Below are 71,249 nucleotides of genomic sequence, written 5' to 3' on the forward strand. Positions count from 1 at the left end.
CAATTAGCAATCCAGGGGTGGTTATGCCTGTGTTTTCTCATCTCCCTTATTTGAAGTCAGGCGTTTTGCTTGCCATTTCTAACCTATTATGGCAATTGTTTACTTAGTTTGATTCTGAATGCTGCTGGCTTCATGCTGCTTTTGGAATCTCCAAGCCTAGTCTTAAAATAATTTCACCCTTCCCAGTATTATTCTATGGATAAATGCCTTTGAAAATCTCCCTCTACCTTCTTTGCTAGCTTCAAGTAATGAAATTCAGGACCAATTTAAAAGTACTTTACACAATGGATAGTTAAACTGGGATTTGCTACCAATGAGGAACACCAATTTAGATGGTTTTGATGGGATTAATAATATGCATGCAGAGTTGGTTATCAGTGCCTATTAGGCTTTATGGCGATTTAATACCAGTTTACTACTTTAGTAGCGTATGTTAAGTACCACATGCTAGAAAACAAGAATTGGAGAGGGAAATCACTTCCTTTCTGCATTTGCAAACTTCCTGAATGCATCTGGTTGGCCACAATCTGATACTGAGTGTTGGACTAGACAGGCTGTTGGTCTGATCCAGTAAGACTTTTTTTATCTTATTTTGAAGACAGTGGGCATTCAGCCAATTGAAAAAGCCCAAGCGATCATTGTACGGCCAGGTGGAGAAGGGCAGTGCTATATACAGTATGTGAAAAGGCTGTTCTGTGTACAGAACTGTAGTTCACGGTGGAGATAAACATATTCTGAAGCCTGGCCAAGGCTTAGCTCACTTCAACAGGTTGGCACACCTCATCAGCCAACATGAAGGGTCAGGCTAGAAATTTGCTTTTAAAATGGAAAACTTTCTATCTGTCATAGTCTGGAGTCAGTCAGTTGTCTAAGATATTTTTCATAGAGGCAGGACTGGAATGTTTCAGCCTGGACACTGACAATGGATTGCCATCTAACTTTTGCTGACTTGTATACCAATTTTCCATCTCTGACTTCAGACTTGTCTGTGTTGGTGGCTGATAATTATGAAATACACAATACACTGATAATTCTGTCAATAAGTTACGGAGCACAGCTTACAGATTAGGTGAGTGTGTGGGGAGCGGAGGAATGCACAAGGCTTTGAAGCCTATTTTATAAATGTTTATCATCCACTTTCGTTCTTCCAAGATTAGTGCAAGCCACAAGGAATGGTGTGCTCTGCAGTACCATGCTCTTTCTGCATCTCATCTCAAAATTATGCAGCATATGTTGTGTGTCTGAATAATAACAAACCTTGAACTTATTACAAATAGATATAAAGAACTTTCACTTTGTGTGATTTCCAGCATCTTCAAATAGTTAGGTAAAAGGGCCATACAGTGCTGCTGCTTCTGATTGGCTGCCTTTTCTCCCTTGTTAATGCTTTGTTCTTAGGGTTTTGTTTTTTAAATACTTCAATAAAAAGGTACACTTTCATGATAACTGAAAATAGATGAACTTTTTCCCTCCTCCCAGCCATTTGTCATGTTCGCTTCCTGCCCAGCCCTGAAGTACAGCTGCAGCTGGAAACCATCTCAGCATTCAGTTTCTTTGTATGCCGTTTTCCCATGCTCAGCATCAGAAGAGTTCACATCCTACAGCAACATTTAAAAAGAGTTTCATGGCTGAACAAAACTGAAACTGGCACATAAATGTTAATAACCTAATCAAAAGTTATATGAATTAGCATTAGATTTAAAAATTGAGTAGTGATTCAGACAAAGGCCTAATGATCAAAGGATTTTATCCCAACTATAGCAGAGGAAAATAGTATTGCCAAAATGTACAGGCAGACCTGGGGAAGTGGGGGACCTGACCGCCCCTAATCCACTCCCAGGTGGCCTTTAGGCATCTTAAGCAGCAGGAGCAGCCATTATAGCTGGAGGAGCCCATGAATGGAAGTGAATCAGAAAACCTGGTTCTGCTGTCTCCCCTGGGGTGGGAGGGGCACCAGTTTTTCTTGGGGGTGGCTAGTACTATAGATCTCTCCCCAACGAATAAGATCTTCGCCTCTTGGATTTTATATCTATTTCCGCTTTATTTATTGGGTTGTGATATTGTAATTTATATGCTTTTAAAATTTTTGATTTTATTGTAAACAGTCCAGAGTCCCCCTTTTGGGAGAGATGGGCAGTAATAGAAATTTGAAAAATAAATAAATCAATCAAGGAAGGAAGCTGTTTCCTCACTAATGAATTAAAGCATCTTCTAGCACTGGCCAATTATTGCAGAGATAAAACAAAAGCTGTCCTAAGTCTTGTTATGTCGGTACAATGATGTTACAAGTGGGGATCCTGCCAAAGAACAGCTTCCTGCCCCTACAGAATTCATAGCCAGATGGTACGACAGGACTATGAGCTCAGGCAATGCAGCTCCATGCCCTCCTAGGTCCCTCTCAACACTCCCAGTTTTCAGGTAAGATTTACATCAGTGTTTCTCAACCTTGGCCACTTTAAGAAGTGTGGACTTCAACTCCCAGAATTCTCCAGCCAGCATGGAATAGATAGAACTCCCAGAATATTATTTCTATTGTTTGTACCTTAGATGCTACCTGAAGCCATTCTATCTGATGGCTTTACAAACTATTGCAGCATTTGTAGTGCTTACATAAAGGGCAGTTAACTGTAGCGTTGCAAGGCAACTGATAGTTCAGAGCCAAACAATTCTGTGTGCATATGTAAAGGTGAAGTTGATGCTTTGCTTTGGCCACAACAGCTCTAACAAAAATCACACCCATCCACACCTATCTTGTGCAACTCATCATTCCAGTCTTCCTTGTCTGACTGGTCTATGCAGTTTGATAAAGTTTCAGGTAAAGTGTTTGATGTTCCACACCACATAGAACTGCCACTACACTTTTATGGAAAATATGGTGTAATTCTGTACATCACAGTCATCATAAAGTATTATTTGCTAACTTTAAAAAAAAATCTTCACTTTTAATGGGTGTACAGTGACAAAGGACCTTATAATGAAGTCCCTGCTTTGAACAGCATCCCCCACCACTATCTTCTTTTCAGCTGGTCCTGAGATACTCACATCCTTGACATCCCAATACTGCACCACTTTAAAGTTTATACAGGAGGAAAAGCCTTCATAATACAGTAATTATTGGAGGAGATATGGGATTATTACAAGGCAATGCTCAATAAGAACCTTCCTTCCTGCCCCCACAATTCTCAAATGCAAGCTTATCCTTCCTCCTTCTCCCAGATCTATCTGTTATCTCTACAGGCTGGCTCTTTAACCCTTTGTTCTTTTCTTTCTTGTCCAGCCGCCCCCCACCACTCCTGTTACAGATAGGCTGCTTTTTAAAAAAAAATTTATACCGCCTTTATTATTTTTATAAATAACTCAAGGTGGGGAACTTACCTAATATTCCTTCCTCCTCCTATTTTCCACACAACAACAACCCTGTGCAGTGAACTGGGCTGAGAGAGAGTGACTGGCCCAAAGTCATCAAGCTGGCTTTTATGCCTAAGGTGGGACTAGAAGTCAATAGTCTCCAGGATTCTACCTGGCGCCTTAACCACTAGACCAGACTGGCTCATTTCAGCCTCTTTCTTCTTTCCTGCTGAACATAAAACTAAGGCAACCAGTAACACCTCCCAAACTGATTCAAAATTTTCTAAGGCAAAGAGGAGGACTTGCACAGAGCCTGTATTGGGCTCAATCTCTTCCACAAAAACTGCAGCTTGCCTGTTGTCCTGTTAGCCCCTCCTGATTGTTCATTGCTATTTTCCAATACTGTTTAAATGCTGTTTCCTCATGATTGTTAGATCCCCTTTAACTGCTGTTGCCCATGGACTGTTACTTCCTCTATTGAGTACTGTATGTGAGAAAACCAGGACAGACAGAGTCAAGAATGGATAGATACTAAATAAACGCAGACTGGATATAAACATGTATAAGCAATACAAAGGAAGCCTGTTGAGGAGGTTTGGTCAGATTGAGAGACTGAATAAGAATCAAATTCAGAAACTAGAAACCAGGAGACTGAATTCTAGGCCTCCCTTAGGCATGAAAGCTGGCTGAGTGACTTTGATCACTTTCTCTCAACCAACCCCCCCTCACAGGGTTGCTGTTGTGGGGGAAATAGGAGGTGGGAGAATTAGGTATGTTTGCCACCCTGAGTTGACATCATCGTCATCATCATCGTCATCATCATCATCACCATCATAAAATTGCACATAGGAAGGAAGGGGAAGAATGAGAAAATCATAGTTTGATGATATTGGAAAGATCCTGAAAAAATAGTGAGATATTTAAAGAGCAAAAGGTTTTGTACAAGTCTGAATGGATGTGATGAAGCAAAGATGGTTTGGAAGGACAAAAAGTAGGGGAAGTTATAGAGAATGGCATTGGTCTAAAGAAGATTTAGCTATGCTTTCTTTCCTTCTTATCTCATGGATTTGACTGGTGGTTTTTTTTTTTTTTTTGGCCTACTAGCTCTCTTCTGAGCTCTGCAGAATATTTTCTGTGCTTTGTATAAAGTAGCCCTGAAATAGGATAATTTGATGGGCCTGTCTGAATGAATACTACTTCTCCAGTGATTGCTACATTCTCCTTCATTGACATTTTCTTCAATGAAATCAAATTCCTTTCTCTCAGGTGTTCACCATTGTTGAAGTCCATATTTGCTCTGGTGTGTGTAATTATCAGATACTATTTGGTATGCCAGTTTCTCTTGGAGACTTCCGGCAGAACAGAACAATCTATAGAATTAATAATAGGGGCATCTGTTGCAAGGGGGAGGGGGGGAGGAGATGTTAAAAAAAAATCAAGACGGTGACTATATCCATGCAATCAAAGTTTCTGCTCTTTATGTGTGACACATGTGTGGGGCATGTGAAAAAGCCATGACCACAATCCTGATTATTTTGACACCCTTCCCTGCATTCAGCTGATTAATAAGATTCATACATTTTTGAATCCATGCCATACAGTAGTGCTTAAAATGTGGTAAAATGTTACTACATACATCAGGGAAGGGAACACCTGCAGGGGTATGTAACCTTTTGGGGCAGCTGAGTATCACTTGATATTAAAGGGGTTTACAAAGGTGTGCATTCCAAAAGGTGGGCAAGGGCAGGGAAAAGCTATATTTTAATTATAATTAAATGCCTTAGTAGGCACACGAGTAATCATATATTTGTATTATATGATAGGACTGCATCCAAAACGTTAGGGGATACATGTATTATGTACCTCAGATCTAGGGTGAAAAAAGCTTTGGAACCAATTCTGCAATTTGAATGTATAAATATCAGTAGTTTCCTTACTGCCGTTTTCATTCCCAAATCCTCAAAAGCTGGGCATTTCTACTTGAGGATTCTGTAACAGTTTGAAATATGGTTTAAAAGAATGAAAATGGTGAAAGTATTGAAGTGTCTGCAGTTTGAGGGCTATTTATACTTGCCTTGACTTCTTCTGACTTGAAATGCTAAGAACTAGCAGTGAAAATTCCCAAGCTTTCCTGACTGGTTTCTCCTGCAGCAATAAACTTCCTTCAGTTTCACTCCACATAAGTGGTTTGGTGCAAGCAATAAAATCCCCCCAAACCTGGTGTTTTGCATGCACCCTCAGCTGGTTCTGAAGAGAAAGGCAGAACAGGAAAAACAATGTCAATTTAATCCTAGCTCTTTTTGCTTGTGCTACCGAGGGGAGCAGCACGGAAGTAAATATTCCTTTCAGTGGGAAAGAAGCATTAAGTCTTAAAAGAAGCCAGTAAAAATGTGTGTATTTTAATTACGTTACAGATGAGCCAGAAAGAAATCACCACAGCTCTTTGGTGACACTGCTGATGTGGAAACACAATTGGCTGCATTATGAATAGGATTTAGGGCACATTCCTTCACGGTTCCCTATAGAGCCATTTCATTTCTTTCTAATTTCACTGCACATGATTCAACCTCTCTTTGTTAAAACTGTATGAAAAATGCTTATATAAGCACACACCCATCCACACTGTCTACCGATTTGGGAAAACATTTCCTACTTTTCCTACATTTCCCCTATGGCTAGCATAGCATTTAGGAGTAACTGACAGTAAGTAGTCAACAGATTGCCATCAATCAATGTGAAAACAGCAAAACCTCAAATTCAAGTGAACAATATTTCAAATTATTGGATTATTTAATAGAATAATTTAAATAACACGAAAGCATCAGAAGTGTTTGTCTACCCTTTGCACTCTTTACCCAAAACCTCTGCATAGTTTCCCCTTGTATCTGCAAGGAAAAAAAAAGATTTAGGATTTATATTTATCTCAAATTAATCTAACAGTGTACATGTACATTTGATAGTGTGCACATTTTGTTCATGAAAGGGCATCTTAGTGAGTGGTGGGAGCCAATGTATAGATTAGGAATTTCAAAATTTTATGCACATGGAGATAAAACCTGGCCTGAGTTTGGTCTGATGTTTCCTGCTCTAGTTGTGAATCTCTCTTACTTAGATATCTGCTCGGATCTCCACCCCGCGTCAAGCCCTGAAGGTAAGAACAACCCCGTGTGCTGGATCAGGCCAAATGCCCCCTTTGGCACAAATGCCCTGTTTCCACGAAGGCCAAGAGCAGGATATCAAGGTCGTCGAGGTTCCCCTACTGCTTCTGAATATGGAGGCTCTACTGAGCGACCGTAAAGGGCAGCCCCGAACCAGGGACCTCCCCAGATTCGCGAGGCGGCCGCAGGGTGACTCTTCCCGGGCCTCTGTTGCGCACAGCCGGCTTCGCCCATCCCGGGGCTGGTCGATGACTAACAGCAACGCGCTGCGCGGAGATCATCATGGGCGGAGAAGGGACAGGTCTGAGCAGAGTCCGACGGTGCTGCTGGGCGGGAGAGGAAGGAGGCGCCCCGCGGGGGTAGGAGGGGAGCGGGGAACCGCCAGAGAACCCGAGCGGGGAACGGCGGAGCTCAGCTTCCCCGCCCAGCCAGCGGGCCGGGAGCCGCACTAGCTCGGAGGCTCGGCCGAGCCGCCTTCCGTTGGCTCGCCCGGGAGGCGCGCCCACCCGGGCTGGTCTCCGCTCTGTCCATGCCGCTTTCCCGAGCAGAGGCTCCCTGAGCCGGGCTCCCTCTTCTCTTCCACCGCTCCGATGTCGGGCCCCCGCAGCGCCTTGCAGGCCTGGTGCCGCCGCCAATGCGAGGGCTACCCCGGCGTGGAGATCCGAGACCTCAGCAGCTCCTTCCGGGATGGCCTGGCCTTTTGCGCCATCCTCCATAGGAACCGGCCTGATTTGCTGTGAGTACCGGGCGACCGCCTCTCGTTCCCCACCCCTTATTCTCCGCTTACGTGCGGGACTAGGCCCAGCAGCCCCGAGCTCGGATGGACCACCAGGCGCTCGAGGACGAACTTCTCCCCGGCTCCTGAGTGGGGAAACCAGCGCTTTCCTCCTGGGGATTTTGAAGAGGGAGAAGGTGGGCTACTCGCTAGAAACCTCCGCTGGAGAGAGACGCCTTCTCCAGGAGACAGACCTGAAGTCGCCCTACGGTAGTACTTAGAGGCTCAGAGAGACCCCCACCCCGAGTAGAATAAAGGGCGACCCAGCTGTTCATACCCCTCATAGCAAGGGCACCAACTGGCACCCTTCTACCCCGTAGCCACTGATCCTGAACAATGACTGTTTCCAGCTCTGTGCAGTCAGTAGTGCAATGCAATTGGGAATTCAGTGTGCAAAAAGAGCTGGGGCCATTCAGATGTCTCTGGGCTGGGATCCACTCTCTCTAATTCTGAAATTTCCTGAAGTAGTGTGAATATTCAGTTGTGAATAGAGCTAAAAGTGTATAAAACTGGTTTCTGGTTTTTTGGCTGAAAAAATTTGATGGACCCCTTAATGAACGTTTTCTTTCTGCTGCAAATCAAAGGATAACCAAAGCTCATATTCTAATAACTGTAATCTTACTTGTCTACAGTAATGAAATGGATGTGCCTGCTTTCATGACAAAAGTTCTGTGAAGCAGAGTTTTACACTTCTCAGATTCTGCCTCAAGTCAATTTCAGTGTTCCTCTTGGTTCTGTATTTGAGATGGCTGGTGTCAAGAAATGGAAATATCCTACAGTAGAATGGTATTTTTCACATCACAGACTCTTGTGGCTGAGGCCATTTGATAACCGGGCCTGTGTCAAAATAGTCCAGTTTTTATCACCAGAAAAATCAAGTGTAGAGTCAACTACAGCTATTCTCAGCCAGACCACAGATAGAGTACTGTATGAAGCTCTGTGAAATACAATTTTGGAGTGTCTGCTGTAAGACTGTAGCACATATGGCCAAATAATATATAAGAAAGAGTAGGGGAACCCCCTTCTTTTTGATCGTATGGAAAAGAATTTATGAGATTTTACTTTGTGGTTGTGCTTTCCTTTTCAGAACCTTTCTCAAATGAAAATTTCCACCCTGCTTTGCTTGATGCTTTGGTATTTTTTGATGTCACATGGGTATATGGATGGGCTCTGTGTCTGTCATCAGTTTAACCACCTTGTTATCCTAAAGGAGCTTTCCAGTTTGGAGATAGGTGGTGGAGTTCTGGTATTAATCATGAATTAGAAAGTTCTAGGATTCAAGATCAGTTAAACTACCTCACCTAAGGCAAAACAACCAAAGGTTTGACAATATCTTAATTTTTTCATTTATTACAGCATACATTTTTGTAGATAATTTCACAATTGTAAATACATGCATATACATTATGTTTTTAACAGTGGCCATTCACAAAATAGTTGGCAGTACATGATTGGATTTTTTACAGCATTTCTGGTTAGTGTTTCTCAGGATGTTTGCTACCTTAAAAACAGTATAAAATTAGCATTTCCTAATCCTAATACCTAATCCTAATCCCTTTTGTGATGTTATCTTGCAAGCTTGTATTGCCATAGTCAAACTACCTTGTCTTCCCATATTGTTATTGACATGTTTGAACAAAACACTGATGTGGACAATACCCACTGAAAGGGAAGAAAAATATAAACCACTTTGTGTCCTGTATTGATTTCTGTGTTGTATATAATGGAGGTGGAGTTAAATTTGTTTATTTACTAGATTTTTAAACCACTGCAATCATATGATTTGGTTGATAGAGAATAAAACTTCCACAATACAATAGTATAATTATTATTATAAATATAACCATAAAACAATAGCTAACATTTATTCAAAACTGGAATAATATATAAACAATTCCTATGGTGCTATTCTAACTAGTTAAAAAAGCCCTCCAGAAGAGCTCCATTTTAAATAGTTGCTTTTTTCTGATCAGAATAAGTGCTTGGGAGGAAGAACTGGGGCAGTTTCTGTGGAAGACCTCCTCATCTTTAGTTCTGACAGCATTCCTGGCAAATCATAATTAAGCCTGGGCTGCTTTCAAACAATAGGGGTTAGTGAATTAACCTATTTTTTTTATTTGTACAAGGCATGGAACCATAAACTAACTGAATGGGGTGAATTTATTTAACAAACCAAGCTAAAGAAATGAACTAAGCTTAAAACTAACAAACTTTGTACAGGTCCATAGCTGATGGTTAAGTATATTGTGTAAATGCAGTTACTGAGTCCCTATCCAATTTATCTGTGGGGAAAAAAAATTGCAAATAGTTATTTAGGGGATATTCGTCTACCCTACATATCTCTTAATCCTTATTCTCCCATCTACCTACCCCAGTGTAGTGCTGTGATACAATTACAGGATTATAGGGTTAGAAAGCACAGTGGAAATCACCAAATGCAAGCTCTTGTTTAGTGCTGTTATCTTACAACCGGGCAATTTTTAAAAGTGTGACAAATTAGTAGTGGAAAGACCAATCAATAACTGTCATTATCATCATCATCATCACCATCATCATCATCATCGCATTTCTATGCCACCAGTTATTATTTCTAGAAGGTTTATAATTATTGACTATGATAGCTAAGAATAGAACCTTATTTAGTAAATTTATGCATCCATATGGAAGTATGGTGGTAGCAGCCTTTTTCAACTTGGTGCTCTCCAGTTACACTGTGACTGCAACTGCTGGAATTCTGGCAGGGAATTATTGAAGTCCGGCACCTGGAGAACACCAGATTGTGGAAAGCTAGACTAGATTAGGTATGAGATTGATGAATAACTGATAAAGGTACCTGGTGATAGTCATTCAACAGTTTCAAAATATATGTAACAAGTATTGAGGGCCCATGAAGCAGCTGTCCAATAAGCACAAGGCCTGATGTGACCTTGAAGCAAGTTGCTCCAAAGAGATGCATTCAGCAGAGAGCCCATTAAGCACAAGTTATTGCTCTGAAATATCCAAGCCATAAATCTCTGCTCTTGCAGATGGCCTAAGTAAGCATTTCTTAGTTAACAGGAGTGAACTGAGTTTCCAATTTGACACATAGGGCCTTACAAGGACATGGCATGTTAAGAAATGATTTTCCAAGGAACATCTGAGGGGAGAGTTGAATCATTTTAATTACTTCAGCATGCCTTGATTTGGAAACTAGAGGATCAAAAGATGGAAAGAAATGGTCAAAAAATTACTCCATTGGTAGATCAGAAGAAACCCTGTATTCACCTAAGCTTTATTTTATCAGTCTTCAGTCAGCTGCTATGGGTAATAAAATCCTGCCTGATGCTGGCCATGGGAAGTCTTAGTCATACAACCCTTCTCCCTTCTGAGATTTGTGATTTATATGTTCTCAACTTTGAATTAGAAACTTGGTTTTTTTTTTCAATGAAAAAAATAGGTTTTCAGGAGCTGAATTCTGCTTTCATGGCCATTTTACTTTTTTTTTTTAATATATATAAAAAAGTCTTATTTGTGGTACTGAAACTACCCTCTTTGTTATTTCAGTTTTGGTTAGGGAGAGTATGATGAATTCTCTTTGTTGCCAGAAGTGCTACCTCCTGTTTATATGTGTTATGACACTAAGTGATGGACAGAGGCCCACTCACTACAAGAAATTATCCTGGTCCTTTTTTGTTCAGAATAGCAAATGCTTCCCTTTACTTCCTTAAGGACCAGTTTTACTTGAGGACCAGTTTCTCAAACTTTAGGTCTGTGAGTCATATATTGGCTATATTTGCCTCTTAAACTGCCTATTGCTGTCTGCTATCAAATATCAGTACTGATTCCATTTTTGATTCACTTAAATTTTCTTTGGAGCTTTCACAGTGATGCATCTGGTCTGTTGTGTTTGGATATAGTTTTGCACTGAGTCACTGCTATATTTTATTTTGTGTACTTAAGTGGGGAATGAAGACGGAGATGGAAGTGCTTTTTGTAAATTTGTAATATAGTATATCTGAAGAATTATGTTTTAAAGCGCTGAGCTCAGCATAGTGGTTTCTAGTAAGAAGCCTGAATTCCTGTTGCCAATAAAAAGGCCAAAAATATTTTTAAAATGAACTATAACAGTTTAGGAGTGTGGCTTGATATGTTAGACTACTATCCCTCCTTCCCTCTTCAAAATGGCTCTGCAAGAAGACTTGTTGAGAATGGGTTGCTGTCAAATATAACCTACTTTTCCAATCTCTGAATGTACTGTATACAGCAATGTTTCTCAGCCTTGGCCGTGTTAAGATGTATGGACTTCAACTCCCAGAATTCCCAAGCCAGCATAGAATACTCAGAAATCAAATTGACTATATTATTGGTACAAGGAGATGGAAAAACTCATTTACAACAGCAAAGATGTGGTCGAGGGTTGACCATGGAACATGTCATGAACTACTCATGTGAAAGTTCCAAGTCAAGCTGATGTAGAAGAGCAGAGCCAAACAGTTTCCACAAAATGATATTGAATATATATATCCACCATTTTCAAGGAAAAGATCAGGAATCACTCTGAAGTCCTGAACCTTATTGATAGGGAACCAAAGGAACTTTGTAGTGAAATCAAAGTTGTTAAGGATGAATGAGAAAAGAGACTGCCAAAGATCAAGACACAGAAAGAAGCAAACTGGATGTCAGAACAGATGGTGGAAATTGCCAAGAGAAGAGAAGCCAAAGCCAAGAAATATAAAAGATCTCATAAAGAACTTAACAAAGAATGTCAGAAAGCTGTTAGGGGAGACAAAAGCAGTACTGCAAAGATATTGAAGATGAAAACAGACATGGGGAAGCAGGGAAGGTCTTCAAAGAGGTCTCTGAACACAGAAGGAAGTTCCAACATTAAATTAGTATGCCATTGGGTATATAGTACCTTATTCCAAGAAGATCAAATAAGGATGGAAGGAATATACTGAAATTATATACAGTAGAGATGTTAGCATCTAAGATATCTTAGAAGATATTCCATACTTTACAAGAACTTCCAGTACTAGAAGATGAAGTTGGATAAGGACTCCAGTAATTACCAAGTGGAGGAATTGATGGAATATCTACTGGAACATGGCATGCAACAGAAGAAAAATCAGTAAAGATTGTAATCAAACTATGCCAGAAATCTGAAGAATGACACAGTGGCCAAAACATTGGAAGAGGTGAGTCTATATAGCAATGCCAAAGAAAGGAGATTTAACAGATTATGCAAACTATCACATAATATGTTGGCAAAATAATGCTTGGGGTCATCCAACACGGATTAAAGCCCTCCATGGAAAGGGAGATGCCAGGCATTCAAACTGGTTTTAGAAAAGGTCAAGGAACATGAGACATTATTGCTGATGCATAATTGAGAAAGCCAAAGAATGCTGGTGATGCGTTCTTAATTTGGGGGTTGTTGTTTTAACCTTGGATACCATAGATTATATTTTCTTGTTTTAGTTTTAATCTTTGTATGCTGTCCAGTGTCACTGTTGTGGATGGGCAACTATATACATCATATAAATAAATAGGAATATTTTTAAAAAGTAAATAATGTGTTTCATTAATTATAGAAAAACCTTTGATTGTGTCATCCATGTCAAACTGTGGATTGTCCTTAAGAAAATGGGAATCCTAAAACATCTCATTGTCCTTATGCAAAACCTATACACAGGTCAGGAAGTTACAATCTGGATGGAACATGGTGAAACAGACTGGCCCCAGGTTGGCAAAGGAGTGAGACAAGACTTTCTCCTTATTTATTCAACCTCTGTGCTGAATATATAGTGAAGGAGGCTGGATTTGAAGAAGATGAGCATGGTTTTAAAATTGGAGGAAGAAACATCAATAACCTGCAATACAGTAATGGTGTTATTCTGAGAACTGTAAGTGCAGATGATTTGGAAGTCTAGTAAAGAAAGTCAAGGAGTACAAGGAAAAAACAGGAATAATATTAAATATAAAGAAGGCCAAATAATGACAACAGGTTTAGAACCAGCCTTAGAATTGACAATGAAGATATTGAAGTGGTAGATAGCTTCTGCCTTTTGGGATTGACTATCAACAGTAAAGGAAATAGCAGTCAAAAATATGCTGCAGACTACCACTTGGTAGAGTAGCAATGAAGGCCCTGGATATACAGATGCCTTGACCATCTGTACCTACAAAGATTAGAATCTGTAAAAGAATTCAGAGATGACCTTGGGGTAAGTATGAAAGAACCACTCTAGAGCTCTTACCTGAGGCACAAATGACAGGCTTAAATTATCATATTTTGAACACATTATGCAAACATCCAGCTTTCTTGAGAAGTCCATAATGCCGGGAAATGTAGAAGGAAAGAGAAGGACAACCAATAGAAGGTGGATGGACTCAATTACAGCAGCAATGGATACTTTGTTAGAAGCGCCGAAAGGCCAGATTGGGGACAGGTCATCCTAGGGAAAGTACATTGATGTGGTTATTAAGACACTAACTTGAAAATACATAATGAAAGTTAGAAAACAGTGCTCATTGTAATGGCAAAATGGTATGAAGTCGTACCAAAGTCCAATATTGAGGCTAATTCTGGGATCATAAAATAAGCCTTAAGAAGATACATATTTTTACCCCAAAAGTTGTTAAGCTCTGCAGTGTACCTGTAAGAATGGTACTTTAAATTACTTGTACTGTTTCCATAATAAGTAAATGCAATAAACAAATAAAAAGAAGATAAATGAAGAATCATCCAGCATATGTGTGGGTGGGAAATAACCAACAAAACTCACATCCAACTATATGTGCAGCTATTATTTGATTTTTCAGGCCCTGTTGCCTTCATTGTGTACATCCTAGGAAAATGGGATTTAATCAGCTTCCCCCTCTCCAAATATGTGGGCTATAGTTGTCACCCCTGACCAAAGTGACCATCTATTCCATTAGAGCGCTCATAAACCCTCACTTAACATGGCCTTGTTGATTCAGCGTTTAAGAGAAATTATACTCCAGCATTTCTGAAGAACATTTGATGAGGGAGACTGACTTAAACTTTGCAGACAAATACCATGGTAGCCAAGGAACAAAATCAGTTAAAAATAAAATGTAGGTACCCATGAATTAAATCAATTTGCCTGACCACACATGTTCATCCATACGGTACAAGGAAAAGTGACTTAGCTTTGTTCTTAACCAAACTCTGGTTTTCAACTTTACCTTGGTTTCAGATGTGCAGAGATGCTCAGTAAAAAAAAAAAATCTGCTGTGATCACGGAACAGATGATGCTATTGTAACCAGTGAGGTGTATGCATAGCAACTCATCTATTTGTAGACCATGTCCTAACTTGTGGATTTTCTTCCGTTGAATATAACAACTGACTATTCCTGAACCTGTTAGTAAGTTCATAGAAGAGAAGGCAAAACTTAAGAGAAGCAGGGCTGAGGAAAATTCACAGGATTTAGTCATAGTGTTGTCCCAAAGCAGATAGACAGGGCTAGAAAGTGTGTTTGTAAGACAAAAATAGATGGCATTGAAGATTTACACTTTTGAGTGAGATTGGGGCATTTGAAATGTAAATGTCACATGAATAGATACTGACATCATATGCCAATAATCTGCTTTTGTTTCCCCTCCCCCCTTTATTTTTCCAATTGTTTGTTGTTGAATGAGGAAGGAAATCTAGGCCACAAGTTTTTCAGTAGCAAAACGCTAAGGATCATAAAGGTTTCAAATATGTGTGGAATTAAGAAGTATTTCCTCTTGACAGCATGGAAAACATGCATGAGATTTAGGAATGATTAAAAAACCCACTTGCAAATGTATATGTGCTGAGATTTTCTGTGTATTGCAAAAGCATATTTCCCATCTGTAAAAAAACACAGGTCCCTGTCTTGCATTCCTTTTCTTGGGTTTAGTTGCACTATCAGCACAACGTAATAATAAGTATTCACACCTTCAGTGATTTTCTCACATGATGGGAACACATGCAAAGAAACTATGTGTAAAGGAATTGAGAAAATGGGGTATATCAATGTAACTTTGTTTTGAACCTCGATTTTGAGGTGAACCCATTGGAAACTTATTTTTGGCAAATTGCAAAGAAACAGCTATAAAACTATTCCTTTGCTAATCAGGATGCTTTTGTGCTGGATCTGTTTTTTAAAAAGGCACTTTTATTGTGGTTGTTTTAAAATTGGAGTTTCCTTCCTTCTGTGTTTTTGAAAAGTCCACAATTTGAAGCTTTCTTTTTCAACTGTAATATCAAGGAATGAACTACAAAGATTCTGTCCCCTGAAAATTTTACTTCACTGGTAGTGGTTGCTGAGAACTACTGCATCACTGATCTGTATAATCTGATGTGTTTGTTTTGTGACATCTTTTATTTTCAATTTGCAGGGACTTTAATTCCCTCTCCAAAGAAAATGTATATGAGAACAATCGTTTGGTAAGTCCTAGCCTCTGTCTTCATTCTTTCTTGCTTTACTAAAGTTCATTTCTTACTTGCTTTATAATCCCTTTTTCTAACTATAGTTGATATATCAGCTGTGAAACTCAGGTACACTTGTGTCAGTTACATTAGATCGGGGTTCCTCAACCTTGGCAATTCTGAGCTGTGTGGACTTCAACTCCCAGAATTCCCCAGCCAGCAAAGCAGAAAAACCCCACATTAGATGATGTCATGCATGTTATGTAATGACTCAGAAACCAGCTGGTGAAAAAAGCTATTTTTTGTTTGGATGAACTCAGCCTTGTCTGACAGGGTGTTATCCAGATGTTTTTGACTTATACCTCCCAGTATTTCTGGATAGCATGGCTATTAACCAATTCTGAAGTTGTAATTCCAACGCATCTGAAAATCATCAAGTTTGGGAAGGCTGCAGCAAAGACATTTGTTGAAGATAGAAGGATGACAGAGGAAAAAGTGCCTTTGTGTTTCTGAACCAAGGATAGAATTGGAGGCAATAAAGAGACTATATAAGAGAAACAATAGGAATAAAGTGTCAGTTCTGAAAAAAGAAGGGGAGGAGAAAGTTCAATGTTTAGTTTTATGTGTTATATATTTCCACACTTTTATTAAATATTCATTAAGAGCACCCTTTTTCAATATGGTGTCCCTGCCGGTGACAGTACTTGACTGACTTTGTGCAGGCTCAGAAGCTAAGCAGGTCGTGGCTGGTTAGTACCTGGATGGAATTTTCCAGGGAATACCATAGCTATGGACATGACTCAGAAGCTGAAAAAAGCTCTGGGAAAAAAAATGGCAACACAGTTCCATATTGCTGCCAAGAAAACTACATGGATATGCGCATGAAGTCCACTTGGAGTTGAGCTCAACTTGAGATGATTTTACCTTTTCCCAACCTGGTGCTCTCAGCTGGCTATGTTTGATGGAAGTTACAAACCAACACTTAAATTGGCTTATTCTTGTTGACTTCAATTTCTTTAATTTAAACCCTTTCGCTATTTTTATGTGAGTTTATTTCTAACTTTCACCACCACAGCCTTTCTAGAAGTTGGTATCAGGGAAGAGGGGTTAGGGTACTGATAGTTTTCTGGCAGGCCATTAATACATAGGTCAAGGTAAGTCTCACCAATTCATAGTCCAATTGTTCTGCTAGTGAGGATCTTCAATGGTTAATTTTTTTACCCTTAAAAAGAAACATCTTTGCATTCTAAAGGCGCTTATTCCTTTGTAGATTTCTTATTTGTACAGCAAACTTGGCAGATGCAAGTCTGCAACTCAGTATAATGGGCTTGTCATGGCAGGGAAAGAATGTGCTTAGATTTTGCCTATGTGGCCAGTGTAAATTATCCAATGACTGTAAATAATAATCTACGCTAGGAAAAACAGTGCTGATGTGATTGTAAAGTTCTGACTATAAATAGGCTAGTTGAGATGTAATCCTTGGTGATTCTGATCTAATGGAAAATGAGCAAGGAAAACATAGTACTACCACTTTTTTGAGTGTATAGATATTGATGCACAGTTTTTCAAGACTTCAGTTAAGATATTGCTTTGTTTTTGTATAGTACCAAGTTTATGGCTTCAGGTTTTCATGTCTTTTAACATTTTGTGTAAATGGTCATACTGAATATGGGCTCTTGATAGAAGCATCTCCTAGTTACCCTCTTCTGTATGACGGGCATTTTCATAGATGGATTACATGCATCTGTTTTTAGGTTCTCTTTTAAAAATAGTGCATTTCATACTAGTTTTTTTTTTTACAGTTTAGTGCTGTCATTTTTAATTCATTGTAAGCTGTTTTGTCTCAGAAAAAGTAGGATAAAAATAAGTAATTATAAAATAACCATAAATTATAAATAGATTCCATTGCGATTTTTGTGTAAAAGCAGTTAAGCTTTGGCATTTTTAGACTGAGGAGCACCAATTGATTCAAGGTCATCCAGTTAGACTGCGGTTCAGCTGAGAATTGGTCAACAGGTCCAACCTCTTTTCTAATGGATTAAATTAGAAGCGAATACTACATTATCATTATCTCTTTTATTTCTGCTTCATGCATTGTCCCTGACAATTGCTTATGACTGAAAATACTTACTTTTCCTTGGTAATTTCATTCGTCCATTAGGCTGGTATCACCATAACTTCTTTTTAATTAAAGCATGTTTATTTGTATAATATATTCTGAAAGCAATTTTTGTGTACTCAACATTTTGGAGGGGGATTGAACAGAAATTGTTCAGTAGTGCTGGAAGGGGAAGGGATATTATGGTATGTATAATAGCAGCTCAGAGGAGACACAAGAGCCTGCCACAAGATATACTATGGGAAAAGCAGAGCACACTGTCTTCCATCACTTTTTTGTTTGTTTATCTATATTAGCTTTTCATTCATTCATTCATTGCTTTTGTGTTCCATCAAGGCGGTGTTCGTGATTTTCTCTCTCTGTTTGATTCATGCTGAAATAAATCAGGCAGAAAGCTGATAACTTGCCCCAGGGCATGTGATTAGCTTTGTAGCTGAATGGGAATTTGAAGCTGAGTCTTCTTAATCCTAGCCTGATACACTAACTATTACATCATTACTGTCTTTTTAATTTTGGGTCAGTCTGTTTCATTCCAACTATAGCAAAACATATTTGGAAACAGATTTACTGTACATGTACAATTCTGTGATATCATAGGGACTCAAAAGGTGGTATAAGAATTAGGATTGTGCAGAACATTCCATTACAAAACATTCCACTCTCAAACACAGACCATTTTCAATATGCTGAGTGCACATTCCTGCTAGATAATTAGGGGTAAAAAAGTTATTTGAAAACAAAGGACCAAGAAAGTTTCTGAAGGAATGTGCACTACCCTGATATATTTGTCAAGAAAGGCCTCTTCTATAGTGTACAAACAATGGAAGAAAATAAGCATAGTTACTTCCCCTCCAGCCCCAGGTGCCATGTGTGTCATTCTTCTTACTGTAGTGGACATTTTTCTCTTCCTTTGTTCTCACCTCATGTTGATCCACTAGTGTACATCTGCCTCTGTGTCAGCTTCCATTGACTAACTGTTCTCCCTTGGTTACTTTGGCAGGCGTTTGAGGTGGCTGAACAGGAACTGGGGATCCCTGCCTTGCTGGATCCCACTGATATGGTCTCCATGAGAGTGCCTGACTGCCTCAGTATCATGACATATGTGTCCCAGTATTACAACCATTTTAACAACCCCAGCCAAGGTGAGAGCTTCATAACAACATTTATACCAGGGATAATTATACATCAAGGAGGAAGAGTTCCTTTATTTCCTTGGTGTGGCAGAACTAGTTTCCTGACCCTCTCTAGAAGCTGTGGACTCTCTAAGAGTCCATAAAGTTATTTGCCAATGGCAAGCATCCCTCAGTGAGCAGGATGAAACTTTGAAAAGCTCCAGAATTTGGAGTTTGGGTGTTTGTGTGGAGTGTGGGTCAGAAGACCATAACCAACTGAATCCCCACTCCAAAAAATTCTGTCAGTGATGCATAAGTAACATGTTCCAAAAACTTGGCTATCCTTTCATGACCTTGCCTAATGTTAGGGTTGGGTATGGACAGTTTCAGGGAGGTCTTCCTTCCAAGTATGTCTGAAATATAGCAGACTATAGAAAGTCTCTGTCACCCCTTTCCTTTAGACTTTGGCCCTAGGGTTGTGGGTGGAATATTGCTCTTGAACTTGTAATGCAACTCAGGTGAGCTCTGGCCATTTTCAGATTTCACCCTGATCAGGGATCTCCAAAAATTGCATGATTGCCACCAAGCTCTCTCCTTCACCCAATTTCCTTCACCAAGGCCTTTCAAAGGAGAGGCAGAGTATCTTCCTTTTTCTCAGTGTACAGAGAAAGTAAAGCATTGTAGGAGAGAACTAAGTGCAAATAAGAATTTAGAGAAAGGATGTGTGCTTCTGGATCATCAGAAGACATGTAATGCTTGCCTCTGGCAAAATAACTTGTAGCTATACCATATACTTTATACTGGAGGATGCTTAAGGCAACTTCCCCAATCTAACTTAAGGATACCAGGAATTAGCCCAAACGACTAGAGAAAAGTTGTTCCATACCTTATAGTTTCTGACTCATCTATTGCCTTCACAGATTAATTCCCCTTTTCTTTTATTTTTTGCAGCCAGAGTCTCCATGCCTATGAAGCACCCAGCTGTTGCCTCGTCACCTAATCTGCCAGGTCCCCCACCTTTGGCTGTACTTGAAACTACACCTACATCTCAGGTACTCAGTCTGATCAAACTGGAAACTCCTTTAATCTCTTCAGTCTCTCCAGTCTGCTTCAGGCCCTTGCTTCTGAATCAGTGTTCTTTAAGAAGGAGCAATTTGCAGTGCCTGATTTAACAACTCATCCTCTTCTGCCTTCTTTACTATTAAGGGTTTCTTGATCACCTGTAGTCTTTTTGTGGGTTTATGATTATACTTACATTCCTCCTTCATCGTGCCATGTATGACGCACCAGTAGGAGCTTGATAAATGCTTATGCTACCTGTCTGGGACTGTACAAATACAGGTTGCCAAGGGCACCATAGTGCTTGAGTTGCAATAATTGCCACTTAGCACACCTCAGTTATTAAAGTATTTACAAAATCTGTAACCCCATTTAATTTAATTTATCTTGAAATAACAATCAAAAACTGATAAATATTCCTCTCTCTCTCTCTCTCTCTCTCTCTTTTCTTCATTTTTTTTTTCAGTCCCAGGGGCTGGGGTAAAAATGTTTGCCAGAGACAAATGGTAGCTATGTTGAGCTTGGTCTGTATGTTTTATACATTTCAAACCAGAATTCAGTTACATGTAGAGGTCCTGTATCAAAGATTGTCTTAAACTGGGGCTGCAGAATGATAATGCTCTTCGTTGATTTGGCTGTCTCCAGGAAGCAGTGCCTACAGAACCTACTGTTCCTTTTTTCTTCAATAAATCCTTGGTCTGAGACTTTCACCACTAACAGTTCCATAGGACCAAGCCAGAGAGAAACACAAACAAGTCTGAGGCAGCCAGAAGAAGGAATGGATGCCTGTAAAGAAAAAGCCCTTTTAATAGTTTACATTATTAGTTTGGTTGCTTAGGCCCCATAGTTTGCTGCCCGGAGAAGCATGTTTTTTTTAAAGAAATGTACACTGAGTGAAATGTAGTGACACCTGGGATTTAGAAGTGTGCTTAAGGGCTTCATGGTTGTGAAGAACATTCCATGTAAAGAAGCAGATACTGCTGTTATGTTGCATGCAGGATCCAAAAGTGTGATATAACTAATTATTTTACTTTCTTTTAAAAATGTAAAGTCACCTTTTTAGGGCAAAATTTGTCCCAAGGTGACTGATACGCACACAAAGAAACAAAGCATAAATCAAACCAACATTATACTCACCAACACTCAACGTTAAAATGACAGAAATTAAAACATAAATTTTCCAAAATGCTAAAAGCCCAGTTATGGTTGGACCTCTGAACAAAATAGTCACTCTTGGCTGAATAAATAGGTTTTGAGAGTTTTCTTAAAAGCTGTCATGATTGCCAGATGGCATCAAGTCATTTTATAAGTATTTTGTAAGTGTCATTTTGAGGCACTGTAAAAAGGCCTTCTCCCGTGCCTTTACCAATCTAGCAGTTTTGAGAAAAGGTTAAAGAAAGATGATTCCAAACGTTTTTTGTGCCTTTCATGTCCTTAACCCAAAGGCCAGCTCTCAGTCTCAAATCTGCATAAATCATAGTTTGTGGAAACATTCTCATCCTAATTCTTGTTGTCTCAGGACAGTGTTACTGAAAGCTTGGCAGAGCATTCCTCGCACACTTCCCTTAGCAGCACTTGTGCAGCTTGCCAGCAACACGTTCACCTGGTTCAGCGCTATTTGGCTGAGGGCAAACTTTACCACCGTCAGTGCTTCAGGTGAGCTCTTCCTATCCCAGTCCACTGAAAATGAATACTGTCACTGTAGTACAATAGTGTAGTCCTACAGGCAAGTCTTTAGTTGCGCCAGGGCAGCTTAGTTTTTTAATCATGAGCCCATGTTATCTTCATAGTTATGTTACCATGTAATTTCCCTTTTAAAAGGAAAAAAACAAAAACAAAATCACCTCAGGCTTCTATGGATGAATGGATCCCATAATTTGTGTCTTTGAAAGAAACAAACACTATTTTGGTTTTTCTAGACTGGTAAAGGGCTAATTTAGGAATATAAAGTGCAGTACTCTGAGATTCAATGGTGTCATTTCCAGGTCTATGAGACTGTCTTGTTGAGTTACAAACACAAGACCCATAATCCTCAGGCTTGACCTCTTTTAAGCCATTGTAGGGTAGCACAGTGGTTAAGGAGTTGAACTTAGACCAGAGAGTTTACTACTGACTGCGGACCAATCATTCTCTCTCAGCCCGGGTCACGTCACAGGATTGTTGTTGTGGGGATAAAATTAGGGGAAACACCCCACTATACCCTCTTAACATCATCTTGAGCTCTCAGAGAGAAGGCAAGACATAAATGCAATACAGTAAATAAAATTTTAAAAGCCAGCTTTCCATGTTACTCATGTTGGGGAATAATTGTAGATTTTAATTTCTACTAGCAGGATTCTACCTCTTCACTAAGGCCAGATACAGCAAGTTAGGGTGGGATGTGTCATTTCAATAGAGAAGCCCTCCAGGAAGGGTGAGATGGAGGCTTACAATATATCCATGTAAAGCATTATGGGTTTAAGAACAGAAATATTGTCACTGCTGTTAGTTGGTCTTAATGTGGGCATTGTTAGTGGTGGCAGTTTTGGATCTGCTGTATGCAAAGATTTTCAGTCCTTCAGGCTGGGACCTGAATTTATAGTAGCCTGGAGTTGGCATAGGTTTTTGTTTCTTTTACAGATTTCAGTGGGATGAAACAATAGACAAAAATGAAACTTAATTGGGAGGGGGAAACAATAAAATGCTAACTGTTCCTGTGCTCCCTATATTGGTGTGCATGGCAAAACTTTTACCACCCACCTGCTCTTATTGCTTAAAAGTGGGGAAGAAGGGAACTGATAAAAATGATGTGATTTTGCCCAGACTCTTAGAGTGAATCTGGGTTGAATTTTATTTTATTTTATAAATCATGGATTGAATTTTATTTTCCTTGGGTGCTCCTATGATCAAAATGCCATATCTCCTCTTTGCCTTCTCTTTTTGATCATGGACTCACATCTCTGGCAGATGCAAGGAATGCTCCAGCACGCTGATTCCCGGATCCTACAAACCTGGACCTGAATTGGGCACATTTGTGTGTACCCAGCATCGTGGTAAGCTGGGCAGACTGAGTGGGAGGACTGAGCACCAGCTAACTCCAGAACTTCTGCTTGGAAAGGAAAGTACAGAAGCTGGGACAGTGAGTAATGAGATGAAAGAAAAGAATGACATACCAGAGAGTCACTCATCAGCCATGGAAGAGATGGGCAAAATGGGGGAAAGAACTGTTGATGAAGTGGGAACAGAACTTGCAATACCTTACACCCAGCCAAAGAATGAAGTGCCCACTTCCACTTCTGGTTCTTGCTTGCAGATGCCTCCCAAGCCTCTGGTACCAATCAAGCCACCATCACTTATCCAAGAAAAAGTTAGCTTGCAACATGGGCAGCTCAAAGAGCCTCGACCCACCCCAGCCCCTCGGAGAAGCACAGACTCAGCAAGTCTGTCACCACCGAGCTCCCATCCAGTCCCAAGGCCCAGAGCCAATATGCAAAGTGAGAGTTCCAGTGAGCCACCATCTGGTTTGGTCAATGGTAAGGAAACACGAATGCAGGAAGTAATTAAAACCATCTAACTGGACTCCTTGTACATTAATCCTTTATGCTGTGGCTGTGTTAAAGTAAAAAAAAATGTGCATATTTTATAGAAACAAACAATGCTGTGTATGTACGGATTTGTTTAGCAGAGGGAATAATATCAATATCTTACTACTTTTTTCCCCCCTAAAAAGTCTTATGCTAGAATGGATCAGTGGTTCATTCAGTTTTGTATTGCTTGCTCCAGCAACACCGTCTGGTGCCTTCTACATGTTTTGGGTAACAGATCCCAGTATGATCGTACTGGTTTGGGATTATAGGAATTGTAACGCAACACATTTGGAAGAAACAGATTGGGCAAATCTGGCCTACTTTAATGCACATAATTTAATAATTATTTATTTAATAAATTTAATAATTTAATAATTCTTTGCAGTCTGAAGTCCTGATGGAAAACCTGATGATGACTAAGAAAGCTTGATGTATGAAATACATAGAAAGATCATGGAGAATGATAAATGGCTGTTCCTTGGGTATCCCTAATTTGGTGCCTTCCCATCATTTGACCAAGAATGTCCATCATTCCCTACTAGCAGTGGCCATGCTGGCTAGGAATGATGTGCATTTTAGTACTGTACATCTAAAGGGTCTTTGGCTAGGGCAGCATGTGCCAGAGAATTGTAGCAGAGTAGAGAAATAAGAGGATGTGCATCTTCCTCCTTAAAACCTTCCCCTTTAATATTTGTGTCACAAGATGCATTGCCAATTTTTTTATAGGCATAAAGGCAAGGGATAAACTTTTAAAAATAATCACAGTGTACTGATTTTGGAAGCTGCTTTTAGAGATAATGCATAACTATGTTTTCTTCATTTCTGGATTAGGTAGACTTCCTGAGCCCAGTCCTCCAGTTCCAAAGCCCAGAGGCAGACCTACTTCCTCAGACCGGTATGTTCTTTCCTTGCAAATCACACTGAGAGAGGGAAATCAACTTGCCTCCAATTTCCTTCTTTCTGTCTATACAAGCTGATGAGTATTTATAAACCACAGAAGGCTCATTCAAAACTCATTTTCTGAGGGAGTGATTGCTATCTGTTGAGGAAGGAATTCTGAGGTATCTCTGGTGGCTTCCCAATTGGGACAATTCAAAATACCAATTATAAAGGATAAATGACAGTATATGCATATTTTTTTACAATATACATGATCTTTTTTTACTCCTTCCACACATACACCTAGTGTACTAATTTTAGTGAGTAGTTGTGCAGGTCTCTTAAAAGCAATACAAGTTCATATAATAATTCACCTTGGAAATCCATAAGCCTCTTCTGTAATTTTTTAAAGCAGCAATTAATAAATTTCCTCAGAATGAAAGATGACAAGGCTGAGTTCTCTATTTTTAGTCTTTAGTCACTTGATTTGTTCCTTTCCATCAAAGATGGAAAGAGATTTCTCTGTCTTGATCTTTGCAAGAGAATGCAAAAGTGTGGCCCAGAAGACAGATGGTTGGTTGGTTGGTAGGTAGGTGAAATGCCAAAGTTGAACATATTAACAGTACTGCAAGGGGAAAAGTCACTTTTTCTAATCTGTATAAATTACACAATCTGAACATACGTATGTATGTATGTATGCATGCATGCATGCATGTATGTATGTATGTATGTCATTGTACCTTTGGTGGTAAAGCTTCACACCGTGATTGGCTGTGCTGCTGTAATGACAGGGAATATTTATGTTATGGGCCAGCCTGATGAGTTAGACTCTGAATTGGAGAACCAGAAATTGACAGGCTCTGCCCTTGCAGTCTGCAGTTGAGGCTCAGAAAGAGCACAACCTGTTGAAAGATGAGCCTGCCAGTTCTGAGCAGTCAGGTAATCAGCTACCTATTGCAGAAGGCCAAGTCATCTAATTCAGAGCATAAGCTGGCAAAAAGTCTCAGTCCTTGCACATGCAGAAAGCTCAAGTGAGTAGAACAGAGACATTCAGTGAGGCTCCTTGAAAAAAAAGCTTGATTTAAGAAACTAAGCACACCCAAGTAAGTGCTATAAAAGAAGGACTGTGGAGTCTTGCATTCCTACATTGTTGTGAGATTTATAGCTGCGATGAAGAATTCTGATCTAAGTCTAATCTCCTGCACCTGAAATTACTAGCACGGGACAATTTACTAGGGGCATATATAAAATGGAAAACACATTTTTTGCACTTGGAAGAAAACAGTCAGATTTGGAGCAGCTTGATTGTTTCAGGTTTCAGTGAAACAAAACTCAAAATGTTTTAGGTGTTTTGTCTGTAGGAAAGAATGGGAATCTAAAACAAATTCCTTCCTCCCTTGTTTTTCACCTGAGGGTCATAAGAATAGATAGAGTGACAATCCATGATGACTGCTACCAACCAGCCAGCTTGCAGAATAATTGGCCAATGAGATTGTTTTTAAACCATTTGTAAAAAAAACCCCTAAACTATATAGAAGCAATTTGTTTCCTATGCTGGTGTTCACAGAATCTATTCTTTGTAGTTGCTAACTAAAAGGATGTGAGGAGAGATTAGGTTCTGTGTTGTTGTTTTTATATATAATTTTTATTGAAGAAAAATTGTGTACAGAACTAAAAACTACAGAAACATAAAGACAAAATTAGAAAAGAGAAAAAGATATGAAAAGATAGAAGAAAAAGTGAAATACCATTTTGTCTCTCCCAAATTATATAACATGATTCCATTCTTCCCATAAACAACCCTTTTTAATCAGTAAATGCTGAAATCACAAATTCATTTTTGTCCATTGTCAGCAAAAACTCCATAAAGGATTTCCAGTCTTTTAGAAAAGTAGTTATTGTTCCTTCCCTAATCAAACAGGTCAATTTAGCCATTTCAGCAAGCGCTACCATCTTCACAGTCCACTCCTTCATTGTGGGTATTTCTGTATTTTTCCACCTTTGTGCATATAGTAGCCTCGCTGCAGTTACCATATATAAAACCAATCGTCCATGAGTCTTTTCCAGTTGGCTGTCCATAACTCCTATTAAAAAAAAAAAGCTCTGGTTTCAACTGAATATTAGGTTTTTAAAATTCTCTGCCTCATCGTATATATTTATATCCAGTATTTTTTTCTGTGTTGTTTTAAGAGAAGATGCTTAGCTGCCATATTCCTTCCAATTCCTCTTCCAGGGCAGGGCAGGGCAGAGCGCCTAACAATCAGACAGCAAGCAGATAATTTCAGACAGCCCAGTGACACAAATGGGGGTTCTTTGAAAAATGTTTAAAGGAAATCTATCAATGTAGATTGCTTAAGCCTTGCAGACAGTCATCAACATTAACAGTTTTAACTTATTTATTTGAGGGGCTGCCAAAGCCAAAAGAAGGCTGCTGTTTCTTGTTGGTGAATTGAGCTTCATAAACTGAATACTACTTCTGAGAAGAGAGGTCCCACCAGGAAGACACAAAGGCCTTCTCTGCCTGGCTACATCTTAAAACATTCAGCAGCAGAGAACAAAAAAACAATAACAAGCCCCAAACACACCCTTGCTCAGCAAACAACATTTTATTTTTACAATTGGTCAAATGGGTAGAGCTGAAGCAAATACAACAAACATCACATTCAAATGGTTTTGCTATAAAATGTTTTGTACAAGAACGTGAACAGAGTATATACACACCCATCAGCCAGCCCAGCTGAATCTGATAGTGCTTGACAGGTTGGCCATCATATGTTGGCCTAGTGTTACTGACCATGAAGCCATGGTTGAGGTTGAATACCCATACAGACAGCCCTCAGCTATGTCATTCATGGCTGCATTCACCTTTGACCTACATCCAGCAGCTCAGCATAAAGCAGCCCCTAAATACATCTGGATTCTGGGTTAGGGAATCTGCAGAAGCTTAGACTGGCAGTTGACACCTCGGTCTTGTTCCACTATTAGTGCATGTTGTAGGAGTCATAAGACACGTACACTCCACCTCCCATAATTCTCATCATGCCCTCACTGCACACTGATACAGGGACTGCCACCTGCCCACTGAAGTAGTGAATGAAATATTTAGGGGTAATTGGTGGAATAGGCCTTGGTGTATGGTATATTCTACCTACCTCAAAGGCTGCTTGCCTGAGAACCATGATCTGCAGGATAGCATATGTCAGATCTGATGCCTTTGGACCATCCTACTACTCATGCCTAATGGCTATCTCAGTCATTATAAAACTATCCAACTCTGCTTAGAAAAGATGCCAACAACATGGGTTCCCTACTGCTGCTAGAGATGAGGAGTGGATGATGCCTAAGTAGATGTCTGAGCATCCCCAAGGTCAAAAGATGTTCAGTAGACTTCACCTTGCTGATCCATGCCTTGAAGTGGTATGGATTGGATTCAAGAGAGACACAGTCCTGCTTCTCTTGAGCCTCACTGTTAGCTAAGCAGAAGCTAATAGGGAATTGGGCTTATTCAAAGACAAAATTCTGTTTAAAATGAAAATAAAGGAGTGTATGTGTATGTGCGTAGCAAACCTCAGTGCATTATCATTAGTAGTGTGCACGCAACATCTAATTAGAAGAATTAAATTCCCCCAAGTAAGCAAGCTAGCCTTATTTGGAGTGGGAAGAGGGGGAAGTTGGTGCTAGAAAATATGGGAAATATTTAAAAATCAAAAATAGGCTGAATTGAAAAGCAAGAAGAAGTGAGGTGAAGAAATCCTTGTGTCCTTCCCTTTAATATTCCCCCCTGCACTGCTATAAAACTAAAATTTTTAAAAAATGCATACTTAAACTAAAATGGGATGGAAGGAATAGGGAATACAGGCAGGCATAGATATACTCATCAAGAGTGAGAGCAATCCAGCTGCACGTGCCTTGCAGCAATTCCAATTTTTTTCTCTAGTCTCTTGCCAATAATGGTCAGTTCCAGAATGGTTCCATTAGTATACTCTGTGCTCCTTAAATGCTTGCAGTTTTGCTCAAAATTCCATCCACCAGATTTCTCTATCTACCTTGAACCAGTAGCAATAGATCTATGATACTGTACTTGCCCAGGCAGGAAAATTTTAAAGGTAGCACTCAGTTGCAAAACAACATTCCATTCATATTGCCTAGAACAGCATGCAACACTTGAAAAACTGCTGTTCAAAAAAGGGGCATTTTGTTTTTAATTGAGAGAAAAACAGCATGTTTTGATCCATACTTGAAACAAAACACTCAAAGTTTATGTTTTGTTCCAGTCTCAGAACACTCAGAACAGCTGTCTCTAGATCAGAACGATTTGTGCTGGAATATGCCGCTAAACTTCACTTGCTCACTGAACTAAACGATTTTCGGTTCAGGGAAAGAAAATTATTTAGCATTGGAATTAAAGCCTCACATTAGACAGGTTGTAGATTAAGAAAAGAGCCAGTTTGGTGCAGTGGTTAAAGCATCAGTCTAGAAACCGGGAGACAAAGAGTTCTAGTATGGTGTTAGGCACAAAGCCTGCTGGGTGACCTTGGGCCAATCACTTTCTCTCTGCCCTAGGGAGCAGGCAAACCACTTCTGAATAACCTTGTGTTGAGCTTTATATACACATTTGAATTAAGCAGGCAGTTATTTCGCAGCAGCCTTTTAGTCTGAGCTACTTTACTGTCAGGCTTTTTGGCAGCTGCCTGAAACCAAAATAATTATTTCCAAGCAAGCTTCTCACAGAGTCTTCTTTAGCATGATTTATTGAGATGAAAGGGATAGGGTTACAAGATTTCAGCAATTAAACTATTTCCCATTTAAAAAATAGTTTATCCAGTAATACCTGAAGGCATAGACTTTTTTTAGTTTCTTTCTAGCAGCCTTCCTGTTATTCTGTGGGAGCTGGGTTTTTTCGCTGATCATGGGAAAGCTTGCAGATGGCCATTTACATCTGTCTACTGAATCTTTATCAATGTGGGAACTAACCATAACATTTACTTAAATTCATTTTGCTTCTATTATCTCTGAAGAAGAGCTAAAAATGTGCATAGAGAAGAAATCCGTTTTGTTCCTCTGAAACAATTACTGTTGTTGTTATCCATTCTTTTTTAAAAATTGTACTTGCAGCCTGAACAATAAAATCTTATAAAATAAAAATGAAAGCAAAAAAGTGAAATTGCAGGAATAATTATTTGTGTTTAGCTATTTCTCCATAGCCTTTCTTTGGTACCTGTGTAGCACACTTGCAGAGTATATCATCTTGTGCATACCAGAAAGTGCATCTTGTTTTCTCCCAAGCGGACACAGGAACACATCTGCCCATCCTCCCCCCCTCAGGGAGAACTTTCTAGGTGCTGGGGTTCCAGTCTTCCCTTTCATCCTTCCTTATGCTCTACCTTTTTTTCCCCTCCAACCAGAGCCAGTGAACTGTTAAGGCCAAGAGACCCTCCATGGATTGCATTGGTCCAGGCAGAGCCCAAGAAGAAGCTGGCTCCTCTCCCACCAGGCAGTAGCAAGGAAAGCTCACCTGTGGCTTTGGATGAGGATGAAGGTAGAGAAGGAGGAGGAAAGGCACAAATCACAGAAGACAGGCCTATTCTGGAGGAGCCAAAGCCTTATAACCCCTTCGAAGATGAAGAAGAGGAAGAGGATGAGAAGGAAGTTGTCACACCACAGAGCACGCCAAAGCAAGAGCAAAGGGAGGGTGAAGGTGGTTCCAAGCCTGTGCATCCCTGGTATGGCATTACTCCCACAAGCAGCCCCAAGACAAAGAAGCGACCAGCTCCAAGAGCGCCCAGTGCCTCCCCACTTGGTGAGTTTCTTCAGCTTGCATTAGAACAGAAATAATGCTTCTAGACATATATCCTGACTTATCCAGCATGTGAATGCCGCTGCCTTCTTTTCACAGTAGGAGTCATGGATTATTTGACCTTTCAGTTGCTTCCAAAACAAATGCAGTTACCTAGTCCTTCTCCAGTTATTGTTGAAGGACTAAGGAAATGGCAGAGAGCAATTGTTGAAAATTTTCTCTCTTCCATTTCTCTTCTGATCCTTAGTGAACGACCTTTAAGATGAGAGCTTCCCCTCCATTGTTCACTCTTGAAAATTTGTTTCCATTCTTCACCTGAGGACAAGCTATTGGGTGCCATATTGTCTCTGCTACATACACTTTTTTCCTCCTGTTTTTTTTAAAGGTGCGTTATGCGTGATCTGCAGCTGGAAGACTGGGAAGGACTTGCCTAGATTTTTTTCTCTAGGCATTTTCCTTTCTTCCCTCTTCCCTCTGCTTTTACACACTGTAGTTTGGATGGCACACAGCAGTGGTGCTTGACCTGAGTCTCAGGGTCCTGTGCAGTCTTCAAAAAGTTGAGGGGAACCGTGCCAACATTGCTGCTGAAATGTAATGTTATACAGTAGAAGAGGGAAATTATTAAATATCTTAATAATAAAATTAACTGAATATAACTCATTTAATTTAAATTAAGAATTTGTCTTCTTTCCACCTACTTTTTTGTGCAGGCCCCATCTCCTTTTGGAATAAGGTCTGGAGCATGGCCTTTATTTTGGAAAAGGTTGCACATCCTTGACCTAAGACCAGTGGTACAAAAGGATGGGGGCTTGAGGCATGGTCCTCTTCTCTCCCTAGGGATTACACTACAGGACTTCCATCTTTAAATGGACCTGACTTGCCAAAAGATTCTTCATACTACCTCCAACCTGTGTCTTTCCTATTGCAGCTCACCATCCGATCTCCAGGCTTTCTCACTCAGAGCCATCTTCTTCCACGCCATCCCCAGCCCTCAGCTTGGAGAGTATCACATCTGAGTGTTTGGCCAAGGCTGCTGATAACCTGGATGATGTCCCTGTGCTGAAGAGCTCCTCTGAGCCTACAGTCCATGCTCCAGCTGCTTCCATCCTTTCCCACTCAGACTCCCCACTTATCAGTGCCCCTCCTGGCGAGGGCCCTGCAGTTCTGCCTGGCTGTTCCACTGATTCCTCCTTATCATCATCCAGTGATTTGACTGGCTATGGCGATGAGGCACAAGGTGGACATTTACAGACTGCCAGAAGTTGCTCAGCTGGCAACTTGAAAACCAGCCCTGTGCAAGTCTCTCCTAAGCCTCCAGCTGGAGCAGCTCCCACACCCATCCTCTTGGCGTCAGATTTGAGCAGTGGGTCTGCCAGGAACTCTCCTTCACCCAAAGCACAGCCAAAGGTAGGTTGGAGGAATAGGTGGGAGCTGTCTGTCCTTCCTTTCCCTTCCTCTCCCCTGTCCACCCCCACCACAGCTGTTCATCATCATACATATCTTTCCAGGAAACATATGGGATTTGTTGTTTATAAAGCATTCAGACAATTCCATCTTTGTCCATTAAAAGCTTCTTTGGTCTCTTGATATTGCTTAGAAACAGGGCCAATGGTATATGGTTAGGAAGTTCTGTTCAGAGTTCGTTGTGCAGGATGTAGGTTCTAAAATCTTTATTAATGATGGCATACATGACAGAGCTGGCCATTATTATTCTGTTTGTTTTTGATCACAAACTGGTTTCCTGCAGAGGATTAAGGAACTGGGCTGATTTGGAGAATAAAAATATCTCACTTTCATTGCTAAGGATACTCTTGACACTGCCCTCACCAAGAACTTCATTTTATTCGCTTCTGAATTATTTTCACGGAAATAATTACAAGACAAATTACGTAAACTAGAAGAGACAGGGTCTACCCTACAGAGAAGGACCATAGCTCGATAGTGGAGCACATGCTTTGCATACTAAGGATTGTATTTTCAGGAAGGGCGGGGAAAAAACCAGCATGAAACCTGGAAAAACCAGTCACTGATAATAAAACTGAACTAGATGGACCCAGGTTCCTATAAGATAGTTACCTAATGGTACTTTTAGGTCTTTGTGTGGTGATTCCATACCATCTAAAGAAAGAGCCTGTATCTCTTACCCAAAAGAAAGAAACAAACAAACAAAAGACATTGCTCAACCATTCAGTGATTGAACCATATTCTGCTGTCCAAATTCAATCTACCATTCAATTAAATGATAGGGCTGGAAGAGCTTTGGTTTGAGATGTTGCCAGTTAGATTCTAAAAGATGGATTAACAGTCTACTTCCTACAGTCTTAGGGTCCTGGTTCTTAATGGGGACAGAAAATGCTGTCTAATCCTTCACTGTCCACAGCATTTGTGACTTCTTACATAGCACCTAATTTTCCTTTCCTGGAAATCTCATACTGATCTTGATGTAAAAAAGACCTGGACAAGACACTCATTTGTTTCTACCTAGTTGACCTGGAGGGGAGAATTCCTCACTTTTTTGGAGGAGAGACACTCTTCAGCCATGCATTTGGAATGTTCTCATTAAAGAATGAGGGTGGAACCAAGAATCATCCCTGGCTCACGAGATGTATTTTATATACTGTTTTATGTGTTTGTACCTAGTCGTCCTGTAAAGAGAATCCTTTCAACCGGAAGCCATCACCAGCTGCTTCCCCCTCTATCAAGAAAGCTTCAAAGGGACCCAAACCAGCAAGGCCTCCTGCTCCAGGACATGGTTTCCCACTGATCAAACGGAAGGTAATTAGGATTGGGGGGAAAAGGGGAAATACTTCTGCACAGTGCTCCCTGAACTTCCATTTTTAACAGATGTTAGAGGAGGGTTACTAACCTCTAAGAGAGGGGTGGAATATTAAGGTAGCTTTCCCTGTCTTGGACATCCTCCAGATATCTTCATTTCCCAGAATTTTCATCAATGGACATTGTGGGTGGCAAATTTAGGGAGCTGAACTCCATACATCTGAAAGGGGCCCAGCATAAGAAGGCTGCTAAGAGAAGCTGTAAGGAAGTTCATTTCTATGTAATGGTAGTGGCTTCTTCTGAAAGCCACACTGTAGTGAAGGACACTGTCTTCGGTTCTAAAATTGTGGTCCTAGCACTTGACTTGAAACATTCCAACCTCCAATTCTCTTTTTGTAATGATTTCCACATATTGTTGTTGCTGTAGTCAAAGTTACAGTTGCATACATTAATTTAGGCACACTTGGTCAGATGACATATTTCAGCGAATCCCTAAATGAACAGAGGTTAAATAGAGAGTGAAGGAGATGACCTTGATGGAGAAGTACAGGGTCTGTTGCCTAGGGGTTGAAATATTTTTAAAGCCAAAAATAACATTCCTAAGTGACTCAGGCAGATGCCTCGATTCAGTGGAGTATAAGAAGCAGGAGGGAGAGAACAATCAGACTTGCAAAAGTCTGGTATTATAGCCAATCTCAGTAAGCTTTAACTTTCTTGTGGAATTGATTTCCTAGTCTGGTCTACCTAGTGGGTCTGACAGGTTACCACAATCTCTACATGGTTCATAGTTAAACATGATATCTTTCTGAAAATGTGAATGCTTACTTACTATTTATGTGCAGTTATTTACAGATGCAAAATAAAAAACAGTGAATATCACAGATGTAGAAGTTTGGACACTCTTTCAGTTGATTCAGCATTATTTTTTTAACTGTAAAGTTGTTAGTAAAACCCCAAAGTTGATTGACTTGTAGAACCTACTGTACAGGTAGCCAGATAAAGACAGGTGAACAAATACTTGAATCCTTCTAACCTCTCAGATTGTGAGTGCCTCTCTAAGCACCTGAATGTTTGAAAATAAAGATACGGTGGTTCACTCTGACAAAGCACGGAAAGACAGTTAAAAAACAAAAACAATCATATATGCTTTCCCTAAGCATTTTTGACAGTGAGATGGTCAGTAAGAAATGGGAGTTACATATGCTATCAAGTTAGTTAGATAGTTCAACAAGTGATTTCTCCCATGGTCAGGAATGTTTAAGCCAAGGTTATTAAAACTAGACATGAATAAAATAATATTTAGTGGTAGTGGATTTGATTGATCGGAACAAAGACAGAACAGACCAAGCTGTTACTTGATGCTGAAAAAGCTTTTGGTAAAATCCACCAGCAGTATAGATATGTCAGTTTAGCTAAATTTGGATTTTCCAAAGGACTTATAAAATGGACGTAGCCTCTAAAACTACAGTCGAGGTCAGGTTTTTTTTAATCTGTTTTTTTTACTCTGTAAAGGCATTAGAGGTGTCCACTTTTTCCTTTAATTTTTGACATATGCTTAGAACCCTTAGCCTGTCCTATTAATCAAGATCCTAATATTTGTGGCTTTTAAAATATTTCATTAGAACTTCATTTCATTTCATTACCTCATATTTCGATTCTAGCCTTGATGCACTTGATTAATGCATTTGGGCAAGTTGCAGGATACTTTTTAAATTGATATGAACAGAGTTGATGCCAAGCAAGGATTTGTTTATCAACATGTTAAGAAGTTATAATTTTTGTATATGAACTGAATTTCTTAATATTTTAGCTATTCTTATTACATGTGATAATGATGAGTTTCTATAATTTCCTTCTTAAAGGATAATTATCATTTACCTTTTGCCATATTTACCTTTTGCCATATTTTGGCAACCCTTTAAACTGGAACATTTGTTGATATCTTGATCAATAGTTTGAGCTTCAGAGACCTCTAAATAATTAGAATTGAGCACCAAATCTTATGAGACTAAAAAACCCACAATTAGACTTTATAGATACATATTGATAAACAGTTTGTTTTGCAGATAGTAAAGTCTGAATGAAATAAGGAATTGGAGATCCTCATTTTATCTAAAGAGTGGGAGACTGTCTTAATGTCTGTATCAAAAAATTCAATAGACTATAGCTTATTCAACAAGAAAACTTCAGAATTATTAGGACCCCATTATGTTTGTAAAGAAAAGAGATGAGAAAATCCTGCCATTGGAGATACAGTGAGAATAATGCTTTAAAACATGTGCTTTTGCAGTGTCCTAAAATTGTTTTATTCTAGGAACGAGTCATTGCATATATTAATCTGATTTTGAGACAGGTTTTAATATTTTTCAATGTCCAATATTTTTTTGAATATCCAGTATTTTTAATTACATACCTACTGCATGGAAATTGATGGCTGGACAACAGAAGTTGATTCTCCACACCCTTCTTATTGCTATAATCCTTCAATGTTAGAAAGATAAATTTGTGGCCCCAATTACCCAGAAGACTGAAGATTTGATATTATTTGCAACTTATGAATGAGTTGCTTACAGAGGTAGACTATAAATGGTGGTATTATGATTATTATTATGAAATATCCTTTATCAAAACATCTGCATTTTACACACACACACACACACACACACACAAAACACATACAGGTAGTCCTCACTTAATGGCTGCAATTGGTACCGGTAACTCTGTCATTAAGTGATGGCATTAAGTCAAATATCACATGACTGCACCCAACTTACAATGTCAGTTCCACTGTGGTTGTTAAGCAAATCACCATGAGTTGTTAAGCACAATGTCATGTGACTACAACTTGTGACTTACTGCCAACTTCCCAACTGACTGCTTGTCAGAATCTGGCTGTGAAGGTCACAAATGGTGGTCACGCGACTGCAGGACACTGCAACAGTCATAAACGTACACTGGTTGCCAAGTGCCTGACTTGTGATCATGTGACTGTGGGGACACTGTGACCGTCATACGTTTGAGGATGTCATAAACCTACTTTTTCAGTGCCATTGTAAGTTCAAATGGTTGCTAAACAGGGCAGTCGTTAACAGAGGACTACCTGTGTATGTGTGTTTGTGTGGGTGTAGTGTATGTGTGTCTGTCTATATGTCTGTCTATATGTCTGTCTGTCTTTCTCCATCCACATATACACACACACACAGAAAGGCACACGTATATAAATACATTTTAAAATTTTGTTTTGGTTTTTTCCTCTTTTTTCCTGTTTAAGTAGATAAAGGCAAGATCTGGAAAAACAAGAAAACCAAGAAAAATCTCTATTGTTTATGCAACAGTGATATTGGTATCGCAAAGATGTCAGAAGGAAATATTTTCTCCAACCTCATCACAAAAATAATAGTCCCAAAGTAAGCAAAAGAAAGCCTTGGTACAACTGAAATATTTGGAAGAAAGGGCTTTGAAGTGGTGAAATAAAAACTAAACTATTCAGTCACAATTATACAAAATTCATTTGAAGAAAAGATACCTTGACAACTGCTAAACATGGGGATTCCTCGACTGTTCTCCGGGTAGTGTGGCAGCCAGCAGGACAAGAAATATTGTGTGGGTAAATGGAAGAATGGATTCAGCTGAATATCAACAAGAAACAAATGTCCCACAGTCAGTGAAGAACTTGAAGCTCAGAAGAGGCTAGATATTTCAGCAAGACAATTATCTGAACTTTCCTTCCAATCACCCATGAAGTGCATACAGGAAAGAAAAATAATGCTTTTGGAATGGCCTTCACAATCCTCAGATGTGAATATTATTGAGAATCTGTGAGGAGATCTCAGACTTGTGCTTATAAGGAAACCTAAAAGAAGTGTTCCACAAGGAAGATGGGGAAAAATTCCAAGAATGAAAATAGAAAGATACTTATCTGACTACAGGAAATATTTGGAAGCTTTCATTTCTGCCAAAAGATGTGTTACAAAGTGGTGACTGTAAGGGTGTCCCAATCTCTGCACCTGCAGTATTCGTTCTTTTCCTATTTTAAATCTGTAAACAGCTGTACATAATAAACTATTCATTTAGATTTGCAGAAAGATATGTTTTAACTTTGTATCATGTGTGGATTATGTCAGCTTCTATTCATTGAAACATACAATTTGACTAGAGGTGCCTAAGCTTTTATATAGAACAACATCAATTGTTTACCTCTATGTTGTGTGATTCTTGATTGTTAACGTTGAATTTGCTTCCTTAAGAATATAAGCTTCCAGTTAAATAAAAGACAGTAAATGGCTTCCTGCCTGCCTTTCATGGTTGTGAAGGAACCCGGCAGGCAATGCCTGTTTTAGGCAAGAAATCAGAAGAAATTTGGTATGGGGCACCTTCTGCCGAGTTCTATCCTGCTCTTTGCCTCATTGTCAGTAACTGTATTTCTCTCTGCCTACTCTGGAACCAGCTGATACTTTTCATAAATCTTGTTTGGAATAACATATATGGTCCCTTACTCTCTCTTTTATAGGTTCAGTCAGATCAGTATGTCCCAGTGGAGGATATTTATGGTGAAATGGACAGCATTGAGCAGCAGCTGGATGAGTTAGAGCACCGAGGTGTTGAGCTGGAAAGAAAACTCCGTAGCATAGAGAATGGTAGGATAGCTGATGCTACCCGTGAGCCTGGACAAGGAAAGGAAATGTGTCTTTCTGACCTCAACCTGTCCCTGTCTCTAATTGGCAGATGCCCCTGAAGATGGTTTACTGGTGGATTGGTTTAAGCTGATTCATGAGAAGCATATGCTGGTGCGTCGGGAGTCTGAACTTATCTATATGTGAGTACAAATAATTGACTTAAGCTGCAATCCCAAACAAGTTTACTAACGAGCAAATCTACTGAGCTCAGTGAGATGTTTTTTTAAAAAAAAATCCATTCGTGTCCAATTCTCAGAGACTGCCGGGACAAGTTTTCAAGTTTTTCAGGAGTGGTTCACCATTGCCTCCTTCCTAGGGCTGAGAGCAAGTGACGGGCCCAACATCACCCAGCTGGCTTTGTGCCTAAGGCGGGACTAGAACTCCTGGTCTCCCAGTTTCTAGCCTGATGCCTTTAACCACTACACCAAACTGGCTCTCACAGCGAGACTTACCCTTGAATAAATATGCTATGAATTACATTTATTAGGTGGCAAGTTATCCGAAGGAGTCTGGTAGCACTTTTCCTGACTAATAAATTTTATTAAAAGTACTTAAGTTTCCATAAGCTGCAGCTCATTTATTTATGCACATGATGATGTGAGCTGCAGCTCATTAAAGTTTATGACTTAATAAAATTTATTAGTCGGAAAAAGTGTTACCAGACTCCTTTGGATTTTTTGCCCCTCTAGACTAACGTGGCTCTCCTCCTACAATGCCTATGGTGAGAAGCAATTTATTAGATGAGTAGTTTGCTGCATATGGGGCACAGAACAGAAGCAAAATGGGCCAGCATTTTTTTTTCATTTACTTATATTCCACTGATAGCCCTGGAAAATTCTGAAAGAACCTTTGAGAAATATAATCATGAATGAATGAATGAATGAATAACAGAATCAGGATGATTCAGGAAGCATTTCTTGTCTGTGCTCTTGCCAAGATTCTCTAAGCTGAAAAAGTGGAACTGAATAATTTGATGCTATTTAGCCCATCACACCTGGTAACTACCCATATCTGATACTTTCTCAGCTCATGATGGAAACACTCTTTCATTGTTAAGCAACTTCCCTGCCAAATGCTTTTGTGGCACCAGACATTGAATTGGCTTTCCATTCTGCACAGTCCATGCAAGTAAACGCTTGCCCACCTAATTCAATATTGTTTCAAAGTGGTCAGTTGATTATCTGTGGGAAGCCCAGAAGCCCAGAGATACGAGTGTAAAACATTCAAAGTAGTTCTTCTGACCCTTGGAAAAGTGATCTACCTGGATTTCATTAAGTTTGCAATAGCAACAAATTCTGTAATGACAACAGAAGTGCAAATATGGGAACAGTCATAGCAGTATCTTTCTTACATAGCAGAAATTGTGTAAAACTGCAGGTTTGAGAGTGCTATGTTGGTCCTTAAAGATGATAAATCAGTGTTTTTTTACAATAATTAAGAAAATAAAACATGCTCTGTTTCTTCTTTGAGTTTTAAGCAGCAGAACTTGGAGCAGCGTCAAGCTGATGTGGAATATGAACTGCGATGTCTTCTCAATAAACCTGGCAAGTCTTAAAGGGTGTTGGCCTGCTGGTTGTTTTTTTTAATGATCTAAACTGAAACATGTTGTAGCATTAGGAAATTATTTAAATCGTAAGCATCTGTTCTCTCACCGGGCTTGGCTCTTCCCTAATCCAGTATTGTCATGCATGGGCTCTGCTGGCTGGAGATGATGAGAGTTATAGTTCAACACATCTGGGGGGAATTACATGGAGGAAGACTGAGCTGCACTTATTGCTTTTTTGTTTTGTTTTTAATTTGTTTCAACATACCTTGGCTGCCAGAAGGGAGTACTGTTCTGTAAAAGGAGAGGCTCTGTTTCTACTAAGAGCTTTTCTCCATGCACTCTATTCCTGCCCTAATAGCAAGAATCCAACAAAAAAAAAAGCCTAAAGTAGGCTGAAAGCGTAATGACCTATTGACAGTTGTCAGAACTTGCTGATCCATGAATGGATTCAAATGTGTATTGAACCACAAATGATCCTTTAACAAGAACAAACAAACAGACAACAACAATAATAATAATGATGATGATGATTTTATTCTGCTTTTTTAATATATTTTTGGTCAACTCACTGTTCATTCTCAGGCAAGAAAGTCAATGGCACATGAATATATGGGCCTGCCTAGTATTAAGTGATTGGCCTAACCAATCTAGTATAATTTATTCTGATGAATCCTGGTGCCGTGTTACTGAAGAGGCTATTGCTTCTATATAGCAAGACAGAAAAAAACCCTCTGCCCAGCCGTTTATATATTCTCAACACTTTACAGTATGTAGTAAAGAAGATGCATATGAGGGATCAAAAGCATTTTTCTCATCTAACATTTCATAGAGCATAAGTTGTGTTTATTATAAATAATTTGTTTCCTCCCTTCTGCTGGGTGCTAGAGAAAGACTGGACAAATGACGACCGGGTCAGGGAGAAAGTATTGATGCAAGAGCTTGTGACCATTATTGAACAACGGAATGCCATTGTCAACAGTCTGGATGAGGATCGGCAAAGGTAGCAAAAGGAAAAGCAGATGGCTGTAGTTTGTGGTTAATTGTAAATAACTAGGAAATGTTGATTGTGGCACCGCAAAGCATAATTGCACAAGTTAGTCTTACCATTAATTCTTTGATAAGCAAAGCCAAGTGGTGCTGGTAACTTGGGCAAAAGGGTAGTGTGCTAGTATATAGGAGAGGGGTGGGCAATCTGCAGCTCCAGGAGTCCCCTGCCACCCTTGCCTACCATTTCAAGAAAGGATACATGCAAAGACTATAGTGAATGCCCTAAAATAGATTTAACACAATTAAAAACTCAAAAGAAAAAAAATCCAAACTCAGAAAAAAATAAAAAATCTAGGCTACATGCATGTGTGTGATCCATTCTCCCCACTGTGGGCTTTACTCTCTTGAAAAATGTTAAATGCAGACTTTGGTCACCAAATAGTAACTCATCTCTGGTTTAGGAGCATGATCGTTGTTCTAATCAGCCTCATTTTGGCTATGTTGACTAAAATAGAACCTTGTTCTTTTGCTTGTTTTGCCAGGGAGGAAGAAGAGGATAAAATGTTGGAAGCCATGATTAAAAGGAAAGGTAAGAGAGGAATGAGGTCCAGTAATTCAAACTTCCCCAGTCTCAAGTGCAATTGCTGTTGGCAGAATTATCCACTGACATTGCTGTTCAACTACTAGTTAAATCTGTTTGTCTTTTGTACAAAATATGTTGAATGTCTGTACCCATACCTACTTCAGTTCTATCCTGACAAAAGCTTAATTGTATAATTAGGTATAAAATACAAACCAAATGCATCTATGTAACCTATCCTATTTTCCACCAGTGTATCTTAAAAAGTGTACTTCTTGCTTCTTGCAGATAGGAGGAATATTAGGAGTGCGGAATACAAAGTGATGTGTCTCCATTCCAAATTGGCTTTGGAAATATGTGGTGTTGTCACACTTCTCTGTTGTTAGGGAACATCTTTGCCAGAAAGGGCAGCGCATTTGCTGCCATGAACCAAGGGACAGGGAAGTTGTGTTGGTTTAGCTTCCTTCCCTTTGCAAGTACAAGGAACAGCAAACCCCTTTCATCTTAGGGATGAAAGAAGGCTGTGCCCATTTCCCCCCAGAAGTGAAAGGAGGATGTAAACTGAGGCATTGTACCAATGAGTCCAAATCAGCCTTTCTCCCCCAGTGCCCTTTGAAGCAAATTTCTCAAGGAAAGAATGCAAGTCATGAAAAATTTTCAGGGACATACACTTAATTTTGCTGTTTTACACTGATTTTGCTAGCTTGAGCAGAAACAGTTACAAGGCATAGAAGCCCTGCCCCACAATATTGGAAATCCAGGCCCCTTTATAATTTGAGATTTTACTATATTTTCAAAACTTTTTCACAGTCATAAAAGCTAGAAACTTGCTCTGTAGCAAGAACAATTCCTCTCAGGCACTTGAATTCAGTGTCAAGAGAACATGATCTCTTCTCTGTCCTGTAGAATCACAGCATACTGTACATGCTGCCTGGGATTAATTTTGAGCAGACTGTCATAATTCCAAATCGAGATTCCATCTTCATTCCCAGAGTGGTGCAGGTTTACTTGGTATTCAGTAATGAATGAAACAAGTTCAGTGGCTGTTGCACACTTAATGTTTTCCACCTGAAAATCTTGCTTTCTTAATCCAGTACAAGAGGGAAAAAATCTGAACACAACTGCAAATTCTGTAAACTTTGCTAGCCCTGATAGCAAAATGATCTAAGTTTTAGAAATCTTGCAGATAAACAGGTTTATGTTCTTGGAAAATATTCATGTACAAGTTTTAAATGTTATAGTCACCAAATGTAGAGTTTACATTCTACAGAATTCTGATGTTGAGGCATTTTCTGGATGTATTGCTTAAGTATCTTATTCTAAGAAAGCCCTTCTGTATGTAGGAAGGGCCTTGGGTTACTTCAGTGCTTGGGAGGTTGGCCTAGGAAGGAATTGTTTCTGAAAACCAAGAGCGTCACAAGTTTGTTCAGTTTAGGCAAGGATGGATCAGTGGTCTGACTGGTTCTAAGGCAGCTTCGTATACTCCTACTCTCCTGTTCCCCTCTACATTGCATTCCACTAACCCTAACCCTTTCTCTCTCCAGAATTTCACAAGGAGACTGAGGCTGATAGCAAGAAGAAAGGGAAATTCAAACCAATGAAAGTGCTGAAATTACTTGGAAATAAACATGAGTCAAAGAGCAGATCCCCCAAGGAAAAAAGCTAAAGCAAGGGGCAGCTAGAAGAGTGAGGAGGGCTGCCAGCCTCTTGGACTGCTCAGTCCCATTTGGCCGGGCATCTGGCAAGTAGGATGGCTTCCTGCTTTTGCCCATTTTTTAAAAGGAAGTTGTGCCTTGCCATACACCAAAGCTGGATTCTTCCTGGAAAAACCCAACCAACTTCCAGCAACAGGTGCTCCTGTAAAGGGGGAAGTATGGCAAGTCTTGTGAGCACATTACAGAGGGACAGACTTGGAGGAAGAAGCTGTTCACCGTTTTCTGCTTCAAGGTGGGGATGGGAGTGGACAAATGAAATAGCTTTAGACTTCCTCAGTTGTGCACCTATTACGATTAAAAGTTCCAAACAGTCAAGGATATGGGTGTCTGTGGGGAAAGTTGCACTAATTGTCCTCCTCCTTTAACTGTGATAGTCACGTGTGCCTCATACTCTCTTGGTGGGGGAGGAAGAGAATCCTGACTGCAATTTGGGAGCCTCTGGTTATCTCTTCTGAATTCCTTTTCTTATTCTTCCCCCCATCTTTGATCATTCAAAAAAGTTTGGGCTTTCAGGGCAGATTTTTGTTGTTGGCTTTTTAAAACCAGAGAAAACTCTGTATCATAAAGGCCTGTAAAAACAGTCAAAAATCTAACCAGTGCTCTATTTCTAGAAGACTTCTCTACCACCAAAGGAGATACTATGCTTGAGTGCTGATTCTCTTGGCAACCATTTAACAAACCACAGAGGAAAGGCTAAGACAGCTTTGACCTCTGTAATATGTCAGACTACAATTCCCAGCATGATTAGCCATGCTGTCAGAGGGTGGCATTTGTGCAGGTGTGAATGGGAAACACACTGGACCTTTTTAACCCTCTTAGTTGCTGCTGCTGCTACTTATATCCATCCTACTCCTCAGGGGACACAGCAGGCTGGGGAAGGTAACTCATTCCCTGCCAAACATTAGGGGCAGAAGAGGATGTCAAGCTATATTCAACATCAGCAAGGTACCACTGTAGTTCATTTCTTAGCCCTTCCCCCCCAAGTTTTATGTGCATGTTTTCTTTCTGTAAGAGTGCAAAAGATCTTCATAGTTTTTGTAGCCAAACTCCCACTCCTCTGACTTTCAGATTTGTTTTAGTTTTGTGTACGTATGAGTTCAGAGGGGAGACGTCTTTTTTCTCTTCTGGCTTCTCTGACTTGAGGGACTATTTATTGAGATATTTGTTTGGTCTGAGTTAAATACTGATAGTATTGTAGGTGTTGGTTTGAGTTCTTATTAGCAAATTGCTGTGCTGCGTTATTCAAATGTGATGAATTGTTGAACAGTCCTTGGCTGTGATATTCAGCCTTGAGTGCCCTCCCTAGCTCAAAGCCCTCCAGATGTGTTATACTATCATTTCCATCTTGTCAGCCAATATGACACCTTAATGCTAGTTGGGGATGATGGATAATTCAACACATCTGGAAAGCAGCAGTTAGGGAAAACCTGGGATAGACCATTCCAAATGGAACTGAATTCATTGGTGGTGTCAGCTCTGACTGGGACCACCTTCTCAGCCTCTACAAGTGGACAGCAGCCACCATCTGAGTCCTGCTCTCAGCTACAAGATCGTCCAATGCACAACTCTCCCTTTTATAAAGCAAAACTAGTCAATCTTTTAAAATGTCATCAGATACATTCCCATCAGAAATCACCAGATTCTGGTGAACATAAGTACACTGTGTTAACTGAAATCCCCAGTGATGGGCACAGATGAAATCAGTAATAAAAACAATAAAACCATTGTATTTTGTATCTGTTTCTATATTTTGAGACATCTTGACAGAAAGGGAACACATTTCCCTATACATTACTGTATAAGGAATGAAAAATGAAGATCACAAAATTCTCAGGACTTTTATTTCTTTTCTCATGAGTAGAATAGTGTGCAGCTATCAAAAGTGAGCTGGGCCAGAGCAAAAAGGGGAAGCAGTGAGACATCAACTTCCCTTACCCATCTACTGTTGTAATATTAAAAGTCTCTTTATTAGCAACAAGTGACAGACATGTGAATAAACAATAATAGTTACTTAGTCATATTGAAGATGGCCCTATGTCTGTAATTTTACTGAAGAAGCATTCATCAAAAATAACTGCCATGTAAAATGCTCTGATTCTCTCTCTCATACTCTGCTACAACAGTCACCATTGTTTGCTTAATAGATTTATACATGAGTAGTGAGAAACAGCAGTTTTGACTGGAAGTAGCATCCCTATGGATGGCAGAAGCATATATAAATATTTTTGATCTGTTCTGAGGGTTGTACTGTTCTAATTCTAAAAAACAGCAGCACAAAAATGTTAGAAACACACATGCTGTTTTCCAGAGATGAAATATATGGAAATCCTTCCCTCTTGCTTGTCAAGGCAAGCATGCTAATATTCATTCTAATCCCAGCTATCTATTGAACCTTTTTGTTTCTGGATAACATTCTTGAAAAGGCCCCCTGCTATTAAATACTAAAAACAAATTGTTCCTATTCTTCAGGATTCACACAAATACCTGGACATTAAATATATTCTACAGTTACCTGCCACAAAAGAGTCAAAACTGTACCGATAAGATGTCTTCACATTCTCTTATGTCAGCACAGAAAGTAAGGGTGAAGCAGCTACATCCTGGGGAAAAAACTACTGCTCGTCTTGAACTGCGCTTGGAGTCTCATGTTTGATGCCTATATTGAAAGAATTGGCCAATGCCCCTTTCAGTTCTGCAGTTCTCTCCTTGTCAATGACCTCCATCTCCCGGAGCTTCTGCAAAAAACACGGAAAGGAGAGAGAGTAAGCATTCAATAAATTTTCATTTTCTTGCAAGATAATGTGTCAGGCTTACTCAAGATGAAGATGTATTACCACCTTCTTCACTAAAGCATTTTAAAAAGGTTCTTTAGATACACAGATACACCTCTGCCAAATTTCCCCACTGTCTCAAAGTATTATCATATCCAATTTTCATATTGAAAAAAGTTGCATTCAAGCCTATAAAGATCAGAATTACCAGATACCTGTGATATTTCAGTGTGGATAATTCCTTGATACACTTTGCTCTGTCCCAAAGCTTCCATCTCTGACAGGAAATTTTGTCGATCTTGAATTTCATTCACCACTGAGCATGAAGTCAAAGAAAAAAAGCAATGTGGAATGAAGAACTATGGGGCGGAAACATATTCTTACTGAACTCTGTTATCATTAATTTCCTATTTGTTTATTTTATTTAAGAGACTTATATAGCAGCCCATCTTATGAGCCAGAACCCTGGGAGGCTTACAGCAACAGTAACAACATAAAAATAAAAATAAAAACCAACATTGGAAACACATGCTACATTAATTATCTGTGTGCTATTTAAACTTGTTAATAACTATTGCTTCCTTTGGGGAAAAATTAGATGCACTGTGGTAATAGGTTTGATAGGCTGTATGCATATACAGAAAGGAAGCCTTTTTTTCACAGAATGCAGCAATAATGTCTGGAAGGTTGATTGAGCCAGAGCATCCAGGAGATGCATACCATTGAATATTAATTCTCAGGGACAAAAGCAAGCAGTTTAAGAGAGCTGGTATATTCAGGACAGTAGACCAAATGGCTCTTTGCAATAGGGATCTTATGTTTTTATGAGCTAGGTATAATTGACTTTAGCTGACTTAGTTTCTTGATATTATAGGCTGACAGACTGCCTTTGCCATGATGTGATGAACTATGGTTTATTGAATAAAACACATTTTGCCCAACGATCTGAGCCATAGTTTATAAACCAGAGTGGGTGAGCTGTTGTGGCAGGAACATCTTAACAGAGTCTACCTATACTATATGCCTACCCTCCTCTTGATTAGCTCTGCCTTGCATGTGCTCTGCTGAGACTGCCCCATAGAAATCTCTCGTGCCAATGCAAAAGGTTCTCCGAGCCCCATTACCCAAGAAGGCTCATATCACCCGAAATAGGGCTCTGGATGCAATAAGGTTGGAGAATTGACATATTAAATATTAAACATAGCATATTTGCTTAGTTCATGGCTCAGTGTATTATGCAAACTCAGAAAGTGGATTAGCATACATAAATTAATCCTAATCATCATCATCATCATTTTATCCCACCTTTATGTGTGTGTGTGTGTGTGTGTGTAAGCGTTGGCTGAGTTCCCACAACAGGATGAACTACAACCAACCCCATTTTATCCTAGGCTAATGTGCTGTATGAACTCAGCCACAGTGTATCAGGTCACTGCTTTTAATTAAAGAGATCCACTTACATTCATCAAACCGGTCCACCTCCGGTACTATCTCTTCCACCTTGACTGATTTCTTCTGAGTTTTTCCCTCTACTTTGTCCTTTCCTGTTGCTAAGATGTTCTGTAGTCTTTCTTTCTCCTTCTCCAGGTCTCCTGTAGATACAAAAGAAATATTATGAAAATATTGATCAGGATTCCTGGAGTTTAGAATGCTCATCCTGGCACTGGAATAATTAGCAGGAAGAGAATCCATATTTGTATCTACATTCATTGGAGAGGAAGAGATCACAAGAGAGTAAGCAGGCACACAATGGGGAATACACATCAAAAGAAATGCAGTAGCACTGGCTGTTCGCCTAACACACTTGGGAGCAATGAGGTGCTTAGGAGGCAAACAAAAGCCTTTAGTGCAGCCTTCCTTAACCTTTTGACCCTGGAGGAACCCTTGAAATATTTTTCAGGCCTTGGGGAACCCCTGCACAGTCAGGCTCAAAGATAGGCCAGAACTTACAAAATTATTATATTCATTTCATGCGTAGGCCTGTATATATGCATTAATAATGTTCATAAACTAAAAATAGAGAATGAAATCTCTTTAATGTGAAGTTGCCCAAATTTGAAATAATTTTTTAAATAGTGATGTCTCAGGGAACCCCTAGTGACCTCTGTGGAACCCTAGGGTTCCATGGAACCCTGGATGAGAAACCCTGCTTTGCTGTGACACTGATCAGGGTCTTGTCAATTTCAAGCACCTGCTGCACAGACCCAGGGTTCTAATCAAGTAATTAAGGTCACAGAACTGAGCTTGTTAACTCCCAGTTTGTACTTTTTAGGGACTCCCTGTGCTGGGGTGAAAAGCAGCTCAGGAAGAGATAGCTTATTTAGGCAATCTCTCCACTTTGTGAGGGGGGAAAGAAAAAAATGGGTCAGGCACAGGACAATGTGTGCTGTCTGTAATGGTGAACGCATGACAGAGAGATGCTGCAGAGGTCATAATGTGAGCATTGGTTGCAACGTTACTTTTTCATCACTGTTGTAACTGCAAACAGTCGCTGTCCAAGGCAGTTGCTAAACGAAGACTATCTGTAAATAATGATCAGTGTAATTACTGTTATTTAATTCTCCATTCCTGAATTTATAATTTGCAAATGTCTGCTTGCTTACGGGTGGCTTGAGGCTTGAATTTTTCTCTGATATACGCATTTCCTGCACGACAGATTTCTGCAGGCCGGAGGTGAGGTCTACCATAGGGGCTGGTGGTCAGAAAAACCTTTGGTGGTACAGGCTTTGGAAACTCTGGTTCTCTGCTGGATGTTGGATAACAGTGTATGGGCAAAGCATCACCACCTAAGAAAGAAGGGCAGAGATTGGTGTGAAAGTAGGTAAACATAAGGCTGATGGTATGCGTGTACGATTTTAAATATACATACAGCAGTAAAATCTTCTTTCAGTCAAGCTCAGTAACTGGCAGCTTCTTAGGAACCTCCATGTAGTATTCTTGGCAGTGTCTAGATTTGAACCCATGGTTAAATTGCTAGGTATAACTATATGTTCCAGTTTAATTTTTCAGGAGGGATTCTGTAAATTGGCTTGCTTGTGAATGCACAAAGGAAAGTGTATGCTTTAATAGGAATTATTCATGTGCTTTAATATGAATTCAGAATTGTTTAAGATTAAAATAGTCCCTCAACCTGCCTTTATAGCACATGCTGAAATTCCCAGACTTTTACAGAAGATTCCTTATGATTCTAGAACCTAGAGAGCTGGCTAGAACTAGGGTCGGTTCAGTAGTCATCATCTGTAACTTATTCCACTAATGTTCTGTTCATTTCCTGAGTTTATATAAGTTTCCTTTGCAAGGGGATAGTTTGTTTCTTTAGCTGGAGATAGTCATGTGGCTGAACTAAATTTAGAAATCTGAAAACCAGTAATAATAGCAGCTTTGTAGCCTTTAAAGAGAAAGCTAAATTTAGGCATACTTACGTTTCATGCAATTTACAAGATGGCGCTGCTGGAAGCAAGTAAGCTTGGATTCTTGCATCATCACTAAAACAGAAAAAGTAGCTATAAAGACCATCATCAACAACATCACTATCTTTGCAGAAGTAGATTTAACACAAACAGCTACATAGAAAAAAGGATTCTCAAACCTTGGGAATGGACCCACAAATGCTAAAAAGCTGAAATCCAATCTGTTTATGGCAACCTTTTCCAACCTGATGTCTTCCTGGCCTCTTTTGGATATAAATCTAATTGAAGGGCATCCAGTTGTAGAATGTTGATCTATAGTATAATTTTCAAAAAAACGTTTTCAGAATATCCTATCCAATTACAACAATGGATTTTCCTTTCCAAAATAAATATTATTATTCTGGAATACAGAAATCCAAAGTGAAGTTTTTTTCTGGATTTTTTACTTTAACAAGCAGCATTCAAAAGGCCATATTTTTCTGTTACTGGCCTTCAGCTTCGGACTTCATTGGCATGACCACATCTTGTGATTAGCTTCTGTGGAGAAAGGTATGCAGGAATTCATACCTCATATTAAGGAAGAAATTCAACTCAGGCTTTTTCCTACAGTCACTAGTCAATAAAGTTATCAGAAGACGAGGGTTCCTTAACTTACATCCTCAATTTGCCCATAAAGTAATTAAGGAGGGGTTTTAAAATACAGCAGGATAATAAGCAGGAGTGGGGAGCATTACTTCCTGGGATACTTTTCTCTTCAGCCTGCTAATTACCTTTTAGCAGCTCTTGGGTTTCCTGGCTATATTCCTTCACAGTGGGAACATGCCAAAATCCAGTGCCTTTTGCCACAGCTGGCCTGATCCTCTCTTGGGAAGCCATTGCAATACCTTGAAAGAAACTGATGAAGAGATCTACAGTTAAGATCACATCTCCAAGCATATTCTGTCTTAATTTCTCCTAGTGATTCCATCACCAATGTTCATTTGTCATGTTTATTTGAAAACCTTAAAAAACTGCAGCAGGGGTTCCAAGGAACACTGTATGTTTTGAATTTCTCATCCAGCTAGTTACATTGAGTTGGCATTATCTATTGACAGATGTTACTTTTTTTGAATAGCAGCCTGGCTTTTGCACTCCCTCTTTTCACCCTGAACAGGAGATTCCTTAAATCTTCTTTTCTTCCAGTTGTCAAAGTGGTATGGAAGATTTCAATTATTGACTTAATTTAAATGGAGCCCCCTCCCTGTGGGTACAACTGCCATGTCTGGGTAGCAAAAATCTATAACACTACTGGTCTTTGCTGCCATCTCAGGATTTTTGCAGCCCAAATATGGTAGCCCTAATGTCAGGAGCCTTGTGCAAGGGTCCCTTTTGTGCCCCCCAAAGCCCTGTCCTGGTAGCAGAATAGAAGAAGTCTCATAAATTGGCACCACGTGAATGGCAGGTGAGGCTGCAGAATAGATGGTCTTTCTTGCCTTTTGGAACAGACCGCTTCTTAGTCGTTCCAACTCTGTATGAATGGGCTGCATGTAGAAAATCCAAACTGGACTCTTAAAGGTAAAAACTTGAGGCATTTGCGCTATATCACGATCGCAACAATTGCAACCGACGTCTTATTCCAGCCTAATAAAATAATTGACATCACGGCGCAATTTAACGCTTCGTAGTGGAGATGTGACTCAGCAACCAAAGCGGACGCGTGAAATCGTGCCTCTCTCGGCTTGCAGGCACCCACCTCAACTATCCCCACGGTAGCTTGTCTTCCGTCCGGTCACAACCCCTTTTTCTGAAGGGATAGCGATACGGGCTGGGGAGCGAGATTGGTTTGCAAAGAGTCTTTCATATTCTCCTCTTCCCCGAATTGAAGCTCCCGTCACCATGACAACCATCTCCGGCGCTCGCTTCCCTCAACGTCAAATCTGACCCCGGAAGTATTCGGCTCCGCATCCTCTTCGACTGGAAGCTTGTGAGTCGGCTTTCCTCTTCCCTTGCGTGCTTGCCGGTTGGGACATCCTCGGGTTCTTCACGCCCCCCCCCCGTGGGGTCGCTTGGTTTGTGGTGGGGGCTGATATCGCGGGAGTCTGCACTGAACGAGGGAAGGACTCAGCATGTCGGACAACGAGGATAAGTAAGCGCGAGATTACGGAACGAGCCTTCTAGCCTCTTGCTCAAATCTGGCATCGCCTTGGGCTACTTCTCATTACTAGAGCCGGAGCGAGGGAGGAAGGAAGGGTGGTTAGCCAGTCCACCTGTAGTTGGGAAAGCAGCCTCTGGGACTGCTTTGAATTGAGCTATGAGACACTGTATCCTGGATTCAACCCCGGGATTCGTGACTTAAGGAAGAATGTTAAATTTCAGCTATTGTTATTATTTTCCTATATTGCTATGATTAAAATTAGTACTGTTTTTGTTACTAAAATATGTATCCCACTTTCACTGTTGAGCCAGCCCCAAGGTGATGGTTGCAGCGACTCTGGAGTAGATAGGTAACAGTGACCTAGGCCCCATGGTTAAGGAGAAATTTGAACCCTAGTCTTACTCCAGTAATTGCACTAGACTGACTTTCCAAAAATACTTTTTAACTAGCATAGGATATTCTTTATCTGCCTCTCACTGAAGCCAGAGAGTAATTGCAGTGTCTCCCACCCATGTATAAACTTAGAGTCATGCTGGATCTGGCTAAAACTCTGTCTACTCTAGCATGATTTATTCTGAGGTATGAGATGGCTCACGCTTTCAGTATGCCCTTCAGCATATGTGGCAGTTGAAGTGTATCAAGGACCCTTTCTGTTTTATAATTCTGTTTGTTCTTCTTTAGTCTAGCCTAAATCAGCTGTCAAGGTAATTTTGGGATACAACTAGCCAAATCTGACTTTTAAATGTATTAATAGGTGTATTAATTTTAATTAAGTATATACTTTTGCTCAAATTTTTCACACTGAGCTGGTGGAAGGATTTTGAGATAAGAATGCATTCTCTACACCATGCATGTTATACAGCAGCAGGCCTGCCAATGGATCCCCTAACTTATGTTGTGTACATTGTATGATTGGTCCTAAATTTCTTAGAACTGTAAGTAGGAAGGAATCATATTAATCTTCAAAGCCTGCACATTTGGAAAGTCCTGATAGCTAGCTGTTGCTTATCACTATCACAGAGTACATTCAGGGAACAGAATTGCTTCAGTTTCCCAGTTCATGCCTGTTGATTTAGAGACTCTTAAAAGGACAAGAATATTTCTTTTTTCTGGCTTGTGCCACAGACTTTGGAAGAAGAGCAAGTTCATTCTCTCCAGACTAAAGACAGACCTCTTCCACTTCTCTGGGATCTATTCACAGCCTGTTCTATAAACCTGGGATTTCCTGGTGTTCTTCCATCCACACATGAATCAAGTCCATTCCTGCATCATTTTTGTCAAGATAGCTAATTTATGCGTTGACATAAACTGTGACATTTAGTTTGTAGTGCTTGTAGAAACAAGCAAGTGAGTACTTTGGGGATGAACGGTTTTGCTAGAGAATTGCACATAAAACATTAATACATTTCTCCTATCAGTTTTGATGGAGATGATTTTGATGATGTGGAAGAAGATGAAGGACTTGATGATCTGGAAAATGTTGAGGAGGTAAGTGACCAACTTCTGATACCTTAAGCCAGCCTTCTTCAATCTGGTGAGTGATTTGAACTAGGAAGATATAATCATTTTTAGGTTAAATAAATAACTTCTAGACGTTTTAGACTTCAATTTCTGTCCTTTTTAGCCAGCACAGCTAATACTTCTGGAAGGTTGTATTTGAGTACATACTGTCAGGGTATAAAGGAATATAGAACTGATTTTGGGAAAGTTATGAGAGAGCTGTTTAAGAGAGGAAAGAAGGAGCAAACTGTTAAAGAGGGACTTTGAGAAAAGATTACACAGTTCTTAGATAGAGGGAAGTATGAGAAAGAAACCCAAAATAACCCCACCTTGATTCTGTAGAATAAGATGGGATAGACAGAAACTTGGACAGACTTTCAAGATTTATGTCAGCCCTTTGAGGTACTGTAGGCCAGGTCAAGAAACTGGCAGGGATTCTAGGAATGTTCTTTATCGTAGTAAGGCAAAATAACAGAATCTTGAAAGATTTGGTCATTTGGACTATGTAATCTTTTCTCAAAGTCTCTCCTTAATAGTGCTCTCTTATCTCCCCCAAGGTCTGCTCTGCATTCCTTTACCCAAGGCAAGTATTTTGTTTCCCTGACTAGAAGCTAAGGTCAGTGAATAGGAGATAAATTTACACCAGTAACCTAGATCTGTAAAGTCCCAATGCTTAAGTGGCATGAGATGTGAACTTTAGAAAATGGATTAGAAAATGTATGAATTCATAGGTTAGTGCCTGTTTTCAAAGGTAAAACTTACCATCACGTATTAGATACTTTTACCTAATAGCATTCTTGTTGTAGAACCGTATTTAATATTTTCCATTCATATTCTTAGTTGGTTTCAATTTCATGACTACTCAGATGACATATTTTAGCATGTATAGCTGTGTGAATGTGGTTACAGTTGCTTTGTATTACTCCACAGGAGGGTCAGGAAAATGTGGAAATCCTGCCATCTGGAGAGCGACAACAGGCAAATCAGAAGCGGATCACTACTCCTTACATGACCAAATATGAGCGGGCCAGAGTTCTTGGTACCCGTGCCCTCCAGATAGCGTAAATATATATATTTTTCATGTTTATTTAGTTATTCATCTTTTTATGCCAATGATTGTCTGAGGGCTTTTCCAGTCTTCAGCTGTTTGTCTCCAATGCAGAATGAAATCCCTTTGCAGATTTTCACCCCCTCTTCCACTGTGCCACAGTGATGGCTCAGTAGTCTATCTAGACCTCAGTTAACACAGCCCCTGATTGGTGGATTCCTCTGCTTCTTTTCCCTCCCAGCCATGCTAGAAAAACAGGCATTATTGCTTTCCCTTCTGTGGACATGTCTTTTGAGGACTGGTGATACACATTGGTGAATTGGAATGGGGGCATTTGTGTAGGATGGAATGAAGCACAGCAGGTAGACTGGTTTGCCCTGCTTGTACCATCACACAGCACCAAAAAGCACAGGTGTCAGTCACCTTCCCAGCAGGCTAGAGATGGCCCTAGGATGACATCATCCATTCCTGCCTTCATGAAACAGTGTGTGGCCTGTCCTCTTGCTGGGGTAAGCAGAAAGTGTGGATCCAGCTTTAAGTCTTTCAGTGTACAATAAAAACATAAAAAAATAAAGATATTAAAGTAGAAAATTAAAATTATCAATACAACTCTTTTCAGAAAGATACGTGTTTAAGGCAAAAAGGTCAGTCCCCACAACTGAGCAGGAAGTGGATTCCAGAGACCCAGCTGCTGCAAAGGAGGCTCATCCTCAAGTTGCTTTAAGGCAAAATTGAAACAACTGTAGGCAAACCTCCTCAGAGGGTTGTAGTGACTTTGCATATCTTAATATGATCTGAGATATGAATTCTTGCTTGTATCTGCAACTAGGGCTGCACTGGATGTGTACTTTGGATTAGGTAGGAGGCAGACCTCCTTTTTAAAGAAATATTTTTTCTTTGAAGAAAAATCAGAAAGAGATTATAGCACAGGTGCAGAAGAGTAAAAACTCCAGGCAAATTAGAAGTTTGATGGGAAAACAAATGGTGTACCTTACTCTCATCTAACTTGATAGCTTTTAATATCCACTGTTCCTTCCTGTTGCAGTAGCAGTTCTCAAATCTTTTCTTCCCCACAGCATGTGTGCCCCAGTGATGGTAGAGCTTGAAGGAGAAACGGATCCCTTGCTGATTGCAATGAAAGAACTAAAGTAAGCTGAGAAGATTTATCCATGTGCCAGTGTGCGTAAACTGTCCCTTCTCTAATTGGATTTAGGCATTCTGCTTTAATGGGCAATCAAGGCAGGAGGGCTTGTATGGTGAACATGGTAGTTTCACTCTTCCAGTTGTCCTTCTGGTTGTCCTTCTTAAGGTCGAGGGAATTACTTCTGCAACCTGAAATCTTGCCTTCATGTATTGGTCCCACATACCATTTAAAACCATGATTTTTAAGACCCTGAATGATGTGAGGAGTCTCTACAAATAGAAAAGATTTATTGCTACAGATATTTGTTCTATAATTTATAGGTGACAAAAAGGGTAATTATTGGGGCTAGTTATTTCATCTTCATTTGTTGATTTTGTGTACAAGTAAAATATCTGAATACAGCTGCTGCTGTTCAACAAGATAAAGACTTATATAAAATGATTTATGACTTGATGTGGAAAAGGACATTCCATTTTGTAGGTGCCTTTACACTTCTAAGTAAAGGTAATACTGTTATTGTTTTGCATAGGAATCAAATACGAATGATAAAAAATAGTATTTTTATAATTTTTTGTAACATTTTCATTACCGTAATTTTCCCAGGTGCATTAAATAAAAGGCTTTGAATAGTTTATGATTTGTTGCCCTGCCATCTCTGTTTTTTTCCCTAGAAATATAATCAGTAGATGTTTTCCCTTTTCTCAGCACTGAAATGTTTCTGATTGTTAGTTTGAAACAAGCTTGGTACAATCAGTATTCAGACTTAAATAGATAATTAATAATTTGGTTTCTTTTTTTTTTTTTAGCATTTGTAAGCTTCATTGGCTAGAGAGCTATAATGTCAGATGTAGAAACTGGAAAAAAGTGCCAGTGAACTGTACTGTTATAATGGTCTTGAGATTCATGAATTCCCATTACAGCAAGAAATACAATAAGCCAGTATTTTTTCTTTCTTCACATTTGGCTCACATTATACACATAATGCAAGATTTGTACATTATTTCATGGAAATTAGTTGTAAGCCCAAACATTAATTTAACTAAACTTGTTTTAATGTTTATTTGAGCTGTGTGGAAGCTCAAATACAAAAACATCATGTGAGAATTTCAATCAAAAATTCTATTCTGGTTATGGCTTCAAGACCACTATAATGAACTCCTGTAACTTTTAAAAAAGATTTTTGTTTTTGTTTTACTTTTCACGTATAGCAAGATTATAAGATGTCCTGGACAAATCCCAAGCTGGCTAATTACATTGTGGACCTAAAAAGTCTTATTTAGATTAAACTGGATTTAAATTTCTTTCCGTTTGGTTCCAAGTTGTTCAGTTTGCCAAGAGTTTTTAATAGTTTATGTCTTCCACTCAGAGCATTTCTGTGGTTGATGGAATTACACTGTATGAATGCTTTACACACAGTTAAGCCATGCGTAATAGAAAGGGCCGTTTGTGTGACCCCAGTATCGTCTCTGTACAGTACAGTTGTCTCCCTGTCTCTTAGGAAATTTCCATGGAAAACTGAGATTCAGGAGTCCTACATTCAGATTATCGCCTGCTTAATTTCAGGAAGTCGGAAGGAAAAGTTAATGATTTTCTAGGGGAGAATTTTTTCATTTGTTTTTGGAAGCTTTCACATGTTTTATTACTTCACTGGAGCCCCACTCGATAAGAATGATTTAGGTGAAGTGTCCTTAACTACAAACTTCTCTTTCCCTCCTCCAGAGCTCGGAAGATTCCTATAATTATCCGCAGGTACCTGCCAGACGGAAGTTATGAAGACTGGGGTGTGGATGAACTGATTATCACAGATTAAATCTCTTCCCTTCTGGGCTCCAACCCCAACTTTTATGGAATGCACACATGTATATATAGTTTTTGTGTAAATAAACTGACATCCCACTGTAAGTGTCTTACATGGATGTTTCTCTTTTGCACAGAATGATGCTAAGGAAAACCGACGGTCTGCCTGTCATGCTCTCTCTCTCTCTCTCTCTCTCTCTCTCTCTCTCTCTCTCTCTCTCCCTCCCTCCCTCCCTCCCTCCCTCCCTCCCTCCTTTCAGTGCCTTTACAGCTCTGTCTTCCGTTGTCTTGAAGACCCGGTGGGTTTAGTTCTGTTGTTGCCCTTGCAAGCAAAGTGAGATACCTGCTGCCTTTGAAATGCCATATATGTAAGCTAGAAAGGGGGTGCAGGAGAAGCTTCCTCAGTGTTGCATCTAATCATCATGTTATATGCAAGTGATTTTAAAGTGATCCTGCAGCTGCCAAGCTTCCCGATGCCCTTTAAGACAACTGAAAGACCCCTTTGCCTTCGACCTACGCTTTTTTCCAGGGGCCTGTAGCAGAGCAGGCATTTCTGTTGCTTGCTGACAAACAGACATGCCTTTGTGCCTGGGAACAAGTTGCCTTGGAAACCCCCAATTTCCCCTCTGATCAAGGCTGGCTCTCTGGGCTTCTCAGGAGTATCACAGAGCAACTCTCATCAGATCTTCCATTGTTCCCTTTCCTGCCCTGACTTCTTATCAGTCAACAGGATCCCCTTACATTGGACTGTTCTGCAGCAAAAAGCATAGCTGCCTTGATGAGCTATCTAGTGAGAGCCAGCTTGACATCTGTAATCTGTGCTTTATGGTACCTATGTATCAGCGCACTTCTTTCCCACCCTATCGGTCCTAGCATTACCGTAAGTGCAGGTTCATGGTGTGAAGAATTACACGTGTCCCTAAGATGGCGGGAAAAGCGGTTTTAAACTTACATAAAGGAGCAGTCTGCACTGCAAAATAAACCTCCAAGTCTGGTGTGTCACTCTAAAGGTAAAACAACATTTTAAAAAAATATGTGCTCTTGCAGTGAAAGGTAGACGATTTGTATGCTTCTAAGGAAATCTTCGTTCGCTTTCTGCAACAAGCTCTTTTCTGGAACCTTATAGATCGAATGTATTGTCAGCCTTTATTATGTCTAAAAAGGAAATCAGTAGAGATTTTTTAATTTAGAAAGAGTTTGTAAGCATCATTCCTGTAAATTATGTAATGTATGTTGCCCAAAAAGTTTTTCTTAAGATGCAGATTACCTTGCTTTTGGCCCTTGATGCAAACCTCTCCTTGATGCAAGGTTTCATAAAATGCAATTTCTTATAATGCAAGCCCTTGTTAAAAATATAACTGCTGCTTTTTGTATGCAACATTCAATCCCATATCCTCCTTTCAGATGTGGTTTTTTGTGAGATTTGGGAGAGAAACTGAAGTTAACCAGAGTTTGATGATCACATTCCTGCTGGGATCTCCAGATTTGCTCCCACTGGAATCTGTGGCAAAATTCTTGTATAACTGCTTTATGCCCAGCAGGCTGCTGCTGAAGGGGCACCTCATTCTTGCCCCAGAAAAGTCTGAGCTGATTTTTCCAGTGAGTTTGTAAAATTAGGGCAAAGGCTGCATGCGGTCCCAGGGCTTCAGGTTACCTATTCTTGCCTGTGTGTGTGTGTGTACGTGTACGTACATACACATACACAGCTACATGCAAATGAACTGTAAAGATGGGAATAGTGGTTTTTTTAAAGGGCGTTGTTTCAGAAACAATTTTATGAAATGGAAATTAACGGAATATAATAACAGAAAAAGGCACTGAATGTGCCACAAGGAATGTGTTGTGTTTGCTCACAGCAACTATGCCAATAATAGGTTAATCTGCAGAGTTATAACTTACAAATCTCCTTGGCCTCCCCACTCCCTCTGGCGTTTAATCACGTTTGTGTGATGAAATTTCAGTAATGAAATGTGTCTTTGTGTGATCGTTTTGGCATCCACAATGGAGCGCAGGAGTCGTTCTCCTGGTCCTCTTTTTTTTTAAAAAGCTTCTTTGTTTTAATACTCTCCCTTCCCCATCCCCCTGGCTGAACCCTTGAATCTACATCAGATACAATTAAAGGGATAGCAAGGGCTCTAGGCCAGCTCACACCAGACTGGTAGGGGAATGTGCAGTCCCTTTGTGTCCAGCATGGAAGCTGATAGATGCTGGATCCTACTTTTGTTCTTAAGGCAGAAACATGGCAGTTGGCATTAACTCCTGCAATTTATTGGCCAAGAAATCACATCACCTTAACCACCCTTCCTTCTGGGGAAGCAGAGTGAGCACTTAAAGTAAGCTGGAAGGGTCACCAGCTTTACTTTTGTCCCTTATGTGTAGTTCCTTGTACCTTTCAGCTCTTGCAATCTCCCTATTGGGAATAGGTCATATATTTCCAGGTCTTAGCTGTGCTTCCCTAGAGTTACTACAAAAATTATTTTGGCTACCCCTCCCAAGTTTGGCAATGAGTTTTCCCATTCACTTTTTCTTTACTCTCAGTGAGCTTCCTCCAAATTGGGCATCCTCATGATGTGTGAACTTCAACTCTTAGAAGTTTCAGCAAAGACTATGCCAGCTGGGGAATTTTGGATGTTGACATACCTATTTTTGGGAGGACAGTAGTGTGAAGCAGAAAACTCATCTTTGCCTTCACTTGTATTTCCAAAGGGCAGTTGTTTTAATTTACAGTATTGCATCAAAAAAACAGAACTCTTTGGCAGGATTTATTTCAAGGGGAAATTTGTAGAACGAGAGGGGGCCTTTTGAGTGGTGACACCCTCTCTTTGGACTACTGTCTCCACTGCTTTTCAATTTGTGCTAGTGCTGGTACCTTCAGGTGTAAACTGAGTATTTGCACAGGCATTTCAAAACCTTAAAATTGAGTCAAACATAATTGCTTTGGTATCTTTTTACTGTATTGTTATTTGTTTTATTATTTTACTATGTTGCATTAGTAGCTTTTTTTAAATTTTACTGATTTTTTTTACTAATTTTTACTTTTTTGTCTTTCTTGTATATGTGTTTCTCAACCTCAGCAACTTTAAGATGTGTGGACTTCAACTCCCAGAAGTTCCCCAGCCAGCATGTGTATCATTCTTTCAATGCTTTCATGCTTAAATAATTGTCTGCCATCAAGGTTTTTGTCAGTGTAAGCCAAGCTTTGCCCTTTTCTGTGAGTCATTTCCATTTTACCAAGTATAAAGATGTCCATATAGAAGAAGTCAGGTTCTGCTCTTTCTCATTCCAGAACGCAGGACACAGAATAATGGGTTTAAGTTACAGGAAGACAAGCCTTTTCTATTAGTAAGAACAGTTCAGCAATGAAGCATGTATCTAGAGAAAGTGGGCTCCTCTTCACTGAATGTATTCAGATGAAGATTGGAAACCATTTGTCTGGGATGCTTTAATTTGGATTCCTTCACAGGAGGCTGGAATCAGCGAGCCCACGTACCCCCTTCCAGCTCTGTGATTCTATGATTCTGGCCTTCAGGATTTATAGTAAGAGAAGTGAAGAAAGAAGCTATGACTTTTTTCACCTAAAATTAAGTATACCTGAAGTTGGTTCATTGGTCAGCTGAAGAAAGGTAACTGTATTGATCTTACCACTTTCCTATTGACCTCCTCTTGTTACTCCCTTTTACCTAGGGATGCTCGGTTAAGATTGCTTAGTGATCATTGAGTCATCTGGTTAAATAACTCCAGTGCCATGGCAAAAGTATGGCACAATTTGCCAATTTTGGGGAATTCAAAGCATTTGGCCAGACATTTAAACAGAGGCCCAGACCAAAGATTTCCATCAAAGTCAGTAGAGATAATATCAGGCCAAACGCACAACCTGCCCACCACTACATTTTTCATATGCCCCCACACAGAATAAGTAAAAGTGCACCCTGTTATGCAAAATATGGCAGTTTCTGATTTTTAGGTGTTTGCTGGCTATATATCGCCTTTTCTTACATTGCAGCCCTTGGTTTGGTATGATGATTTCAGACTGAAAAATATATCATCTGTTCATTATCTTGGAAATCTTGTGGAATGAAACAAAGCTGGGGGAGCTGATGAAAGTGAGAGTTTGCTCCTCCTGATTGCTAAGTACCTACTTAAGAAATCAGGAGGGATCAGTTGATTTCAAGGATAGCATGGAAGCTTGAAAGTCCATTTTTGTAATTCCCAGTAGAAATGACAATAATGGAGATGAAAGAAATTGCTAAAGTGATCTCACAGAGGGTATATGTAGTGGCAGAAATATTTTTTTTGCTGTCTGATAAGGAAGGCACTCTCTCTCCCAAGTAAAGAGTTGCAAGTCAAGTGCATTGTTGAATTAGATGGGAAGATTGAATTAGAATGAAATTCTAATCTCACTATCAAAATACATTTGGAATTTAAGTTGTACAGTAAACCTGTTCAGCTGCATCACAAGAATCCCTGATTAATGTGATGCAATTAATTTATTGACTGTATTCCCAAAAAATGGTAAGTCCCTTTTCAAAAGGATTAGATACAGTTGTGTGGAATAGACCTATCAATTGCAATTATCCTTGGAAATTAAAGATGTTACCCCATATTCTGAGGCAACTGACTTTAGATTAGCAGATGTAGTGAAAAAGCTAGAAAAGATGACTAACATCCCCATTGTGCCCTGCTTGTGAACATACTAGTCGGGTTTAACAGACAACTATGGAACTGGAAAAATACAGTAAAAAGTGTGCTTGGGCTGTTTAACTGAAAAGACCAACCATCCTCACCTGGTCTATTGCTGGGTGAAAAAATTGGGGATTGTAGTCCTGACACAAAGACAGGATACCAGGTATGAAAAGACATAGATTGACCTGTTAACAATGTGCAGGGAGAAATCTATGGATAAGAAGGTTATATGTAGTGTACTAGGGTTTTTTCCCTCACTTCTCAGACAGTTTTGGAGGGGTATAAGGTGGAGCATAGACAAAAATAGGAAACACACATTGACATGTATAGCTAAAACATTTTAAGTTTATTACTCCATACATTTGATGCAAAGTTAATGATGCTAGGACAACTTAGGTTTGTAGCATTGGGGACAGGGAAAGATGCGCTACTTGCATAAATAAGGGTGCAGAGCAGTTAATAGATTATAAGGGATACAGCCATACTACATGTTCTTTTCAAATACCATAAAGAAAAGATAATTATCCATAGCTGAACATGGAAGTAAGCATATATAAGTTCATAACTTGGGGCAGGCAAGCCTCAGCTGTCTCAGGCTAAAGGTGTTGGGAAGAACAAGGTGTAACTGCAGCATACAATACTATAGCCAGTAATGGGCTTTTCTTATGTACTTGCACAGCATCTGTTGTTTCTAGTGCATTCATGCTTTCATGCTTCTACATTATGGTCAAAAGGTGAGGTAACAGTCCTCCATACATAGCAGATTTTGGTGAATGATTGAAAGGCAACAAATGGTCAGTATTTTTACTATCATTTTACCATCCCTGGATACCATTTGAACATCCTGCCTCAGGCACCCAAACATCTTCAGATGTCTCATGAAACAATAAGATTCCATTAGTTAATGCTATGATCAAATGCCATGCCAATTTTGTTCTCTTATTAAGCACATAGAAAAAACCATACTGACTTGCTTTCCTTCCTCAATTTCTCTGCACCCACATATACACACTCGTACATGGAAAACACATTCATAAGCATGCCAGAAGAAAAAACATTGGCTTTGGCAGGATATCTCTTTGACTATTAGGAAGATAGTTGGGGGAGTTAGAAGGGAACCATGAAGTATTGGGAACAGACTAGGAATACAAAATGTTCATTACCCAGAAGGAGAATTCAGTCTGCTTTGCCATTTATGGTCCGGGGACCAACATGTGTGCGCACATACATGCAGTTACATGCAAAGGTGGCCAGATCATATTATACAGTTCCTGAGTCCAATTTACTGTGTAGTTAAGTCTTAAAGAGAGCCAGGCAGCAGAGAGGCGATGGAATAGATAGGCGGAAACAGAGATGCCAAGTATCAACAGGAAAAGCAAGCACAGGGTGGTCTTCCAATGGAGAACTAAATTTCATGCATGTGCAATTCTGAAGCAGGAATGTCCTAGAGCTCTGTCCACATCAGCTGCACCACTGCATTTCTTCTGTAACATATCCACCACCAGTGAGCCCAGCTCTAGCCATAATTTACCCACAGCATGGGGCAAAGTTATGGTTATTGGTTTCTTTCTTAAAATATCAGACTGATGGTTTGGACAGTTTGAGGGTGGGGGAAGAGAAGGGAGGAATTATCTCTCAATTTTGTTCTCCTTGTTATTACTTTAAACCCTCAATCTGCCTTACAAAAACCATCCATGACTTGTTGCTCCATGCCTAGAATCACCCTCCTTTAGAAGGCCTATGGGATCTTGAAAGCCACTCAGGGACTGGGAGTATGGGGGTTGGTTGGGAACCTTCCTCCAGCCAGGTGAGCCATCGATAACTGTGGTCATGATAGACATCCCCGGATATTCTGTGGGTTCTGGCGACTGGATGACACCGAAAGACCTTGGAACGTGGAGGCTCGTCTTCTGGGGCTGATTCTTTGGAGCCTTTCCGCTGCTGCTTTGGTCACTGCTCCCCATTCCCTAGGGTCTTGAGAGGGTTGTATACACAGGCTGTTCCCAGTGTGTGGGACTGTGGGACTGTGGCACTGAAGGGGCTGGGTCAGAGATGGCAGTGTACAGAGGACGCTGGGAAGGCCCCATATATGAGAAGGCTGAGTAGAGACCAGAAGCCTGACTAGAGTGGCTGTAATAGGGTCCTGAAGGTTGGTGATCAGGATAGTCAAACTGGGGCCTGGATATAGAGGGAAAAGCTGAGCCATAGTGGGGCAGACTGAGGGATGTGTAAGCTAACTGGGAAGTGGAGGGTTGGTCAGTATAATGACCCCCAGGAGTAGAGCCCTCTGTTTTCACTTGTGTCTTCGAATCTACCACGGAGGATGTGGCAGCAGACAAAGAGACTCCATGCTGCTTGGAGATCCAGGCAGAGTGTCCACTGGCTGCAGCCAGGGCACTGCCAAGGCCATAACCAGCAGCTGTGGCATAACCCCCCACGTGGCCTGGGTGCGCAGCGTGTCCATTTGGTGGAAGATATTGGTCAAACTCGTTGACATCAAAGGGCTCCATATTGGACATCACTTCGTGGCTGATCTCCCCGATATCCACATTGCCAAAGTCGATGTGAGGCTTTCCTCCTTCTCCAAGGGAACGCCCATCCCGTTTGGAATCAGCCTTACCCGCCTGCAGTTCTGTCTTCGGAGTAGTTGGTGGTGTGGGAGGTCCATGGCTCTGACCTGTGAGGTTGACATCACAAAAGAGGGAAGAGAAACAGTTATATAAACTTTTCACCTAATATACATGACTTTCATAGCAACATTATGTTTGAGTTGGATCATTTCCAGGTTACCATACAGAGTTTGCCTCCATGAACATGAAACATGACAAACCAGTATCTTAGTTAACTTTTTTTCCTTCATTACACAGATCACTTAGTCATTTATTTGTTGATTTGATTTGATTTGATTTGATTTAGGCACTGCCTGACTTAGGGTGGCTTCAGAGAGCTTCCAGTAAAAAGGCAAAAAGAAAGCTGGTAATCAGTAAAAAACACAACTGCAAGATGTAACACATTCCATGGGCTGTGGCAATTGGGGCACTCACTCTTATTTGTGATACTCATCTATGCCAATTCAACTAAAAGTTCAGTTTTGTCAGAAAAATATATGGTGGTTATCATGATGCTGCTCTACTATGTTTGGACAGTTGCTGATTTACTAAACAACTGGAGTCATTCAGATTGCTGTGGATCTGACTGCTGGCTTAATTTATAGAACAAACCTGAAGAGTGTTCAGGATGCCCATCAGACAAGGGAGATCCTTCTCCAGGGTGCCTATGGTCCAAATGGGCATTCTTATAGTGGGCTTGGATAGCTGCAGCTCCACCAGCTTCCCCATCCGCCTGGCCATCATTTTCTCCCTGGGCAGCCTTGCCATTTTTCCGACGCCGTGGTTGGTACTTATAATCAGGATGGTCCTTCTTGTGCTGCATCCGTAGCCGCTCTGCTTCCTCAATGAAAGGTCGTTTGTCACTTTCATTCAATAATCTTAAAGAGATGGGAGAGATTTGAGAGCAGGAAGGAAAATGAGAGACCAGTGTGTTCAAAGGGGAACTATAAACCATCAGGATCATATCAATTGATAATACAAACCCATTAATGACTGTCAGACACAGCTTTACAGATGAGAAAGAAGGGCAGCAAAGATGAAATGTTGAAAGCTGCTCTACCATGACTCTGAAAGGTGATTGACCAAAAATTTTGCAATGGGACATTGAATAGCTTTAAGACAGACAGTGATGCTACCAGATATATCATTAGCCATTTCTTTTTGAGCTCAGCAAGAATTCTACGCTCAATGTGTAGTGTCAATGATCATGAATAGATTACAGTTTAGCACATCAGCAAAGTTCTTTGCCATAATCACACTTTTACCTAAAATTCACTGGTATTAGCAAATGTAAACAGTCAAGTATTTTATTTAGCTGAGAACCAGTTTGGTGTAGTGGTTACAGGCACTGGGCTAGAAACCAGGAGTTCTAATTCTGCCTTAGGCACAAAGCCAGCTGGGTTACTTTGGGCCTCTCTCTCTCTCTCTCTGCCCTAGGAAGCAGGGAATGGCAAACCACTTCCGAAAATCTTGGCAAGAAAACTGCAGGGACTTGTCCAAGCAGCCAGGAGTCAAGACTGACTTGAAGGCACACAGACACAAAAAGCCCATCTGGTACATGTTTTTCTACTGACCTACCAAGGCCTTGTAATGTATGAAGTTTTTATTTAGGAGATTTGGTTAAAACGTTTGTAGTCAATTTCACTGATAAGGAACAGAAAGTTGTTCCTCAAAGGATGTATAAGTAGGAAAAGTTTACATCATGCACTTGTAAAAATTCTAGTCTTTCTGTAATAAGCTCAGTTTCCATCTATCTATCTATCTATCTATCTATCTATCTATCTATCTATCTATCTATCTATCTATCTATCTATCTATCTTCGATTTATTCAAACACCCTGGATCAAATGAGACCGGGAGAGATTGCTGCTTTCTGGTGTTTCTTTCCATGGGTCAAGCTACATCACATATTCAACCTGTAACATACATTTGCAATAGCAGCTTTATTTTTCAGACTGGGACCATCATACATTGGGTGGGTGATACTTTTATCTCTAGATGTCATCTTCAAAAAATTGTTTTCAAATGTCATTTATAACAGTGGAGGTTACCCCCCACCCCCCTTAAAAATCCCGTACACATGCAGGAGAATGTTTTACTTCTGATGAGCAAGGGGAGAAGAAGGATAAACTTCTGCTACTCAGCAACATGATGGCCCAAATCTACACCAGGCTACTGCAAGGTTTTTGTAAGGTAGAGAAACTACCTCTTTAACACAGTCTGGAGTCTGCCTCTTAGTGGGGTTTGCCACTCAGACCAGTTTGAGCCCAACACCTAAGACCCTTATTTCATTGCCTCATTCTAATCAAGAATTTCTCATTCTCTTAACATAATCCCTGAGTAGCTTGTGTTATTACTTGAGACAATACTTCCTGCTAAGTTCCTGCAAGTGGGCAGGGTTGTGAAGCTAAGTAGCATTTTGGAGCCCTGAACAGAAAACCTACTATCTGGGATTTAAAAAAACTCAAAATAGGTCTATCTGCTTAGATGATCAGTGTTTCCACAGGGAGGGGAAATATAGAGCAGGTACTCCTGCATGTATCATTCAACATGTCACTTTGTTCCCTGTCTTTCAGCATCTTCCACCTGAAGCAGTCACTTCACTGTCTAATGGTATTGTACAGCCATCCGAGAGTGAAGACTGTGGAAGGCTTGATATACCATCTGTATTTTATTTATTTATTTATCAATCAGTCAATCAAATTTGTCACCGCCCATCTCCTCCCATATTCAGATTACAGGTTGTCCTCCCAGTGCCCAAAGAATATTATTGCTCAGTTCAAATTTTAACAAAATAAATCCTAGGTTTTGGGGTCTCAATAAAAGAGAATTCTTTCCTCCCTTTTTCTGTTTTGTCCACTGTGGGGAAAACCTCTGCTTGATAGACAAATAACAAACAGAATGAATCTTTTCATCCCTCAAGTAACTTATGAAGAATTACTTTGGCTATTTCTTGTTTAGCAGTCAGAACAGTGGATTTTGCTTTCATCAATTAAAGCCTAAATACTGCTATTTGTTTATGTAAATATAAAGCCCTCCAAGGCATGGGGTTGGATTATTTGAGGGACCACTGCTCCTGGATTATGTCTGTCCATCCCATCAGATCCAGCAGGACAGGCATGATATGAGTCCCATGTATCAGAGAGAGTCATCTGGCAGGACCCAGAAAGAGAGTCTTTTCTGTCGTGGTGCCCACTCTTTGGAACATAAGTAGATTAGATTAGCCCCAGCCTTGATAGCCTTTTGGATGGCTTTGAAGACGTAGTTATGCCACCGGGCATGGGATCAGAATATGTGAGAGAGCCCGTGAGATGCCTGCATCGATGGTTGTGATGGTTTTTACCTTGGCTGCCAATTTGTATTGTGATATTATTGTTATTTTATAACTGCTGTTCACTGCCCAAAGTCATGAGATTGAGGGCAGGTCTATAAATCAAAGAAAAAGGAAGGAAGGAAGGAAGGAAGGAAGGAAGGAAGGAAGGAAGGAAGGAAGGAAGGAAGGAAGGAAAACAGACCACAAAAACTTAGATTCTGAGCTTCAATTCACATTATTATTTATCATTATTATTCTGATATTCATATGCTCTGTCTCTGTACAAACCCTGAATACATTCTAACGCTTTGTTTTTGTGGTCTTGGCACATATCACCACGCTGAAGCAATCTGTATATCAAGGATGAGCCAGTATAACCCCAAACCCCACTTTTTGCAGCCTTGGAACCCTCTCTGACCGTATCCCTGAAGTCTGGAAGTGCTGAGAATCTTCCAACATGTGTAAGAAACCTCAAAACGGTTTTACATATTTGCCTTTTAAAACCAGCTGACTGAGTTGCATTAACTGGGACTTAATTTTGCAACATCCAAGACTTTCAATCTAGGGCCCTATAATCAGGCACACCAGCACACAGACTGGCAGCAACAGTGTTTGATGGACAATATGTAAACATTGAGCCATAATGACTGAGCTTCATTGGAACAAAAGCTTGAGCTCTGGTATTTGTTGTAAATATCAAGCAGCTGCTGTGAAGCATGTGAAACATGCTGCAAGCTTTGACTGGTTGGCCTTGCTTGCTAGCAAATGGACTCTTAGTTTTAATTTGTGTAGAAATTACAAGGTTCTAGAGTGTTACAAGGATGGGGAATCAAACAAAAAGATTCAAGATACTCCTAAACTACCTATATTTATTAAACTGTCATATGATTTTCCTTTTCTTGCCTTTGATCTCCTCCTCTCTCCTCATGAAAATTATGCCCCAGTTTTCTGCCACATTTGGCTATCAAAATGAAATGCTTAATACAATATATTACAGGTACACAAATAGATCTATGACAGTTTCCACTGCTTTCCAGCAATCTCTACCTCAAAATATTTCTAAGGCAGTTTTGTTGAGGTTTTGACAAAATGCCAAATTAATTTACATGTAATTGATCATTTAAAACATAGATGACTAGTGAACTAACCATTCTTTAGTCAAGTATTATCATAATAACTATCAGAGCATGGGCCCTGCCCTGCCCTGCCCTGCCCTGCCCTGCCCTGCCCTGCCCTGCCCTCTAAGTAACTGCATCCCTCCCCATCTCCCACCCCCAACACAATAGCATTTTTCTACCTCTGTGCCTGGAGTCAAATAAAAGAGGCAAGCATACTGAGGTGTAAGTGCTGGAGAAACTGTAATGATATTGCCATTTCCTTTGGACTTGATACAGAAATGCTTGTCAGCCTCTTTGGACATTCATTCATTCATTCATTCATCAAATTTATCACCGCCCATCTCCCCCACAAGGAGGGACTCTGGATGGTTCACAATAAACACGCTTAACCATAATATAATATAAATAATATAAATAGTACATGTCATAATGATGACAGTACATCCCCATTCTTCCAGTTTTACTCCTCCTTTTTTTCCACAGTCCTCCACCTTCTTCTTGCAACCATGTCCACAATCTATTAATTGCCATTTGGGTTATCATTAAAGAAACAGAGCAATTAAACTTCCAAATTAAAGAAATAAGGGACCTATGGAAACGGATGCATACAGGCATACCTAAAGCCTGGAACTCTTACTTTTCCCCTGCCTTACATTGCTGGGCTTGCAATGTTCAGCTGCACCTGCTACCCTTTTTTTGCTACTGGTTGGTTTTGTCCCTTTGCTCTTCAGGCAGACTGCCTATTTTGCCACTGCATGTTTCGGTTCTTCTTCCTGGACATTTTATGCAATTGAAAGTTTGAAAATTGTGTCATCCTGTGAAGATGTGAAATTGCTCTCAAGAGCACATCTAACAACACTGGGATGAATATGTTTCATTTCATAAGTACAACAGCACTTGTTTTCAGATAGTTCTCTACATTCCCCCAAAAGACTAATTTAGCCAGACTATTAGCGTACTTATAGTTTTCAAAGATATACAGCTTTTAGATCAAGTTTCTCCAACCTGGGGTTCTTCTAATTACTGAAAATTCCAGCCATCTTAGACCTCAAGATCTGCTGTGATATATTCTGAATATCAATCCACAGTATTCCTTCTTATGACATGGACTGACTCTACTGTTTCTCTCCATAAATGCTGTTTCTTTCAGATTCAATGAGAACAGAACAATTTCCTGGTGTTTCTTTTCTTGTGTGATTTCCAGCTAATTTAGACACAATTGTAAATTGTCATGCAAATCGGTCACTCTGTACAAGATTTCCAGTTAAGAATTTTGATTATGTTCTGGGAAGGAATACCGAAATACTAAATTGTTTTGAGTTTCTGTGTGTCTGTGCAAGCTCTGAAAGTTCTTACATTATTGAAATTAACATCCAGGCAGACTTTAGGATTAGAAAGCCAAACAGACACTAGGTTCACACATCACATAAACCATGATTTTTAAATGGTTTGATGGCTGATTTGCACATCATTACTAACTCAGAAACTGTGGTTTACAAACTAAAATTGTATTCACAGAACACGTTCCTAACAATACAAAATCAATCATACACATTCTGGCTTAGTGTATTATATGAACAAGGATACTGAGTACTGATGAATCATTAGCAGCCTATAGCAAAGTGAATGGGCAAACATAAGACTTAGCTTTTCCTTTCTATGACCTGTAGCAGAGCCTCTTACAGTGCTGACCTACCATCACACCGCCCAGTGCTGAATGGCTTTTGGCCACAAAATTACATTCCGTTAATGCATCGCTTTTAATCCAGGGTATTAAAAGCACTGAGCCTCCTTGAGTTCAACTCCAGCATTTCTATCTCTCATCGTGGCCCTATGGATTGCGCTCAGAGCCCCAACCCACCCACCTCCTTTGTCTTGAATTGTTCCAAGCAGAGTTCTTCAGTGGGTCTAAAAGGTTTAGTAGAGCCCCAGCTTAACAATACTCAACTGACAATCATTTGCAGAAAGGCTGAAATCTGGACAAGCCAATCAACATATTTTGAAAGGTGCTGAATATTTTTCTGGAAATGGAATAAAACAGAGAGACACTGGAAATTCATCCAGAACCTTTTAACCTGCTTGGTATTAAGTACTTGTCAGTGGAAAACATGGTCTATGCAAGATGGCCAATGTTTTCAGCCCTTGCTTGGAGAGATATAGAACAGACAGACATTATTGTTCAGTGTCTGCTTTATCAGTGGTTAAGCGGATTGCTTCTTGTGATACCTTTATAAAACAGGCTGTGCTTTTTACCAATAAAGTGTCTCCCTTTATTGTGCTGCTTTATGAAAACATGATTGACAGGAAGATACATGCCACAAAACCAGCTTCAATTCTTTTTGTATCAGCCTTTCTATCCAGAGCTGAACCAGTCCCCTGCATCTTTGATTTCTCCATCTTTCAATGAATTGCAACCAAATCCATGCTGATCTACCCATCTCCTTCTACCTAACCAAACTTTAAGTTTGTTTTCTCCTTTCATATCACCTGCCTTCCTTTTGTTCTACCTTGGATAAGAACTTCAAATCAGGGTTAATAAATAGAAAGAGGTATGAGCAGGCAGAGATCTGGATTTTTTCCCTGCTCATTCTTCGTATTTCTATGACTTTTCATGAAAATGAATTGGATGCAAAAAAAAAAAAATGGTGGGGGGGGGAGGCAAATCAACATATAAAGCTATTGGTCCTAAGACAGTTTTAACTGAATTCCCAATTCCCTCTACCCCCCAAATATAGACTATTTCATGTGGTTCAAGTGAATTCTTCACATTGGTTATAACATCAGAGAGAGACTGCCTTTCAGTCTTAGTTTTTCAGTGTCACTATAGTAGAAATCTGAGGAAATGATAAAGTCACAACCATCCCTACTTACTCACCAGTAGCAGCTGCAACTGAATCAGTATGGTCAACAGTGAAAACAAGGGGAAGGTGGAGGATAGAAGATGACACATTAGGCATGAATGCACATGCACAAACACAGATGTTTGAACACTGTATGACAACACTATTCCAATATGACATGGCTCAAAGTTATTTGTGCTGAGATTGAAAGCTCTTATTATCCACATGCAAAATTTCTACCATCTCATGTTTGACTTTTGATAGTCCATTGGGTCAAGAAAAGAAGCTTCAAACAAACAACACCCGAAAGATAATAGGATATATCTTGTACACTTGATTTTACCACATGCAGAATATAGAAAACAGGCTGAAGAAAAAGCAGCATGGAAT

General features: G+C 39.9%; 4 protein-coding genes across 5 annotated transcripts in view; 2 read left to right on the forward strand and 2 right to left on the reverse strand.

Annotated features, from left to right (window-relative positions):
• Positions 1-6,681: 6,681 nt before the first annotated feature.
• On the forward strand, positions 6,682-44,217 carry MICALL1 (MICAL like 1). Of its 2 annotated transcripts, XM_063309052.1 has the most exons (16): positions 6,702-7,242; positions 15,651-15,699; positions 18,801-18,942; positions 19,864-19,964; positions 21,491-21,627; positions 22,918-23,483; positions 24,369-24,432; positions 29,822-30,216; positions 31,142-31,620; positions 32,854-32,988; positions 37,499-37,625; positions 37,714-37,804; positions 39,135-39,208; positions 40,096-40,210; positions 40,740-40,786; positions 42,322-44,217. In XM_063309052.1, exons 1-16 carry the CDS (start codon positions 7,097-7,099, stop codon positions 42,441-42,443), a joined length of 2,790 nt encoding a protein of 929 aa, XP_063165122.1. In that variant the 5' UTR covers positions 6,702-7,096; the 3' UTR covers positions 42,444-44,217. The 2 variants fall into 2 exon arrangements, with proteins under 2 accessions (XP_063165123.1, XP_063165122.1); XM_063309053.1 differs by lacking the exons at positions 37,499-37,625; positions 37,714-37,804; positions 39,135-39,208; ... (1 more) ...; positions 40,740-40,786; positions 42,322-44,217 and adding an exon at positions 36,263-37,369 and having other exon boundaries at positions 6,682-7,242.
• Positions 44,218-44,432: 215 nt separating this feature from the next.
• C7H22orf23 (chromosome 7 C22orf23 homolog) lies at positions 44,433-50,563 on the reverse strand. The gene is made up of 7 exons (XM_063309054.1): positions 50,406-50,563; positions 49,444-49,568; positions 48,686-48,748; positions 47,867-48,049; positions 46,724-46,855; positions 45,479-45,579; positions 44,433-45,227 (listed from the first exon to the last, which is right to left on the reverse strand). The coding sequence occupies exons 2-7, from the start codon at positions 49,547-49,549 to the stop codon at positions 45,105-45,107; spliced, it is 708 nt and encodes a 235-aa protein (XP_063165124.1). The 5' UTR covers positions 49,550-49,568; positions 50,406-50,563; the 3' UTR covers positions 44,433-45,104.
• Positions 50,564-50,601: 38 nt separating this feature from the next.
• Positions 50,602-56,386, forward strand: POLR2F (RNA polymerase II, I and III subunit F). Its single transcript, XM_063309055.1, has 5 exons — positions 50,602-50,798; positions 52,226-52,295; positions 53,238-53,368; positions 54,432-54,503; positions 56,219-56,386. Exons 1-5 carry the CDS (start codon positions 50,779-50,781, stop codon positions 56,307-56,309), a joined length of 384 nt encoding a protein of 127 aa, XP_063165125.1. The 5' UTR covers positions 50,602-50,778; the 3' UTR covers positions 56,310-56,386.
• Positions 56,387-61,306: 4,920 nt separating this feature from the next.
• SOX10 (SRY-box transcription factor 10) overlaps positions 61,307-71,249 on the reverse strand; it is a 24,381-nt gene continuing 14,438 nt past the window's right edge. Inside the window, exons 3-4 of the mRNA XM_063308427.1 lie at positions 64,201-64,466; positions 61,307-63,656 (exon numbers count right to left, since the gene is read on the reverse strand). Coding sequence (XP_063164497.1) covers positions 62,947-63,656; positions 64,201-64,466 — 976 coding nt within the window. The 3' untranslated portion in view covers positions 61,307-62,946. The remainder of the gene's footprint in view (positions 63,657-64,200; positions 64,467-71,249) is intronic.

Source organism: Candoia aspera, chromosome 7 (assembly GCF_035149785.1).
Source record: "Candoia aspera isolate rCanAsp1 chromosome 7, rCanAsp1.hap2, whole genome shotgun sequence".
Classification (NCBI taxonomy): domain Eukaryota; kingdom Metazoa; phylum Chordata; class Lepidosauria; order Squamata; family Boidae; genus Candoia; species Candoia aspera.

What these genes read in the sequence shown, in the direction of transcription:
- MICALL1 (XM_063309052.1), top strand. Translation starts at nt 7,097, where the DNA reads ATGTCGGGCCCCCGCAGCGCCTTGCAGGCCTGGTGCCGCCGCCAATGC. An exon ending in AGACCTACTTCCTCAGACCG is followed by an intron (nt 24,433 to 29,821) that starts GTATGTTCTTTC and finishes CCCTCCAACCAG; the next exon opens with AGCCAGTGAACTGTTAAGGC. An exon ending in GCCCAGTGCCTCCCCACTTG is followed by an intron (nt 30,217 to 31,141) that starts GTGAGTTTCTTC and finishes TTCCTATTGCAG; the next exon opens with CTCACCATCCGATCTCCAGG.
- POLR2F (XM_063309055.1), top strand. Translation starts at nt 50,779, where the DNA reads ATGTCGGACAACGAGGATAA. An exon ending in ATGTCGGACAACGAGGATAA is followed by an intron (nt 50,799 to 52,225) that starts GTAAGCGCGAGA and finishes TTCTCCTATCAG; the next exon opens with TTTTGATGGAGATGATTTTG. An exon ending in ACCCGTGCCCTCCAGATAGC is followed by an intron (nt 53,369 to 54,431) that starts GTAAATATATAT and finishes TCTTCCCCACAG; the next exon opens with CATGTGTGCCCCAGTGATGG.
- C7H22orf23 (XM_063309054.1), bottom strand. Translation starts at nt 49,549, where the DNA reads ATGGCTTCCCAAGAGAGGATCAGGCCAGCTGTGGCAAAAGGCACTGGA. An exon ending in AACCCAAGAGCTGCTAAAAG is followed by an intron (nt 48,749 to 49,443) that starts GTAATTAGCAGG and finishes TTTCTGTTTTAG; the next exon opens with TGATGATGCAAGAATCCAAG. An exon ending in TCCACACTGAAATATCACAG is followed by an intron (nt 45,228 to 45,478) that starts GTATCTGGTAAT and finishes TGTTTTTTGCAG; the next exon opens with AAGCTCCGGGAGATGGAGGT.